This window comes from Stegostoma tigrinum, chromosome 5 (genome assembly GCF_030684315.1).
Source record: "Stegostoma tigrinum isolate sSteTig4 chromosome 5, sSteTig4.hap1, whole genome shotgun sequence".
NCBI classification, from domain to species: Eukaryota; Metazoa; Chordata; class Chondrichthyes; order Orectolobiformes; family Stegostomatidae; genus Stegostoma; species Stegostoma tigrinum.
In genome coordinates, this window is record NC_081358.1 from 85,391,569 (window position 1) to 85,463,657 (window position 72,089).

Here is a 72,089-nt window from a genome sequence, read left to right on the forward strand (position 1 = left end):
ACCGGATTAAGGTTGGGCTGGCCGTCCGTGTGTAAATTGCCTGTGGCAGTTTTTGGAAATCCTTCGAAGTTTGTTTTCATTGAACAGTACAGTGACTTTTTGTTTCCCCTTGCACTTAAAGCCATGGCCTGGGTCTCGAAATAAAGTAGCATTCAACCTCATCTACCAACTGTCGCCAGGACTAACTGCGCTGCCCGGTTACCATGGCGTTGCCGTGTCGCAGACGTCACTTCCTGGATTTTGAACACTGTTCCGCGGTATCTGATTGGCTGGACAGTCTTCAAAGTGGGGTGGGTGGTGAAGCTTTAGTCGCGGTGACGTCACAATCGTCCGTGGTGATGGCCGAGTCTGTCCGTGAAGAGAGCGGTTGGAACGGCACGGGTCACGGAATCCGAGGTTCAGGCTCGAGTCCGGCCTCGAGCCGCCACGAGAAGAGTCTCGGGCTCCTCACCACCCGATTCGTGTCGTTGCTGCAGGAGGCCAAGGACGGAGTGCTGGACCTCAAGCAGGTCAGGGCCAGGCCAGCAATGGCAGGGGAGAGAGCACATGTGTGAAAACAAAACCTGCGAGGCATCTCCTGCTGCTGACCAGTCCAGCAGCTCCCTCAGCATTCTTGAAGCACGATCTTCACACGTTTCACTCACCCATCCTTTTTGATTCACTTGTAGCGGAGCGTAGGTGCTGATTGTTGTCGGCTCCCCGAAGGGAATAATTTGTGGCACAGTCTCTATGCAACCATATAACACGTTTTCTTTAATTTTCATATTGGAAGTGCGTTATTTTATAAACGAGGAAATAATCGTTTTCAAACTTATAAAAGGTGTGGTGCTGAATCTGGAATGGGTTACTTGCCTGTTTCATTATCAATCGTTCCATTTCGGCAACTGATTTAAGAACATGTAACATTTATAGATAGTTCTAATCGACCTGTTCAGACATGTCGTGACACAGCTCTCAACAGGTGGGACTTGAACCCAGAGGTAGGGGCGCTACCATGGCACCACAAGAGCCCTGCGAGAGCGCTTGTATAACGAATTTGCTGTAGTAAAATACCCCAAGGTGCTCGACAATGGTATGTAGTCAAAACTGGATGAATAGTCGAAGATATTAAGAGGGGTGACCTAAAGTTTGTTTAGTGTGGTTTTTAATTATTAATCCTTGTATAGAATGAAGGGAGAATGAAATTCAAGCATGAAAAGTTTTTGTGGATGGGGTGTTTGTAGCACTGTCAAAGAAGTTGCATCTGAGATTGGTAAAACATAGAGGAATTTAAATCCAAGGTAATATTTTTAAATCCCAAACATTGGTACCTGCTTTTCCTGTATGGATCACTCATGAATAAAGAGTCTGTGAAATTGCCTGGAATATGAAATTTAAATGAGACTGATCAGGAAAACATTGTGACATTTAAATTTAGTGCTCACAATGGGACAGAAAGTTTTTCCACAGTAGATAGGCTGATGTTTGTCACGAAGTGGGTTATCCAAAAGCAGGGGAACTATAACTATCAAGGTCAGCTGTGTTCATCCTGGAGAAAAAAGCTACATTAACACAGTGACTTCAGCGTACCTAGGATGTCCCAGACACTTCACAACAGTGTTTTTGAAGTATACTTTTCTATGTAGATATAAAAAGAAAGGGTTTGGGAAAAAATATAGTGTGACTAGCTTTGTCACAGGGTAGAAATGATGATGGGTGGAGACTCAGCTGCCAATTTGTACCAAGCATGATCTTCAAACAACAATGCCTCAGAGATAGTAAGAGCTGCTGATGCTGAAGTCAGAGATAAGAGTGTGGAACTGGAGGAGCTCAGAGGAGCAGGAAAATTGACATTTCCTGTTGGGACCCTTCTTCAAAAATGGGGGAGGAGTGGGGGCAAGGGAGCTCTGAAATAAATAGGAGGGGTGGGGAAGGTAGGTGGGGTGGTGATAGGTGAGTGCAAGTAGGCAGTGGTGGCGAATGGTCAGTTAGGTGGGAGAGAAGATGGACAAGGAGGTGGGGACGAGAGGGAGAGTTGGTCGTGGGATGAGGCCAATGGTGGGGAGATTTTGAAACTGGTAAAGTCCACATTGAGACCGTCGGGTTGTAGGCGCCCAAGCCGGAATATAAGATGCTGCTCCTCCAGTTTCCGGGTGGTGTCATTGTGATGCTGGGGGAGGCCCAGGATGGACATCTTGTCTAATATATTTTAGTGATGTTGACTAAGCAATAAATATTGGCTACAACCTGAGGGACAACTACCAATTTAAGTTTTATCCCCTTGTCATGTACAACACAAAATCAATTTGCATCATACAGTTAAGAAATGTACAGCACATTATTCTCATTAGAGGGGGATAGTTGTTCTTTTCGTGCCATGTCATTTTTTTCTCCTTACAGTTTTGATTGGAGGATCTTTTCTATTTTGAAATGAATTATCTTGCTGGAGGAAAATCAAGTACTTTAGTAATACTCTTTTTTAAAAGTGCTGAATATTTTTTTCCAATAGAATTTCACCTTTGAGGAGGAATGGATTTGTATGGTATATTGCCACAGACTCCTTTGGCATTCTACAGCCCACCTTTCAAAACACAAACATTCTAGATCTGAAGGCTTATTATTTTACAGGGGATTATTTGTGCTGAATCAAAATAGACACATTGACTAATGTTTAATTTAAAGATGGCACTTCAGACAGCGCAGTACTCCCTCAGTACAATATAGGACTGTTGATCAATGTTTTTGTGTGCAAATCTTTGGAGTTGACCTTCTGACTATGATAGCGCTATCCACTGAGCTACAGTTGACACCTGCAGTTGCTGATCTTATCAGTATTTCATAATTCCTGAAATGCTGTTGCTTCCCAATCCCATCCTGTTCTCCCTAGCCAGAGACCAGACCTTTGCCTGTTACTTTTTGTATAATGTCATTTTTTTCTACTTGCAGTTTTGATTGGAGGATCTTTTCTATTCTGAAATGAGTCATCTTTCCAGCTTCCGTCACCCCACCTCCAGAAAAATCAAGTACCTTAGTAATGCTCTTTTAAAAAGTGCTGAATTTTTTTTCCAGCAGACTTTCACCTTGAAGATGGAATGGACTTGTATAAAACGATGCCAACAAGTCCCCTTTAGCATTCTGCAGCCCAGCTTTCAAAATAAAAACATTCTAAATCTGAAGTTTTTTTTTTAACAGGAGATTATTTTGATTCAGCATATTTAGAAGTACTGATGCAGATGGGTTTTGTGTTGGACATCACCAGGGAAAAACATTTAATTTGGATTGTGAACCAACAATTTTTCAGCCTTGTTCCCTAGGAATATAACATTGACATCCTTGGCGCCGCTTGTTGAAGCACCAAATCTCAAATATCTTCACTTTAAAGTCAGTCTTATCATTCTCGTACATTATATGCTTTTAGAATTTTGGGAACTGCCATTTATTTGGGAAGTTGTGTGCAATCTTGCCTATGTCTCCACAGGTACTATCTGACCTCCTAATATTTCCAGTATTTTTTGTCAATATTTTAAAAGTTTGTGTTGCTCCCATTTCCATGCCTGGTTTCTTATTGCAAAATTACTGCAATAAGAAAATGTAAATCGTAGATATCCGCAAATATTCCCAAGCACGCTAAAGTTGTGAGCACCTTGCCAAATGATTCTGGTATTTAGCTTTCACGTACTTAGAAACCCTAATACAAATCAAAATAGAAGTTAAGATTTTGGTAAAAATAGATGTGTTCAATGTTTTCTTGCTTTTTATCAACAGGCTGCTGACACACTTGCAGTAAGACAGAAAAGAAGAATCTATGATATCACCAATGTATTGGAAGGAATTGGATTAATTGAGAAGAAATCAAAAAACAGTATCCAGTGGAAGTAGGTTAAAGTGACACCAATTTTTTTTATGGATACATATGTATATACTTAAACTCTGAAATTATAACAAAGTCTATAGATGTAGAAAAACCTGCAAAGGAGCAAACAATGAGAAGCAAAGGACCAGATTTCAAGAGACATAAACGTTGTGAAATGTGCAGACACATTACAGATTAAATTTAATGTTAAAAAGCATAACAGTTCATTTTTGAAGGAGAAATGAAAGTCAATATAACTGATACAGTTTTAAAGAGCAGAGCGTACTGGAGGTTCACATTCGTATATCTTCAACTGCTTTATTTTATAATTTTACAATAACAAGGTATGGAATGGTAGGCTGTAGAAGGAGAAGTATAGCTTGCAGTAGGAACGAAATTGTGTTCAACATTGATATATTACTATTTAAGCTAAGCTGAAGTATTATGGCCAACTGTGGACAATGCATTTAGGAAGGTATGAAAACCCTGGAGAGGGTACAGAGAGGTTTTACTAGAGTCATACCACTGCTTTTTATTCACAGTCAGAGGAAGAGGGAAATGTTCAGTAGTTAAGAGAATAGCAGTGCTGGAATTGTTTTTCACAGAGTAATAGTTAAAAGAAATTTAATGGAAATTTTCAAAATTATAAAGGATTTTGATCAAGTAAGTAAGGAAATCTCCTTCCCATTGGAAGGAAAGCTAATACCACAGGACACCAATTTAAGGTAATTGGCAGAAGAACCACACGGGATTGACAATTTATGAAGTTCCAACAACACTTAGAAGCTTAAGGTAGCCGTAAGGGAGGCTGGAAAAGCACAGCAAACTAGGCAGCATCTGGAGGAAGAGAAGTCCTACTTTGGTTTGACTTTCCAAAGTGCAACATCTCACTCTTTTCTGTATTGAATTGCACTTGCCATTCCTCGGCCCATTTTCCCATCTGATCAAGATCCCTTTGTAATTTTGAGAAATTTGCTTCAGTGGTACCTCCTAGTTTTGTATCATCTGCAAAATTACTAATCATGCCTTGTACATTCACATCCAGATCAGTTATGTAAATAACAAAGATCCCAGCACCGACCCCTGTGGCACACCACTAGTCACAGGAATCCAGTCTGAGAAACAACCTTCAACTATCACCCTCTGCTTCTTACCATCGATCCAATTTTGAATCCAATTAGCAAGCTATCCCTGGATCCCATCTAACCTAACTTTCATGACTAGCCTGCTGTGGGGGACCTTGTCAAAGGCCTTATAGACAACATCCACTGCCCTACCCCTGCTGACTATCCTTAATCAGACCTTGACCATCCAAATGTTGGTTGATCCTGTCCCTCAGTATCCTCTCCAATAGCTTGCCTAGCACTGATGTCAGGCTCACTGGCCTGTAGTCTTTGCTACCTTTCTTCAACAATGGAACAACATTAGCCACCCTCCAGTCTTCTGGAAATTCAGTGGCTAAAGAAGAAGCAAAAATCTCTGCCAGATCCTCTGCAATTTCTTTCCTAGTGTCCTGCAATACTAGAGGATGGACTTGATCAGGCTGCGGGCCGGCGGTTGGGTGGGGGTGGGGGGGGAGACTTATCCACCTTAGTGCACTTTGAGGCTACAAACAACTCCACTCTGCTAAGGTGTATGCGGTTCAAAACATCCCCACTCATTTTCCTTGTTTCCTTCACATCCATGATTCTCTCTTCAGTAAACACTGAGGTGAAATAGTCATTAAAAATCTTCTCCATCTCCTGTGGCACCACATGTAGATGGCCATGTTGATCTTTAAGGAGACCTATTCTCTCCCTGGCCCCCCCTTTACTCTTAATGTAGCTATAGAGCCTCTCGGGATTATCTTTAACCTTATCTGTCAGATCCATCTCATGCTGTCTTTTCGTTCTTCTGATTTCCCTCCTGCGTGTGCTCCTACGGTTTCTTTAGTCACCCAGGAAGTCACTTGAGCTTGATAGATTAAATCCAGTTACATCCTTGTTAACACACAGCCTGCCAATACACACCTCCTGTTGTTAGTCACCAACAGTCCCCATGAACAACCATTCACCCTCCCAGCCTGATCATTAGCATCTCCTTTGACTGTCCAACTGTCTTTCTCTCTCTTTGGGCTCTATCTTATCGTTTACTCCCACCTCCCTATTTTCTGCATATAAATTGACATTTTCCCAGCCACCATCAGCTCTGAGGGAGGGTCACCGGACCCGAAACGTTAACTCTATTTTCTCCTCCACAGATGCTGCCAGACCTGCTGAGCTTTTCCAGCAACTTTGTTTTTGCTCCTAGCTTAAATCCAGTGTCTGCCTTCTTATTCTTCCTGCCCAAAGCTTCAATTATCCCTCGTCAGCCAGGGATCTGTAAACCTGCCAGCTTTTCCTTTCGCCCTAACAGAGATATCCTGTCCCTGAACTCTTGATGTTGCACTTTTAAAAAGCCTCCCATTTTCCTGTCATTCCTTTTCCTTCAAACAGACTCACGCAGTTGATCTCTGCTAGATCCTGCCCAATGACCCCAAAATTTGCCTTGCTCCAGTTTAGCACCTTAACCTGTGGACCTGTCCTATCTTTTTCCATAACTATGTTAAAATTGCGAGAGTTATGGTCACCAGACCCAAAGTGCCCTCTGACTGACACTTCAGTCCCTTGCCCAACCTTATTTCTTAAGAGGAGGCCCAGTGTTTCACCTTCCCAAGTAGGGCTGTCTACATGTTGATTTAGGAAGCTTTCTTGGACACATTTGACAAATTCCACCCTGTCCAGGCTTTTTACCCTCTAGATGGCCCAGCCAATACTGGGGAAATTCAAATCTCCAGCCAATACTACTCTATATTTCCTACAGGTATCTGCAATCTCTACACGTCTGCTCCTGTAGCACCTGGTGGCTATTTGTGCTCAAGAATACAGACCCAGCAAATTGTACCAATTCTGTTGCCGTATGAATTTATTGCTTTGAGAACTACAATTAACTCAGTAGTAACAATCTTGATATCTATTATCTATTTCTCTAATGTGTCAACATGGCCTGAATTCTCAAAATAAAAAGGTGACTTGTGTGTAATAGCAAACCCTCTAGCTTGCCAGTAACACGGCAGCTCCTTTTATAAATGTATGTATTTGTGTATCCACATGGTGGAAAGCTATTGAAGAAAATACTGAGAGACAAGATTTATTCACATTTGGAAGTGAAGGGACTTGTTAGTGATAGTGTGGGTTTGTGCAGGGAAGGTCATGTCTCATCAACTTGATTGAGTTTTTTTGAGGATGTGACAGGAATCACTGTGGATGTTGTCAACATACACTTTAGTAAGGAATTTGATACAGTACCTCATGATAGGCTGGTACAAAAGTGGAATCTCTCAGGATCTGGTATGTCCTGGCTAGATGGTTATGGAACTGACTTGGTCAGAAAAGACAAAAATTAACAGTGGAATGCTGCTTTTCAGAATGGAGATCAGTAACTAGTGGTGTTCCCCAGGGTTCAGTCATGGTCCTTTGTTGTTTGTAATATAAACAAATGATCTAGAGGAAACTATAGATGGTTTGATTAGTAACTTTCTGGATGACACCAAAACTGGCAGAGTTGCAGGTAGTGCGGAGGATTGTCAAAGGATACAGTGGAATGTAGATGAATGGCAGATTTGGGCAGAGAAGTGGCAGACAGAGTTTAGTCCGCGCAAATGTAAAGTGATGCATTTTGGAAGATCAAATTCAGGTGCAAATTATGCAATAAAATGGCAGAACCCTTAGTAACATTGACATACAGAGGGATCTGGGTGTACAGGTCCATAGGGGCGGCACGATGACTCAGTGGGTTAGCCTTGCAGTCTCACAGCGCCAGGGACCTGGGTTCAAATCTACCTTTGGGTGACTGCTTGTGTGGAGTTTGCACGTTCTCCCCATGTCTGCGTGGGTTTCCTCCGGGTGCTCCGGTTTCCTCCCACAGTCCAAAAATGTGCAGGTTAGGTGGATTGGCCATGCTAAATTGCCCGTAGTATTTAGGGGTGTGAGGGTTATAGGGGGATGGGTCTGGGTGGGATATATCAAGAGGCAGTGTGGACTTGTTGGGCCGAAAGGCCTGTTTCCACACTGCAGGGAATCTAATCTAATCTAGATCCCTGAAAGTGGCACCCCAAGTGGATAAGCTGATCAAGAAGGCATACAGAGCACATTTACCTTCATCAGCCAGGGCATTGAATATAATAATTGGCAAGTTATGTTACAGCTATATAAAAATTTAGTCAGGCCACATTTGGAATATTGCGTGCAGTTCTGGTCGCCATACTACCAGAAAGACGTGGATGCTTTGGAGAGGGTGTAGAAAACGTTTACCAGATGTTTTCTGTTCTGGAGGGTTTTAGTTATGAGGCAAGGTTAGGTAAACTTGGATTGTTTTCACCGGAGAGACAGAGGCTGAGGGGCGACCTGATAGAAGTCAATAAAATTGAGGCATAGATAGAGTGGATAGTCAGTGTATTTTTCCCAGGGTGGAAAGGTCAACTACAAGCAGACACAGATTTGAGGTGAGTGGGGGCAAGTTTAGGGGAGAAGTGCAGTGAAAATCTTTCCCTCAGAGGGTGGTGGGTGCCTGGAACACTGCCAGTGAAGGTGGTAAAAACAGGCACGTTGGCAGTGTTTAAGATGTATCTTGACAGACACATGATCAGGAGATGAACAGATGGATAGAAACTGCACCTGGGCAATAAATAGTGGGCATAAATATGGTCTATAAGGAATTGGCACAGACTTGGTGTGTGGAAAGGCCTCTTCCTGTGCTCTATTATCCCTTTGTACACTGATAAATGCTAGTTTGTATCTCTGAAATTCATCTGTGTTTTAACTACTCTAGTAATGAGAGATTGTATTTGATGCATTTAACTGTTTTGTGAAGCAACATATTTATAATTTTGTACATTGTGAAATTTTATCTTCCTCGGTAAATTATTTTTATTTTTTCGCAGTCTGAGGGTGTCACAGACAAGAACTACACTTCTTGCTCAATCATAATTACCATTGAGAGGTAATGCTGAGCCACCTTCTTGAATTGCTTGTGATCTATGTCATTCAGATACACTCTCAGTGCAGTTAAGAAAGGAACTCCTGGATTTGAATGCGGGGGTTACAGTGGAAGAATGGCAATTAAGAAAGGATGTTATGTTGTATGGAGGGTTAGTTGCATCCAAGAGCGTTGCTGTGAATCTGTCTTTGTCCTTCTAGGTAGTGCACTTTTGAAAGATTCTTTCAAAAAAATCCTGGTAAGTTGCTGCAGTTACTCCTGTAAATGGTACACAGTGTGACCGTTGTACATCAGTGGTAGAGGGAGTGAAAGTGGAGTGTAGTGATAGGGTACCAGTCTAGTGAGCTGCTTTGGCCTGGGCATCATGTTGAACTTCGAGTGTTGTTGGAACTACACCCATCCAGGAAAGTGAATAGTATTTCAGCACGGTCCTGAATTATGCCTTGTCAATGGTGAATACGAACTGGAAGTCACGAGGTGAGTTATTGCAGAGTCCCAGATTCTGACTTGCTCTTGGAGCTGCACTTTTTATTTGGCTGGTCCAGTTATGTCTCTGTGGTCAATAATAAAACCAGAATGTTAATTTTCTGGTATTCAGTGATTACATTGCCATTGATTGTCAAGGGATGAAAGTTAGATTCTCTCTGATAGAGATGGTCACCTGAAATTTGTGTGAAGCGTGTGTTACTTGCCATTTATCAGTACAAACCTGAATGACGTCCAGGTCTTGCTGTTCATGGAAACAGACTGCTTCAGTGTCTGAGGAGTCCAGAATGGTGCTGAACACTGTATGATCATCACTGAACATCTCCATGTCTGACCACATGATGGAGGATAGATCATAGGTGTAAAGTCCTGATTAGGATTGGGCCTAGCATACAACCCTGAAAAACTCCTGCTGAGATGGCCTGGGCCTGAGATGATGGATCTTTAATAACCACGCATATCATTTTTTTGGGCTGGGTACGAGTCCAACAGGTTGAGAGTTTTCTTGTTTCCAAATGTGAGGTTTGTGATAAATATGAGGTTATTCACTTTGGAAACAAGAAGGCAGATTACTACCTGAATGACTGTAAATTGGGAGAGGGGAGTGTGCAGCGGGACTTGGGTATCATTGAGCACCAGTTGCTGAAGGTAAGCATTCAGGTGCAGGAGGCGGTAAAGAAGGCAAATGGTATGTTGGCCATCGTTCTGAGAGGTTTCAACTACAAGAGCAGGAATGTGTTGTTGCTGTTATACAGGACCTTAGTGAGGCCACACCTAGAATGTTAAGTGTAGTTTTGGTCTCCTTTTCTGAGGAAGGATGTTCTTGCTCTCAAGGGAGCGCAGCAAAGGTTTATCAGACTGATTCCAGGGATGGCAGGACATGAGGAGAGATGGATTAGGTTAGGATTGCTTTCATTGGAGTTCAGATGAATGAGGGGGGAATCTCATACAGACTTGTAAAATTCTAACTGGACTATACAGGGTAGATGCAGGGAGGATATTCGCGATGGCGATTGTGTCCAGAACCAGGGTTCGTAGTCAGAGGGTTTGAGAATAGTAGACCATTTAGAACAGAGATGTGGAGACACTTCTTCGCCCAAAGTGTTCTGAGTCTGTGGAATTCTTTGCCACAGAAAGTAGTTGATGCCAAAACATTGAATGTATTCACGAGGCAGCTAGATATATGAAATCGAAGGTTATGGGGAGAAAGCAGGAATATGCTATTGAATTGGATGATCAGCCACGATCTTGAAGAATGGCAGAGCAGGCTCAAAAGACCGAATGGCCTCCTCCTGCACTTATCCTCTGTGTTTTTGTATGATGTCAGCTTTGCTGGGGCTTCTTCATGCCACACATGGGCAAATGTTACCTTTCTTATCAAAGCTTTTGTTCATGTTTAGACCAAAAATGTAATGAGGTTAGGAGCTGAATGGCCCTGGTAGAACCCAGACTGTGAATCAGTAAGCAGATTTTGCTGGGTAAGTGCAGTTTAATAACTCTGCCAATGTTGCTTTCCTTCATTTTACAAATGATTGAGAGTAGAGTAATGGGGTAGTACTTGGGCAGTTTAGACCTATCCTCCTTTATGTGGACAGGACTCACTTGAACAATATTCCACATTAGTAGGATAATGCCAGTGTTGCACTTGCACTGGAACAGCTTGTTTATTGCAGTTTCCAGTGCTGTCGGCTATTTTTTTGATATCACATGGAGTGAATTGAATTGGCTGAAGACTGACATTTGTGATGTTGGGGACCTCAGGTGGAGTCAGAGGGAGATCAGCCACTCTGGCTAAAGATGATTGCAAATGATTCAGCTTTATATTTCGTATTGACGTTCAGGGTTTCCGCATCATTGACAATGTTTGTGTAACTTCCCTTTTGTTGTTTAATTATGCATCACCATTCACAACTGGGCGTGGTGCATCTGCAGAGTTTGCTTATACGTTGTTTCTTGGCTGTACCTATTTCATACTGATTCTACATTTTGGCATGCCAGTAGTCCTTTTGTAACTTCACAGTTTGACACTTTATCTTTACGTCTGCATGCTGCTGCTCATAGTATGCTCTGTTGTGCACTTCTTGTATATACAGTGTTATCTGGACAATAATATGCTGAATTTTGCCTGAGCCATTGTACAGAACGAATTTTTATTTTAATATTAAAATGCCAAAAGCTGTTTTAAAATGAAAATATAATTTTTGTCATCCAAGCCATGTTGTGATTTATTTATGTGGAAACAAAATGCTGGAGAATTTGGTCTGGCAGCACCTGTGGAGAGAAAAGCAGAGTTATCAAGTCTCAAGTCCAATGATTCTTCTTCAGAATTGGGAGAGAATGGAATCCTGTTCTGAAGGAGAATCATTAGACTTGAAACGTTAACTCCTGTTTCTCCATCGATGTTGCCAGACCTGCTGAGTTCCTCCAACACTTAATATTTTTATTTCAGATTTCCACCATCAAAATACTTTGCTTTTATTTGATCCCATGAAATGATGTTGCCTTCCAATATATAAATATTACTTCCCTATTTCAAACTGCGTGTATTTAACTTATTTTTCTTTTAATAGGGGTGTTGGCCCAGGATGTAACACTAAAGAAATCATAGATCGATTGAGGTACCTAAAGGCAGAGATTGAAGAACTGGAAATGAAGGAGAAAGAACTTGATCAGCAGAAGATGTGGCTACAGCAGAGTATTGAAAATATAACTGACAATACACAGAATAATAGATATCCTTCCTAGTTAGAGAACACATTGTGCCTCTTGCATGTTGTCAGCATTCAGTGACGTGTAATTTTAAATGCTGCGTACTCCTATACCTTTAAGTATTTCTCACTGCAACTCCAGGGACATTGAGCTAATAAGCATGGTCATATGGAACGTGAGACTTAGAGAGACAATGTCGGTGTGTTTGAATACAGATTCATACCTGTAATCACCTGTAAATTGTACAATACATTTGTGATCTGAAAGCAATTGGGAAAATTAACATAAGTTAGCTACTACAGTTGTTGGGAGTCTGAAATAAGAATAGAAAATCTTGGAAACATTCAGCTCAGAGACACCATTGGAGAAAAAAAAACTTTCACGTCAATGATTTTTCACAGGAAGGTTAGCAATGTTACAGATTTTAAGCAAGCACTGAGGCCGGAATGTGAGTTTTTTAAAAAAACAACATCTGTGATATTGTTAAAGACAGGGTTGAGAAAATGACAAAAGGGACAATGGTGCAATATAAAAATAAAAAGTAATGGGCTAAGGAGAGAACAAAGAATCTAAAGGAGGTGCATGTAGAATAAGCGGAATCAATTTCTGCAGTTGTCTCCCAGAATTGCAGCGACAGACGCGATGATCTTAAATTAATGAACTTGTTGAGTCTGGAAGGCAGTGAAGTGCCTGATGAAAAGCTAAGATGCTGTTCCTCAAGCTCAGGTTGATGATCTTCACTTGAACAGTGCAGTAGACTGAGGGCAAAATAGGATTAGGTCAGAGATTTTCATAATGAACAGCTGGATGCTTGGAGTCATACATGTGGACTGAATGAAAATGTTCTACAAACCAATCAGAAAATGTGCATGTTTTTTCTCAATATAGAAGAGACCACATCATGAATGCCAAATCTGAAGAAAGACAAGGCAAATTGCTGTTGCCTCTCGAAGGAGTAAGGTAAAAGAACAGGTGTTGCTTTTTTTCATACTTGCAAGGAAGCGTGCCATAGAAAGTGTAGGTGGTGTTGGCAGTGATTGAGTGGAGCACAGTGGTGTGGATGAAACTGAACTGTTGGGCTGCGAAAAGAAGTGATATTATTGAAATTACAGAGCCCTGTGAGGCGTCATGTGAAGTCAAGGTAACTCAGTTGTGCTTCTTGGAGGGAGGGAAAGGAATGGGAACCGAAATACAGGAAATGAAATTGACATGCTCACTGCCAAACATGTTGAAGAGGACTTGTCAGCAGCACTAGTATGGAAGGTGACATTATACAATTGGAAAAATGGAATGGAAGTCTGTTTGGGAAGCAATGTGAGAAGAAGTTTAGACAAAATAGATGTGGAGATCATTGAAAATGGAGTACATATTTGATGGCTTATTCTCAAATGGAGACAGAAGTACAGGAAAGAGTGTATCAAAGATGGTCTGTGTGAAGATAAGGAAGGTGGAAATTGGAAGCAGAGTAAATAAAGTGTTTCAGTTTGGATTGAGAGCAGGAAATGGCATTGATACAGTCATCAATCCAGTGAAAAAAAGAAGTGTAAGGGAGAGAACCTGAGTGGGGCAAGAACAGGAAATGTTCTTCATATTTTATTGAAATACAGAGACAGTTAGTACCCATATGAATGGGATAGCATCTTCTTTATTTGAAGGAAGTGTTTAAATTGCAAGAAGTTGCTCAATTTGAGAACGAGTTCAGTTAGGTGGAGCATGGTCACAGATGGGAACTGGTTCAAGGAAGAAATATTGTGCCATTAAGCTTTTCTGATAGACAATAAGCGATGTGGAGAGGTGTTATGTCCCTACTGCAAAGGAAACCCAATCTGGAATCTAGAAACTTAAGTTTCGGAGGAGGTCAGAAGATTCATGGGTGGAGATAGGAAGAAACTGGCAATGAAGAGAGAAAGTAATTGAGATAAATCAGTTCTGTAAGACAGGATCAAGGCAGAACAATGGACCCATCAAGGAAGTCTTCTTTGAGGTAGGAGAAACTAGAAATAGGTTATTGTGGGATTGGGTATTGAGAGATTGGAGACCATGGTAAATTGAGATTTTCTGAGATGAAATGGTGGAAGTCTTGCAAACTAGGTTTAATGTCTATTAGAATCAGTGTCTGGAGGGAAAGGTCAGAGGCAGTAAAACATGGCAAGGGTGGAACAGATGGAAATGAAGAAGAGAAAGGATCTGGAAAGGCATTGCTAAGGATAAAATACTCAGTGCAAGTGTACTACTTAAAAGATCTTTATCACTCTTTGACAGTCTCCTTAACTTTTTACATTGGCTTATACAACTCATGAAGATGTCTGCAAGTGTTTTCAAGGTTTGTTAACAATTATCTTTAACTTTCTCTTTTTATTGTCTCAAATTTCTATTTTCTCCATAACCTACATCTGCATGTTGTCAGTGTGTTCTCAGTTCATTCCCGCTCTGAGCCAGCTACTATGCAGTAGTGATATGGTCCAAGGACAGCTCTTCCTTTTCCACTTCTAGTGAAATGATACATGCCCCATCACTGAGTACCTCCCTGATTTGCCACCTGGGTTGCATCCGATCAGAACCAAGCCTAACTCAACAGTGAATACATTGAGCCGCAAACATGCTTTGCTGTTTATTCAGTAACTGTTCTCATTAATCTTCTCCCAAGAATGTCATGACAGTCCCATGCTACTGTGACACTTGTAAACTATCTCTTTATCATGCTCAGTGTGTCTGCAGTCTTTGTGACTGACAGCACCATCATCGTCCAACACTTCTTCAAAGTTGTTTAGCAAGCTAAGATTGCACTTACTTCGTTCTATTCTCATGCACCTAGTCGTTGTCAGTCACCCAGTTAAACTGACTTCTCTTCCGGCTTCTGCATTGTTAACCTCTGATGGTCCCAAAGATCAATCTTTAAGGCCCCTCTTACTTCTCAACCATAGGCTGGTCTTCATCTGAAAACAGTGTCAGTTTCCATGTGGGCAGGGACTCCAACCAGCTCTTCTCACTCAGAGATAGTGAGAACTGCTGATGCTGGAGTCTGTGATAACACAGTGTGGAGCTGGAGGAATATAGCATCAGAGGAGCAGGAACCCAAAATATCAGCTTTCCTGCTCCTCTGATGCTACCTAGCCTTCTTGTCTTACTGCGGCTTCTCTTGATTCTACTGCTGTCTTTAAATTATCTCATTGCTTCTCTACCACCTTGTATTAGAATAGCCAAAATTTCAGCTGACTCAATATTGGGAAGATCAAAGTTCATTGTGTTTGGTCTCACCACAAATTCTGTTCACTAGCTGCTGATTCCATTCCTCTTAGCAAATGTCTGTGGCAGAACCAGTCATGACTTTGGTGTCATTATTTGACCCTTAAATGAGCTTTTGAATGCACAAATATGCAATCAACATGACCACCCCCATAACATTGCCTGCCTGCTCTGCCTTGCTATCCAACAGCCTCAAATCAACTGCTGAAACACCACTTTCATGCCATTGTTTGGCTTATCTCGCATATTCCTGGCCTCCCACATTATTTGTCCTGTGTTAACTAGATGTCATCGAAAACTCACTCTCAATATCACATGTCCTGCTTACTTATCACCCACGTGCTTGTTGGCATTTATTGATACCTGGTGTAGCAGCACTTTGATATTAAAATTTTCTTGTCTTTTTACCTCCTTTGCCTCACCAGTCCCTATCTTGTAATTGAGACATACAACTTTGTGAGATGTGAACTCCCTCAATTCTGTTTTGTTGAGCATTCCTAATTTTAAACACTACCCAAATAAAAACAGAAAGAACTGTGGATGCTGTAAATCAGGACCCAAAACAAAGTTGTTGGAAAAGCTAATTAGGTCTTGCACCATCTGTGAAGAAAAAAATTGGAGTTAATGTTTGGGGTCCGCTGACCCTACCTTAACTGTTCTGAGGAAGGGTCCCTGGACCCGAAATGTTAACTCTAATTTTTTCCTTCACAGATGCTACCAGACCTGCTGAGCTTTTCCAGCAATTTTGTCTGTGTTTAAACACTACCAAATCAGTGACCATGAATTTAGCTGCTTAGACTCTGTATTCTTGCATTTCATCCCAAAACTTCTCTGCCTTTTTTCCTTCTTCAAGGCATTTCTTAAGAACTACTACTTTTATCAAGCTTTGTATCCTTGATCCTTCAAGCTACTTGTGTTGCTCGGCCTCAGTTTTCTTTTATATTCCAGTCAAGCATCTAAGGACATTGAATCATGTAAAGCATATTATATGTAAGTTAATGTTGGTTTCCAGATTTTTATCTTTCTGGGTTATAAAGGTTTGTAGTATGGAGGATTGAGAACAATATAGCAAAATTAAATGCATGTTTCCTGTAAACTGTATAAATTACCTGCAAATTATCAAGAAATAAATTTGAGGAAGAGAACTGAATTCTTATAATTCAACAAAGAAAATGACAGTCCTGTCAGTTAACTCTTGAAATGTTCAGATGTTGAGATTGTGTAGTTTAGGTTTAATAAATGGCTATAACGGTATTGTCCAGGGCTGCAATTTGAACATTCCCGTGCCAGTTTCATGATATTGTCTACTAGGAAGTAATAGAACACCTTTATCCTGTTTTTTACTGTACTCGTATCAGCAGCCGAAGCAAAATAATGTTTTCATGTTGCTTATCATAGAACATAGAACATAGAACAGTACAGCACAGAACAGGCCCTTCAGCCCACAATGTTGTGCCGACCATTGATCCTCATGGATGCACCCTCAAATTTCTGTGACCATATGCATGTCCAGCAGTCTCTTAAATGACCCCAATGACCTTGCTTCCACAACTGCTGCTGGCAACGCATTCCATGCTCTCACAACTCTCTGCGTAAAGAACCTGCCTCTGACATCCCCTCTATACTTTCCACCAACCAGCTTAAAACTATGACCCCTCGTGCTAGCCATTTCTGCCCTGGGAAATAGTCTCTGGCTATCGACTCTATCTATGCCTCTCATTATCTTGTATACCTCAATTAGGTCCCCTCTCCTCCTCCTTTTCTCCAATGAAAAGAGACCGAGCTCAGTCAACCTCTCTTAATAAGATGAGCCCTCCAGTCCAGGCAGCATCCTGGTAAACCTCCTCTGAACCCTCTCCAAAGCATCCACATCTTTCCTATAATAGGGCGCCCAGAACTGGACGCAGTATTCCAAGTGCGGTCTAACCAAAGTTTTATAGAGCTGCAACAAGATCTCACGACTCTTAAACTCAATCCCCCTGTTAATGAAAGCCAAAACACCATATGCTTTCTTAACAACCCTGTCCACTTGGGTGGCCATTTTAAGGGATCTATGTATCTGCACACCAAGATCCCTCTGTTCCTCCACGCTGCCAAGAATCCTATCCTTAATCCTGTACTCAGCTTTCAAATTCGACCTTCCAAAATGCATCACCTCGCATTTATCCAGGTTGAACTCCATCTGCCACCTCTCAGCCCATCTCTGCATCCTGTCAATGTCCCGCTGCAGCCTACAACAGCCCTCTACACTGTCAACGACACCTCTGACCTTTGTGTCGTCTGCAAACTTGCTGACCCATCCTTCAATTCCCTCGTCCAAGTCATTAATAAAAATTACAAACAGTAGAGGCCCAAGGACAGAGCCCTGTGGAACCCCACTCACCACTGACTTCCAGGCAGAATATTTTCCTTCTACTACCACTCGCTGTCTTCTGTTGGCCAGCCAATTCTGTATCCAAGCAGCTAAGTTCCCCTGTATCCCATTCCTCCTGACCTTCTGAATGAGCCTTCCATGGGGAACCTTATCAAATGCCTTACTGAAGTCCATATACACCACATCCACAGCTTGACCCTCATCAACCTTACTAGTCACATCCTCAAAAAACTCGATAAGGTTTGTAAGGCATGACCTACCCCTCACAAAGCCGTGTTGACTGTATTTGATCAAGCCATGCTCTTCCAGATGGTCATAAATCTTATCCCTCAGAATCCTTTCTAACACCTTGCAGACGACAGACGTGAGACTTACCGGTCTATAATTGCCGGGGATTTCCCTATTTCCTTTCTTGAAGAGAGGAATTACATTTGCCTCTCTCCAGTCCTCAGGTACGACTCCAGTGGAGAGCGAGGATGCAAAGATCTTCGCAAGTGGCGAAGCAATTGCATTTCTCGCTTCCCAAAGCAGCCGAGGACAAATCTGATCCGGGCCTGGCGACTTGTCAATCTTAATGTTTGACAAAATTTTCAGTACATCAGCTTCCTCTATCTCTATCCATTCCAGCATGCACACCTGCTCTTCAAAGGTTTCATTCACTACACAGGTCGTTTCTTTCGTAAAGACAGAAGCAAAAAACTCATTTAGGGCTTCCCCTACCTCCTCAGGCTCCACACACAAGTTCCCTATGCTATCCCTGATCGGCCCTTATCGTGGCAGAGTGAAAAACCACATTGCTCTTTTCTGTTTACGATAAGTATTAGTAGAGGAAAATGGCCTGGCATGAGATGTTGAGTTGATTTCTATGTTTTTCAGGTAATTTAGAATGTGTTCTTTTTTGAGTTTCCTTCAAATTACTACAATGAGTCAGGACATGGCAATGCAATGTTTAAAAATGAGTGAGACCAGTTGTGTGTTTTGATTGTCAGAAGAAAACATTTCCCAATCCTTTGAGAATCACTATTTTGAAGCTACTGTTTTTAAAATGTACATTGATCTCAGTCCATTTATAGAACTATGATAAACATTTGTTGGAAACCGAAGAATTTTGTTTTCTAACTCTTTAGTGGTTCCATAACAGGTGATACACTTCTTGCTATCCAGGCCCCTTCTGGCACACAACTGGAAGTTCCAATTCCTGAGCTGGTATGTTTTACTGTTACCCTGGAATTAATTATGTTTTATGATCAGCTTGCTTATTCTTGTACTTCTGTGTTAACTTTTTGATATGGAGCTGAAGACATGTGTGCCCCATATTTTTATACATTATTGCGCTTTATTATACACATTTTAATGAGTATACAGTCAAGTTAACTTTTGCTGTAAAGATCCAAATTTCAGCCCAGCAACTTCAGGCCAGTTAGCTTATCCTCCGTGGTGGGGGGAAGCTTTTTAGAAATTACGGGCAAAATTAACTGTTTTGAGGACAAATTCTTGGCATAAAAGAGACAGTGGTGATATCAATGCAAAATTTAATGAGTAACAGGAAAGTGTACTGGTGAACAGGACATTTTCAGCCTGGAGGACGGATTAGTCTGAAATTCTCCATGGCTCAGATTTATATTAATAATTCAGATTTTGCTGATCAGGCAAAAATTTGTGGATGGAAAACTTGGAAGTATTGTGAATTATGAGGAGGTTAGTGTTAGGTGGAGATAAACAGATTGGTGAAATGCATGGACTAGTGTCAAGAAAGAACAGTAGTGCATGTATTATTTTTGAAATCAGTTTAGAAATACTTTAGGTTGTGATGAAAATGCATGCTTTTGTAATGTCACTTATACTGACAGTTAAAGAGACATTTTTTGGGTTTGACCAATGCGTACTTGTAATCTGAGAAGGAAAGTGACGCACATGTCCATGTTAACTCTTGAAATAATTTAGAAGTTCGAATGGCATTGTGTAGGTTTTATAAAATTCTGGGACTACTTCTTGAGGTAAACTTGTACTTAAATGAAGAGTCTGTTTAGTATACCTCTATAATCTACTTTGATTAAATAATTGTATATAGTTTGAAACATCTATGAAATAAAAATATATTTATTTCTGATGTTTTAGTCTTTAAGAAGATGCTCGAAGTATATAGAAATCCCACCAGAAACTGTAAAGAAAAAAAAATGATTGTTTGAGTTATTTCCTCATTTAGTAATGAACAAGAATAAGCAAGTTCTTTTGTGGGTGCAAGATTGGAAATGGAACAGAGGTAGGACAGTCTGAGAAGAAACTGTGGTCTGTGGACCACAGAGGATCCTCAAAATGGTGAAGCCCAAAGATTCTCCTGCATTGTGGAACTAGCAAGGTGTAACGGCCAGCTAATGAGCAGGAGTGTACGGTTTGGTCACTGCTGTTGTCACTACAGCACTTGTGATAATTGGGCTCCCTGAGATCAGCAGTTGTCAAATCCAGGAATCAAAAGGGGCTGGGATCAGCCCAGGATATCATCAGATTACATGAGAGCCAGAGTCAACAGAGGATGTTCGAACATAGAACAGTACAGCGCAGAACAGGCCCTTCGGCCCTCGATGTTGCGCCGACTTGTGAGCTAATCTAAGCCCCTCCCCTGACACTATCCCATCATCATCCATATGCTTATCCAAAGAATGTTAATGTTGGATTATTGAAGAGGTGAGCTTTTCATTTAATGTGGTGTTTTAAGGGGAAACACTTGTGTTCATGGCTGTCTGTGGCTTTGGGTATGCTCACTCCGGGTAATCAGTGAACATAATTCTTGAGCACAAACATCAGAGTCGCTTGCAATCTTGTTTTTAAAAATATTTTGTGTATAAAGTAAAATTAAAAAGTTTAGTAGTAACTATGCAAATTTTAAAATATTTATTTTCTCTTCCCAATAAAAGGGACCAAATGGACAAAAAAAGTACCAGATCAATTTGAAGAGTCAATCAGGGCCTATTCATGTCCTGCTTATTAATAAGGAGCCCAACTGTTCGAAGCCTGTAGTGTTTCCAGTTCCACCACCAGATGACCTAATGCAGTTGCAGCAGGAGCTTGCAATACCATCATTACCAGAAAAACTGTCTTCCACTCCACTTCCTTCAGACCGAGTTGTCTCCCTAAAGGAACCATACCTTGTTCAGGTTCCGTTAGCTAAACAATCTTCTGGTGAGTTGTTGAGAATTAGTAACTTATATTTATGTAGGTTATGTACGAAGGATGCCTGGTCTTGGTAAAATTACATATTCACAATTGTATCTGACAATGTAAAATTAAATTAGGAAGTAAAGTCAAGTTTAAGTTTGTACTGCTAAATGATTCTCGTTCTCATAAATTGTCATAAAATATGTAAATACATTAATGGACCAAGCCATTGTAACTATTTTGCATTTCATGCAAGTAATATTCTTTGATATTTCTTTACATTTAAGATATGCAGCATCAGTCATCTTGGATCTTGATTTGCCTTGCTATAGCACTACTGTTTTCTTCATTTGTCCTTGTCTTATAAGGAATGACTAGGCAATGACTGTTGACAATGTATTTGTTTTAAATGTTATAAAATGTTATTTTAAAATCAGATTGTGGCCAGCAGCTACCAGGTATGGGATCGGATGTCCCTTACTCAAACATGGCAGATACACCAGACATTTACAAAGAATTGACAACTGAATCTCTACAGAATATTCGCGAACAGAATGGATTACAGTCACTGCTTCCTACAGATGTTGGGAGCATTCTCAAACATCCTCCAACATCGTATGAGCAAACCAAAACAGAAGATTCAAGTGGTAAGGAAAGTCTAGGATAAAGATTATGGACTTTATGTAGCACAACCAGCCACTTTTGAATTTTTCTGATTCCACTTTTATTCTTGTTTCTCGAGTTTATTTAAGTTGTTTTCTTTTGGTCTAAAGTATCAATCAAGCTGATGTATAATTTTAAAATGTTACCTACTTTATCACATCGGGCTACGGAAATTAAAACGGGTTCTCAATACTAATGTATATCTGGTTGCAGCTAGGTCTTCTGTTGTTTAAAAAAAATTGGTCTCTTTCTGGTCTGCTTTATATGTTGTCTTTAGAAATATTGTTGTCCCTGGAAGCATGGGCTACTGCTGTTACTCTTGTTTGAGTTGCTTGCCTCTGCTGAGTGCTGTCCTCTACTTTAATATGAATCCTAGAATATACCAGATTAGTTAAAATAGTTTTTAACATCTTTGAAATACCCAGTATAGTTGCTACATTTGAGATCTGACAAATGTTACACAAAATCATAAAGTATTGACCAACATCAATAATTTGGTGGTGGTGTTTCTATGACAGTGCTTTTGCACCCCTTGCATTAGATGGCAGTCTGAGTGCTTTCTGTACGTAGTAGATTTGGCAACCACAGTGTGGAGGGGACAGTGTTGTATCTAGAAGTCTGTACATTAATCAAACAATCTTCACTATGCCAGATGATGTTGAACTGATTGAATGTTTGTCCAGCTGCCCAGTCCAAGCAGAAAAGCTTTCCTGGTCCTCTGATGCTGCTTGGCCTGCTGTGTTCATCCAGCTTCACACTGTGTTATCTCAGATTCTCCCAGGGCAGAAATGGCTAGCACGAGGGGTCATAGTTTTAAGCTGGTTGGTGGAAAGTATAGAGGGGATGTCAGAGGCAGGTTCTTTACGCAGAGAGTTGTGAGAGCATGGAATGCGTTGCCAGCAGCAGTTGTGGAAGCAAGGTCATTGGGGTCATTTAAGAGACTGCTGGACATGCATATGGTCACAGAAATTTGAGGGTGCATCCATGAGGATCAATGGTCGGCACAACATTGTGGGCTGAAGGGCCTGTTCTGTGCTGTACTGTTCTATGTTCTATGTTCTATGTTCTCCAGCATCGGCAGTTTCTACTATCTCTGTAACAAGTATTCCTTTCACTTGTGATTTCAGCATATTAAATATTAGAGACATACTGGCATGGGGAATCGAGTCTCTTGTTGTATTTCAAGGGTGCCACACTGATACTCCCAATAATCTGAAAACTTGCTGGGCTATTTTATTTCAGGGATTAACACTTTTCATCAATATGTAAACTATAACCAAACAAATGGTTAATAGTGTATGCGAGTCAGTGGAAGAATGCAGGATTTGAGTAGAATACAACATGTTCATTTTTGTTCAATTATTAAAAGCTTGTGGAATTCTCTGCCTGTAAACCATAAGTTATTAATCCTTAGTTGATGTGAAAATCAAAGCAGCTTTGATTATCAGATAACACAGTGTGAAGCTGGATGAACACAGCAGGCCAAGCAGCATCAGAGGAGCAGGAAAGTTGATGTTTCGGGTCGAGACCCTTCTTCTCAACCCGAAACGTCAACTTTCCTACTCCTCTGATTAGCCTGCTGTGTTCATCCAGCTTCACACCGTGTTATCTCAGATTCTCCAGCATTGGCAGTTCCTACTATCTCTAACACCTTTGATTATCAAGTAAGTTTTAGCCCACATATTTCACACTAGTCCTGAAACCTTTTGCAAAGGAATGCAGAAAGCTACTTTGGTCCATCTGGCTGATTCCAGGAATTGGATCCACTTCTGAGATTCTCTGAAACTTGGTTGCCTGAGCACAAGACGCTTTTGTGCTCCTAAGATGCTGTTTGGCCTGCTGTGTTTATCCAGCTTCACACTTTGTTTTCTCACAAGAAGTACCTTGCCCGCTTCATAATATTATGAAAAGAAGGGCTTTTTTTGCTACACTCAAAGTGTTGGGTTGGAATCCAAATATAATTTAATAGTGTTAAATATTTGTAACCCAGTTATTTTGCATTTAAATGAATAACATGATCTGGTTAAAAATATTCTCCTAATGCTACGTTATCAAGATACAAGTTTGTTAGAAGTATTTGGATGTTAATCTAGTAACAACAAGCAACTACCTGATAAATTAACATGGTTAATTAAAATAATGAGTATACCTTCATCAACTATTGCCTGAACAGAACTGTACAACTCCCTCCTGACTTAATCTTGACAATATATTGTTTTTGGGACGATACCTGTTATATACATTGACCGTTACACGTGTAAAGATAATATCAATATAACCTGATGTTATCGTTCTAATCCTTGCATAATTTCCTTGGACTCTGATTGCTAACTTTTATGAATGAATTACTTTATAAGCATTGTAAATATAACCTGTCATGAGATAATTTGCAAACCCATATTGGGAAAAACTGATCTGTATTCCACTTTTTGCTGTTAAATCATTTTTTTTAACTAATTTTATTTATAAAGTGTGTGTAGCGTGGGGGTGGAGGAGAGTTGGGAAGATTCTTTTATAAACCAAGTTAGCTGAATTTTCAGCTTCAGATGTGGGTAGGCTTTGAATTTCCCTCAACTGGCTAACGTGCTGACTTGCTGACATGCTCCTGCCCCAAGTAGGATAAAATGACAGCCGTTTGCTATTTGATCCAACTTAGTGTCCTGTTAACATGGCCAAAGGAAGGAGACAGCTTGGTTTCCTATTGATTTCTCCTACCACCCCATCCACAGCTAACTTATAAATGACCTTTGAGAGAGGCTCCAGCTTCATACGGACAGTCTAGTACCTGTGATCATTTTTAAGCTGTAATTTTCTTTTTAAGTACAGGAACACTTCCATCTTGAAGCTGTCTCTCTCCTTTACCCCATTGCCTCTCCAGTTTTCAGTACCCATCTACCAATCCTTAATTGGATGGTGAATGTGCCCTCTGGCCGATAATTGGCTTTTTAATTAAAAATTGGGCATGACGGCATCTTGTGTGCAGGGTTGGAACCAGGAAATTAGATCAACCCAGATACAATTTTAGCCAAATATGTTGAATAGTTTTGCGATCTTTTGGAGACCTCTGCTTGCATAATGTTCATTTTTTTTAAATGACCCATACATTTTTTTAAATTTCAGGAACTATTGATGGAGACATAATGGATGAATTTATGTCATCAGATGGTAAGTTATGTGTTGCCTAATGCTGCTGTAAAATTTGTGTTTTTTAAAATTTCTTTAAAAGACCATTGTATCTCCCACAAGCACTTGCTGAGTCTGACAGAAATGTAATCTCCAGGTGAATGAGAATTTTTCTATTGATCCACATGATAAAACATAAAGCACAAAAATTGTGTAACATTTAAGACATTTTGATTAAATAAATCTTACTGTTGTATGTAAGTCAAGATTTTATACAACATCCTTGCTAGAAGAAACAACATTACAATCCAATGAACAAAAGCACTAAAGTACCAATTTTAAGCGTTTCAATTTATGCCAGATCATAGGAAAAGATGAGAAGCAAGCAGATGGAAACTTTGTGGATGTGATGGCTGAATTATTTTTAAACAGCCAAAGCCACAGAAAGGAAACAAAGATTTCCGCCATTTGTTAATCTCCTCAAAATTCATATCAGTATAGTACATAGTTATGGGGAAGTGGAACTTTGAGCAGCACAGATTCAGATGGCTGAATGATCTCTTGTGCAATAATATTCCTATGGTTCTTATGCTTATTATTTAAAAGCATATATATTCCTCTCTGCACCATTTTGCAGACATCCTCACCAAATACAATGTCTATTGCCCTATTAGGGAACAGTGCTGAAACCACATTTCATAAAGTTGTGTAGCCCCATATTTCACTATATTAATTCCTTGCTCGTGATGTTCCTTGTTGGAAGTGGTGTTTTATAAAATAACCACCTTTCACTGTATACTAACCATAAATGCCCATAGCAAGCTACACACTTTAAACTTATCTTTAAATTTGGTGTGTCCCTTGCTTGCATTGGGCCCGTATCCCTCTAATTAATTTTCCTATTCATGTACCTGGCCAAATGTCGATTAAATATTGTATTGTACTCACCTCTACCACTTCCTCTGACAGCTCATTCCATATATATATCAACCTCTCTGTGGAAAAAGGTGCCCCTCCAATCTCTTTTGAATCTTTTCCCTCTCACCATAAACCTATGCCCTCTAGTTTGGACTCCGCTACCCCTGCAAAAAGACCTTAGATATTCACCTTATCTACCAATTGCAGGAAAATGGGACTAGTTGAGTTTAAGATACCTGGTTAGTATGAACGAGTTAGACTAAAGGGTCAGTTTCCATGCTGTAATACTGACTCTAGTCGATACTGTTTGTTGCATGGGAATAGACCATTCAACCTAATGGAGCCATATTGGTGTTTATGCTTCAGATGAGCTTCCTTTTACTCTACTTCATTTAAATTCTTCAAAGTAACTTCCTATTCTTCCTTGTGTTTATTTAGATTTTCCTTAAATTCATTTCTTCTAGTCAAACATTCCTTCTGATAGTGAGTCCCAATTCTGTTATTTTGGGGTAAACAAATTTTCCCTGCATTCCTTTTTAAATTTGAGTTACTATTATAGTTGTAGCTCGTAATTGTGGTAAATCTTGCATACATTTTCTCCATCTAAATAAAAATCAAATGAACTGCAGATGCTGTAAATCAGGAACAAAAACAGAAGTTACTGGAAAAACTCAGCAGATCTGGCAGCACCTGTGAAGAAAAATCAGATTCGATGTTTTGGATCCAGTGACCCTTCCTCAGAACTGATGGTATCTAGGACAATGTTGGTTTATATGCAGAAGATGGGTTGGGGGGTGTAAGAAGAAAACGATAGGTGGGGCTACAGCCCCATGATGCTCCATCAAATTTTGTTTGTTGTGTATGCCCAGTTGTTGCATTTTACAGTTCCCTCAAGATTAAAGTGGGCTTATTATAAAGGGAATGTTGCTTTTCTGCAACTTCACACTTTCATCCACTCTGTTGAATTACCCTGCCAAATCCTTTTGTAATCTTAAGGACCTCTTTTAAGGCCATTTCTCAGCCTTCTGCTTTCCAGAGAAAAGGATTCTACCCTGTTCAGCCTTACTGCAACAGTATATCAGCTCTATACTGGTATGATCCTGATGATTCTTTTTGTATGTTCTTTGCAGTGCCTCCATGTTTTGTTTTCCATATTATGGAGATCTGAAATGTTCAGAATTTCCCAAGTAAGATCTTATTTGGATCCTGTACATATTTAACATTTTTTCCTGCTTTGCAGTTCTAATAACCCATAATCTTCAGATGGAAGCAAGGGGCAACCATCTAAGCCACATAATATTGTACAAAACTCTGTCCTTAGTGGCAGAATGATGGTTGCAAAAAGATGAGACATTCAAAGTGAACATAGATGCCATAATTGTAGAGTTCAAGTTATTAGTAGAGTGAAGTTTAAGTCAAATAGCCGGTTGTTCTTAAACTGATTGTTGGTGAGTTTGTCTATTTTAGAACGAAGGTATATAGTCTGAAATAAAACATCCCTTTTAAGAAAAGAACCATAGAAACCCTGTATTTTTATCTGTGCACAATTAGGAGTATTCCTATGGAAGTTGTCCAATTTTATTACCAATCAGTGCTGCATCTGCTTATCTCCAACAGGGAGGGCTAGTAAAAATGTTACAGTTAGCCTTACTGCTAAGTTGAGTGAGTTAAAATTGGACTTGAAGAGCACCTTTCTGAACTGGGTGAGAGAATTTGATTTCCTACCATTGTGCAACCTGCTGAATCTCACCCAAACGAAAAATAACCATTCAGTCAAACAATATTGTATGAAATCCTCAACAAATAAATGTGAGGAGCAGCCACATGTTTTCAACAAAAAGGAGATAATTTGTGACAAAGGGAAAAAGTCAATGTTTAAATTTGAGATAATGGGAACTGTAGATGCTGGAGAATCCGAGATAACAAAGTGTGGAACTGGATGAACACAGCAGGCCAAGCAGCATCTTAGGAGTACAAAAGCTGATGTATCTGGCCTAGACCCTTCACCAGAACAGGGGGATGGGGAGAGGATTCTAAAATAAATAGGGAGAGAGGGGGAGGCGGGCCAAAGATGGATAGAGGAGAAAATAGGACACTATGGGTGGGGTGGTAGGGAGGCGATAGGTCAGCCTGGGGAGGGCGGACAGGTCAAGGGGGCGGGATGAGGTTAGTAGGTAGGAAATGGAGGTGCGGCTTAAGGTGGGAGGAGGGGATAGGTGAGAGGAAGAACAGGTTAGGGAGGCAGGGACAGGCTGGGCTAGTTTTGGGATGCAGTGGGGGGAGGGGAGATTTTGAAGCTGGTGAGATCCACATTGATACCATTGGGCTGCAGGGTTCCCAAGCAGAATATGAATTGCTGTTCCTGCAACCTACAGGTGGCATCATTATGCAGGAGGAAATATGGTGACTGAAGTTTTTTTTCAATTTCTTCAAGTAATGTGGTCTGTTTATCTTGCAGTCTTTCCCCTCCTTCGACTTTCTCCTCCGCCAGTTGATGAATACAGTTTCAACCTGGATGAAAATGAAGGTGTCTGTGATCTTTTTGATGTGCAGATTTTAAGTAGCCAGTTTTAACTATTATGATTGCCATCCCAAGATATTGAATCTACCTCTGGACCACCTGTTCAGCCTTCATAAACTACTTTGTTCCGATTTGTGAAGTTCACTACAGCATTATGGTCAAGACAAAAGTTTAAGGTTTCTGAACTTGTGTCCTTTACATGTTTAAGTCCTACATGGACATTTATTTTATATGATTGTTCAGTTTGTTTCTTAGCACTGCCATGTAGCAAACAATATAATTTTGTTTCCTGCAGTTGAATGTGATACTGCCATGGCATAATCTTATTAATGTTGCAACAAAAATATTTACTTCACTAATGACTTTTCTACTGCCTTTTTTAATAGGGTAGCAGAGAAATTTGATTATTTTTATATACTGCACACTTTTTAAGTGCCTTTTGGTTCTTGCACTTTAGGAGAGTTTTTTTGTCCTATAATGTACAGGAAAACCTATCTCAGTTTAGAACTGAACTTAAGTAGTCTCCTGATGTGCTGTTTGTTGACTACAAAAGATATTTGTTCCTCTAAACATGTGGTCTTTTTAGGCCAGTTTGACCATAATTCTGCTAATTCACACATTTCTGTGTTGAAGGTTGTGTGTGTATGGAGGAATTGTGTCTAATAGCAGAACGTGGCCAAAACACTTGATGTTGATGAAGCTGTAGCATTTTTCATTTCTTTTACTTCACGGGATGTGGGCATTGCTGACAAGGCCAGCATGCTTTACCATCTGAAATCTTAGATGACTTACTAATGTCTAGTAAGCATCTGGTAAGTAGGGTGCGCACTAGTGTGATAATCACAGTGCAGATTACAGTAAATATACAGTCAATAAATTGTTTAATTTTTGGTAGCTTATTGCTTGTTAGGCAAACATCTTAAAATATATCCTGCCTTCTCTAACTGTTCAGTGTTCAAATGGATTGTGACACAGTTTGGATAGTTCAGTTAGTTCAATGTATGCTCGGGCCAGACTACCTAGTATATCTCATGAAATGTTTACAGTATATGTTTTGTACAAGAGGATAACATTTTCTCTAGGACAACCTGTCATGTAGAATTACAACAAAGAAGCTCTTTGTAACATTCAGTTTTTATATTGACCAAAGCTGTTGTTCTTTTTTTAAAAAAAGAAGGCACAAAAGATTAAAGTGTCATGTCTCTGCTTCTGCAGTCATTATTTAATTAAATCAAGTAAAATAGAGGTTGACAATTTATCCTGCTTCTTGCAGTTACAGCAATGAAATTTGATTATGGAAAATTCATTTTCTGGCTGTTGTAGTCATTCACTAGGTTCTGCAAAATGTCCAGATCTTTAATCACCACTCAATATAATTTTTCCTCAGTCTGTAGTTTTGCTTTTAAGCTAATGTATCCAAAAGACACGCTGATACCTTCTACAGTTACTTTTATCAAATGTACTTTGTCTGTGGCAAAATTTTTCTTTTTCTGCTCCTTCCCAACTTTGAGTACCAGATGACTACACTATGCAGGCTACCTTATGCATTGCTCCAAGCTGGAGTTCTGGAAATTTGTAAAATGGATATTGCACTGCAAAACAAAATATTTTGGTTCTGAAAATCTGAAAGACAAAAAGAATTCTGAAAATACTTGGCTATTCAGAGCATGTGTGGAGAGTAAAATGGAGCTAACACTTTAGGTCCTTCAGGTCAGGAGAAGTCATCCCAGACTCAAAATGTTTACTCTATTCTTTCACCACAGATGCTGCCAGACCTGAGTTTGTCCAGTGTCCTGTATTCATTTCAGATTTCCTGCACCAGCAGTGTTTTGCTTTTATAAAAGTAAAAACAATGTGGAAACAAGCTGACACCAGCTCATAGGCTGCCTGCCTTGATTTTGTCTACTTTACAGCAGAATACTATTCTCCAGTGTGGGCAGGGAGCAGCCATACCAAACTTTTGGATACCATCCAAAACAGACCAATGGAGGTAATCCATAGTACACTGATATGGCACACCATGGAGAACTTCAAAACCTACCACGTGCACTCATAACAAACCATATTTAATCTTTGCGAATAGTTTGAGCAGTGTAGGATTTTCAAAGAGGATGTGAACTTTGGGCAACTATGATGATTCATGTGTTTTTCTTTTGTGAGGGACGTATTTCATGTTGGGTTGATGGTCCCTTTAAGAATATTTCTCAAAGTATTATTCCTAAACAGCCACTAGCTACTAGTAACAAATCATATGAACAAATTGCCCAGATGATCATGCAGAAAAAAGGATCAATCCAAAGTTAATTTTGAGGAGTACATAGGTTCTTGGGTGTCATTCTATATTCATATACTTTAACTTTAGCTCAGCATAAACTGAATTTTGGGAGCATCTCTTTCATGTAGGAATCATTTGCAATGCTGTGGTGACCAATAGGGTTTTTTAAAAGCCTTGATAACTGAAGTGCTTTACTGGGTGAGTTGAACTTCTGGGCTAGCTGAGCTGATAAATAAGAGAGTTCTAAACACAAGATTTAGGAACACTGGAACCTGGAAAGTTCTGCCCTGAAGTGACTACACTTAAAGTAGCAAAGCCTGTGTTATAAACGTGAGTTTACAAACTTGGAATGACTGAAGGTGATTTGAAGATAAAACTTTTACAGTAAGTAAGCAGAAGTTCGAACAAATAGAGCAAGTGTTTCATTTTTACAAAACCTCAGACTTGAATATTTTCAGTTGAAAGTTAAATTAAGCATAGTTGAACAATTGAGCTCAAAAGTTCAGTTTAGATTCATCTTGTGTAAAGGTGTAAGATGTCAGAGCTGGACAGCAAAGTCACAATGTGGTGTCTTAGGTGACTTGCCTTGATTTCTGCAGCAAACTTTTATCGTCCACATTCATTCACAAAATAGCGATTGGTATGATCCACATAAGCACAGTTGCATGTTGGGCCATCCTTGAATGAAAAGGTGTGATGGCCTTGGTATGGAGAGGGTGGATCCTATAGACTGCTTTTAAAGGAGGTCATTCGTGGAGGCTGTACATGTCACTTGTTGATGGTATTGGTGTACCATGATCACAGTAGAGACCTTTTGTACGTTTTCTTTGTACTTCCAAGTAGTCAGTCATGGTAAAGCTATCAAGATAGTCATTAGCATTGATGTTCTTTGACTTTGGTGTAAAAAATTGTTGTTTTAGACTGAATTTTGTGTAATCATTCTAGTGGTAAATACCTGAGGTTTTTGGATTCTGAAAGAAAACACTACTGGTCTCTACTGTGATCATAACACTTTGATCAACAAAAAGAGATAAGTAGAACCTCCATGGTATAACCTCCCTCAAAAAAAAGTGGTCTACACACTAATAGCATATGTGACTATGCATACCTGCATGAGACTGTTATTTTGTAAGCAAATGTGATTTATGCAAATTTGCTGCTGGACTTGAGACAAACCAGCCAATAATACATAATGCTGTGACTTTGTCCACATTTGACATCCTGCAGCTTTACAGAAGAAGATTGTATTTACACTACTAGCTGCTGAGAACATCATAAATTAACTTAGTATCACAGGACTGAAAGAGAATTATGGTACAAGTTGTAAAATCCATGAATGTGTCTAATGGTTTAGTGGTTCCCTGGTGCTCAGCGTCTACAAATGTTCACAATAAATAGCGTTTATATTGTGCTGCAAAAATTAGACCATATGCGTGCAAAATCCATCAAAGTGCTTAGGAAAAGGAAGAGAGGTGACAATAATTTATCTAAGAAATCATAGAAATATTATAGTGCAGTTCACAATGCACACTAGGTTAATACAAAAATGTAGAGTGTAGTTCCATTTATGGAGTTGCTAAACACCTAATCCATTGTGTTGCGCAATTATGATGATGAGCTGACTCTTAATGCAAAGTAAAAATTTTAATTAACATATCAGTCTTCAAGGTTTGAGATCAAATTTTATTTGACAATTTGAGCAACATGTTTGACAATCTTATTCAAACTCCCCCAAACCCACTGCTTTTGTAAAATTCTCTGTCAGATCATCAATCTGCTACAACATGCACTGACATTTCAAAAATACTTCCTTGTTTAAAATGCTTTGATGATGTGGTTCCCATGAAAAGCACTACATCAGTAGTTAATGGTTGTATAATGGCACTGTCATAATGACCAGAGAACATAGGTAAAGTGCGTAAGGTTTAGAAGAGATAAGGAAAAACCTTTTCATCCACAGGGTGGTAGGAATGTAGAATATGCTACTTGTAGATATGATAGAGGCAGAAACACTCACTTAATTATTTAGATGTGTGCTTGTAATGCCAAGGCATATAGGGCTATGGATCAAGTGCTGGAAAATGGGATTAGAATACTTCGCTGGTAGTTTTTGACTGGCACTCATTGTGATGGGCCATGGAACCTTTTTCTGAGCTGTAGATCTCTATCACTGATTAGTGATCAAGAGGCTGACAGTAATGTTTTGGGAACATAGAACAGTACAGCACAGAACAGGCCCTTCAGCCCACGATGTTGTGCCGACCGTTGATCCTCATGTATGCACCCTCAAATTTCTGTGACCATATGCATGTCCAGCAGTCTCTTAAATGACCCCAATGACCTTGCTTCCACAACTGCTGCTGGCAACGCATTCCATGCTCTCACAACTCTCTACCTCTGATGAAGGGTCTAGGCCCGAAACGTCACCTTTTGTGCTCCTGACATGCTGCTTGGCCTGCTGTGTTCATCCAGCCTCACATTTTATTATCTTGGAATCTCCAGCATCTGCAGTTCCCATTATCTCTGTGTAAAGAACCTGCCTCTGACATCCCCTCTATACTTTCCACCAACCAGCTTAAAACTATGACCCTTCGTGATAGCCATTTCTGCCCTGGGAAATAGTCTCTGGCTATCAACTCTATCTATGCCTCTCATTATCCTGTATACCTCAATTAGGTCTCCTCTCCTCCTCCTTTTCTCCAATGAAAAAAGTCTGAGCTCAGTCAACCTCTCTTCATAAGATAAGCCCTCCAGTCCAGGCAGCATCCTGGTAAACCTCCTCTGAACCCTCTCCAAAGCATCCACATCTTTCCTATAATAGGGCGACCAGAACTGGACGCAGTATTCCAAGTGCGGTCTAACCAAAGTTTTATAGAGCTGCAACAAGATCTCACGACTCTTAAACTCAATCCCCCTGTAACATGCTGGTGAAATTTAAATTCATAGTAAATCTGGAATATAAAGCTAGACTCGAACAATGGTAACTATAACAATTATCAATCTATTTTGTATAAAACATATCTAGTTCACTGATTTCTTTTAGGAATAGGAATCTGCCATCATTGGTCCACATGTGTTTCCAGGACCCCAGTACTTTCTTTAAGTTTTAACTGCCCTCTGAAATGGCCTAACAATCCACTCAGTTCAGTGCAATTTGGGGAAAAAGCGACATCTGATTCTTGGTTCACGTTGCTTCTCTTAAATGTTCATTTCTTATCTGCCTTCTCGTTCTCATCAAAATTGCTCAAACACTTGCTTTTTCTGCAGCCCTGTCTGTTTGACCTGTTTTTTTTTCCAACCACCCTGTTCAGAGATGTTATTGCACACCTCTAGAACAGGTGGGTCTTGAACCCAAGTCTCCGGGCCTAGAATAAGGGACACTACCACTGCATCACAAGAAGGGATGTCTGCTTTTTTTTTGATTCAGACACTTTCTATTCATTTCACCTTTTAAATATTTTAAAAGCTGCTGCCTTACCAGAGTGAATAAAGTATTACGGGCAACTGACATCAATTGCTCGTAATTTTCAGTCTTGGTTGGATCTCCAATATCAAATTCTTGTTGGATATTTCCTTATTAGAAGTCTGCCTCTATATAATTATTTGATTGTGTAGACCAAGGGTGGCCCAAACATTGACATTTTTGGACTAGTTAGAAATCTAAAACATTTGGGCACATTTACAACTCTTTCAAGAGGCAGACTTTTTACTAATAGGAACTACCCAATTATAAAACAATGAGATAATTTGCCTTAAACTGTAATATGTGATCAATGCCCATTTATTTTATAGTAATCTAAAAGGCAATGAGCACAATTACAGAGGTACTCTTCAGACCACTTGCCTGTTTTAAACTGTGTAAGTTTAGGATAAAGTTTTCCTTTTTCAGGTGTCACTTGCATACTCGGTTTCACATACCATAAGCAGACATTTCCTTCCAGCATCAGAAATCCAATGATGGGACCGTTTTCTGGTCCTGGCCTTGTTCCAAGATTGGACTTGTAGATACAACTATTTTTAAATAGTGGGCAACTGTGAAAATGGAAATTGAATTGAAGAAGTGTGGTTCCTCTTTAAACTTCCACAGCACCTTTTACTGTGACTGCCTTTTACAGCAGAAAATATGAGCTCCAGAGACCCTGAAGGGAAAGAGAGCTGGGACTTGATGTAGGGCTGCCTCTCAACTCTCTGATGCTAACATTAAGGGCTTCTGAGAGGCTATGAGGGGAAAAGGTTACATGTTGCTTTCCAGTGGATAAAAGAAGCTATCCCTCCCACCAGTTTCCCAAAAAATCAAAGTAACTTTACTGCAGGTAGCCGAGATAGCGGCATAAGTTCATAAGAATTGGTTGCAGAGTTGAAGAATGTTCAATTATCTTCTACCTCGGTCAAGGTGAATGCAATGCCAGAGTTTCAGACCAGGACTTTGAATATTCGACTTCAAGTGGACATAGCTGAGAAACCAGTGTGTCGTCATGCTTCCAAATGTGCATTAAGCATGCCAGGGACTTGCTGAAACTTCAGCAAGCCTCATAGCCAACAGTGAGACATGCAGTTAATCTCAATCAATCAATGGCATTGGTTGCAGAGTTAACAGTAAGCTAACTGAGCATTGCAATATTTTATACTTGGAGAAGCATTCAGCGCAAAAAAAGTGAAAGACTGACTGTGAGTAAGAATTCCCTGCCTCCACATTGGGAAGAGGGACAGCTGTAATCTGGCAGGGAAGAAGGTGCACACTGGTGAAAAGACAGTGCAATCAATTGATAAAAATGGGTGTTATCCAATCCTCCATCTGACAGCATGCCATAAATGAAGCTTCTCCTCAAAGCCTAGTTTCAATGTCATTTCGTGACTCCCACAGATTCTGATGTGGTGGAGGAAAGGCTAGAATCCTGTAACACCACCAGAGCGCAGCAAGAAGTAGCAGAGCAAGATGTGTTTTTTTAAAAATGACTCGTGGGGCATGGGGATTGTTAGCTGGGCAGGTAGAAAAGATCTGCCTTCTTGAACCACAACAGTCCATTTGCTATACGTAGCCCCACAATGCGTTTAGGGAGTGAATTCCAGGATTTTGACCCAGCAACACTGAAGGAATGGAGTGTATTTCTGAGTCAGCTTGGTGAGTGGTTTGGAGGGGAACCTGCAGGTGGTGGTGTTCTCACGTATCTGGTACCTTGTTCTTGTAGATGGAAGTGGTTGTGGGTTTGGAAGATTCTTACTAAATTCTTTGCTGAATTTTGAAGTGCTTCTTTTAGAAGGTACAGTAAGATAAAGAACTATGGGTGCTAGAGTTCTGAAACACAACAAAAAATGGAAATTGCTATTGGAAGTGAACAGGACTGGTAGCATCTGTGGAGGAAAAGTAGAGTTAATATTTTAAGTTCAAAGAAATTTTCTTCTCATTCTCACTTCTGAATCGTTGCCCTGTTCCTGAGACTGTGCACTCAAGTTTTTCATTCCCCACCAATATTGAGCCTTTTCAAAACTGACATCTACTCCAAACATGTGTATCACCACTGTCATTGACTGATCCAGGCTGAAATCAAATGGGCATTCTCTACTTACCCACGCACTGCAAGCCGCTCTCCATGAAACTGGCCATTCACTCAGGGGAAGAGCTCCTGAATACAAAATTCTAAGCCTTGCACCACATAACCCAACTTCAAGGAATTCCATCATGTGGGCTGCTGGCCCAGGTAGTACTTCCTTTCTTGTGACTCCTCTGACTATTTATAGTCCAGCATTATCTATCATATGCCAATGGAAACTGTCTTTCCCAGATGACAACTTCATAGGATTTCTCCACATCATCTTCATCCAATGCCACCCTATCTCACTGGGCACGAGGACTCACTGATGTAAGTTTATCTGCATAGTCCTTTTGTAAGACATGATGGTGCCTTCTCAAATGCCCTCTGAAATGGCATAACCAACCACAATACTCTCTCAAAAGGATACGGAACTGATAGCTGGGAAAAAATGATATTTCTGCTGATAATGGGGGATGGTGTGAAAGGACTGAGTGGATAGGTAGATGGGGAGCCCCGAGAGATTAAGGAATAGATGGACAACGGGATTGTTGATAGTAAGCCAGGGAAGAAGTCTTGTCATTTGCACTGATGTCCTGGGCTCTCCCATCATTGAGGATGGGGGTATTTGTGAAGCCTTCTCCTCCAGTGAGTTGTTTAATTGTTCACTCCTATTCACAAATAGATGTGGCAGAAGTACAGAAATTTAAATTTGATCTGTTAGTGTGGGTTTGCTTAGTCTATCACTTGCTGCTTATTCTGTTTGGTATGCAGATAGTCCTGTTTTGCAACTTCAGTTTTAATTATCCCTGGTGTTGCTTCTGCACTGTTCATTGAAACAGAGTTGATTTCCTAGCTTGATGGTAATGGTAGAGTGGGGTTATGCCATGCCATGCCATGGGGTTGAAGATTATGTTGGAGTCCATTTCTGCTGCTGCTAATGGTCCACAGCACCTCATGGATGCCCAGTCCTCAGTTGCTAGATCTGTTTGAAGTCTATCCCATTTAGCACAGTGACAGTGCCACATTACAATGATCATACTTTACAATATGTTAAGGCATGACTGTTTCCACAAGGAATGTACTGTGGTCACTCCTACTGATACTGTCATGGACAAATACATCTGTAGCAGGAACATTGGTGAGGATGAGGTCAAATATGTTTTCCCTCTTGCTGGTTCCTTCACCAGCTGCTCAGACACAGTGTAGCAGCTTTAGGATGTGACCATCTTGATCAGTAGCACTACTGCCAAGCCACTCTTGGGTTGGATGTTGAAATCTCCCATGCAGAGTACATTCTGCGCCCTTGTCATCCTCAGAACTTCCTCCAACTGTTCAACATAAATCGTGCACAAAGTCAACAGCTGAGGGAGGACAATACATAGTAATCAGCAGGAGGTTCCTTGTCCATGTTTGACCTGATGCTGTGAAAATTCATGGTGTCCGGAATCAACGTAAAAGGACTCCCAGGCAAATTCCTCCCAGTTGTATATCACTTTACCACCATTTCTGCTGGGTCTTTCCTGCTGCTGGGAAAGGACACATCCAGGAATGGTGATTGTGGTATCTAGGACATTGTAAGGTATTTTTCTGTGAGAATGATGATGACAGGCTGCTGCTTGACCTGTCTATGAAACAGCTGTCCCAATTTTTGCATGTTAGCAAGATATTCTTTGTAGGGTCAACAAGGCTAATTTTGCTGTGGTCTTTCGGTACCTTGGTTGTTGCTAGGTGCCCCATCCAATTTCATTCCTTTTGATATAATAGTGTGGCTTGTTATGCCATTTGAGAAGGTACTATCATGTCTTACAAAAGGACTATGCAGATAAACTTACGTCAGTGGGTCCTCATGTCCAATGAGATAGGGTGGCATTGGATGAAGAGGATGCGCAGAAGTCCTAAGAAGTTGTTGTCTGGGAAAGATAGTTTCCATTGGCATATGATAGATAATGCTGGACTGTAGAGAGTCAGATGAGCCACAAGAAAGGAAGCACTACCTGGCCCAGCAGCACACACGATGGAATTCCTTGAAGTTGGGCTATGTGGTGCAAGGCTTGGAATTTTGTATTCACGAGCTCTTCCCCTAAGTGAATGGCCAGTTTCATGGAGGGCTGCCTTCAGTGCATGGATATGTAGAGAATGTCCATTTGACCTCAGCCTGGACCAATCAATGACAGCAGTGACATGCGTCTATTCCAAACGTCAGTTTTGAAAAGGCTCAATATTGGTGGGGAACGCAAAACTTGAGTGCACAGTCTCAGGAAGAGGGCAACAATTCAGAAATGAGATGAGAAGAAAATTTCTTCCCACAAAAAATTGTGAATCTTTGGAGTTCTGTACTGCAACAGGTTGGGGATGCTTCAGCATTAACCATTTTCAAGACTGGGATAGTCTTTTAGGAAATTGAGATATGGAGAGCAGGCAGCAAAATAGAATTTAAGGCCGACATCAGCATGATCTAATTAAATAGCAGAGAAGGCATGCAAGTCATATTACCTTGTATTTTGCGAAAGCCAGTTCAACCATCCAAAGTGAGTCCCTGAAACTGAGCTGAGCATAGTGGACACTAAGGGTCGTATCCATCATATATACTATCACTATCAGCTTCTTCAGGGACATCTTAGGTGGTGTGGAGGTTGTCCCTAATCAATGCCAGCATAGTACATTATGGATATACCCCCATGCAACTTCCAAAGTGGATGACCAGCACATACACCTCAGTCACAAGCAGAGATTCCTGACATTGCATTCAGGGCACAGTGGAAGTATATAGAAATGGGTGTGTGAACCTCACTGGGTTGGTCAAAACATGGAGTTCACCACTGGGTTTGATTCACCGACAAACATAGATTCTCTCTTTCAACATTAGGACTATCCTTAAAACTGGACATTATGGATTTATAACCCGTACAAAATATTTTTAAACACTTATCTAACCATGTTAACGGGTGTGATGTGTTGTGCTTCAGCTCATTTATTTTACAAATTGATTGATACATGGAATAGCTTCCATCCAGGTTAGTATTAAATCAAATATCTCCTTTAAAGTGGATTGAACTGTTATATGAACAGGATTGGATAGTTGTGCTTTAAAAATAAATCTATGAATTAGACAAATTGCAAGGCATCATTAGTGAGAAAGGTTATGTTCATTATTGGCAGAATGTTCATTTGAAAGTTCTATTTGTGTTTTAATGCCTCCTTCAGGAAATTTAAAGGGGCACATACAAATGGTAAATTGTACATAAGACAATAAGAAATAGGAACAGAAGTTCACCCATTTGGTCCTTAGAGCCTGCTCCACGATTCAATTGGACCATGACTGAACTGACATTCCTCACATTCACTTTCCTGCCCTTTCCCATTAACCCCAATTCCCTCACTGATCAATATATACACAAAGGGATTCACAACTCTCTGTGGCATGGAGTTCCAAATACTCCAAACCCTCTAAGAGAAGAAATTCCTCACCATATCAGTCTTAGGTTTGCACCCCTTTAGACTGAGACTATGCCCTGTGATACCAGACTCTCTCATGAGTGAAAACATGCTTTCAACATTTAACCCATCATCAAGCCTGTTAAGAGTTATTTCTGCTTCACTAAGATCACCTTTCATTCTCTAAATTCCAGTGAGTAGAGTCCTGACTCTCCCACACACAAGATGATCCAAGTGACCTCTGAACTGCCTGCTATGAAATATTTCTTTAGATAAGGAAACCCAAACTGCTCACCATACACCAGATGTAGTCTCACTAGCACCTTGTACAGTTGTAGTAAGTCTGCCTGGCTCATACTTCAACCCCCTCAAAATAAGGGCAAACATTTCATTTCCTTTCCTGGTTACCTGCTACTCCTGTGTGCAAGCTTTCTATGCACCATGTATAAGTATTCCTAACTTCCTGTGTTACAACTTTCTTGCAGATTTTCTCCATTTAAATATTCTATTCTTTTTGAAGGGAGAACAAATGAACAACTTTGCATTTTCTCACATTAGACACCATTTGCAAACTCCTTGCCCACATAACACATCAGTTCTCTCTGTAAACTGCCATCCTCTCACAACCTGCCTTTCCATCTATTTGGTATCGTCTGCAAATTTGGCTACAGTATATTCACTTCGTTCCTCCAAATCACCAATATATATCATAAATAGTTGTGGTCCCAACGTTGACCCCTATGGAACCTGGTCATGGGTCACCAACCTGAAGAACTATTTATTCCTGCTTGCCATTTTCTACCCATTAGCCAATCCTCTACTCATGCCAATACACTACTTCCAACACCAGGGGTTCTAATCATATGATTTAGCCTTTTGAGATACCCTGTCAAACAACATCTGGAAGCCCAAATACAACACATCCACCAGTTCTCCTATTTCTACTCTGGTTGAGACTTCCTTGAAAAACATGTATAAATTAGACACAGTTTCCCTTTTATTAAGCCATACCGACTTGACTTGCTCTATTATGATTTTCCAAACATTCTGCTATTAATCCCTTAATAATCAACCTAACACTATTCCAACAGTAGATGTTAAACTAATCAGTCTAATTACCAGACTTTTGCCTCCCTCCTTTTGAATACGGGTGTCACATTAGCTGTTTTCCAATCCTCTGATACTTCTTCAGACTCCAAGGATTTTTTGAAAAATTACAACCAATGCATCTACAGCTATCTCTTCTAGGATCCTAAAATGCAAGTCATCAGGGCCTGAGGTTTAGCCTTTAGCCTCATTAGCTTGTTCAATACTACTTCTTCAGTGTCTGATGATGGTACTTACTTCATCACCTGTATTTTTTATATTGTCTATTTCCTGCTTAAACAAGTTAGACAACTCAAACAAGAATGTTATTAAATGAATTTCCCAGGTGTCCCACAATACCAGAAGGGGTCAAATCACTATCAACGCATGCCAGTACCAATGCACAGTCTTAGCTTTATCGGGAAACAAATTACGATCACCTTCAATGTATATTTTAGAAATTAAAAAAGTTAATGTCACTGAAGCAGTTCAGTTCTGTACAGTAACAAATGAAGAAATAAACATTGGAGTTTGACTCTATCCAAAGAAAACCAAAGGCATTTCTTACATGTTCAAGATTACATTTACACATATTTGAGGCATCGAGAGGGTCCGATAACTGAATGGACTCCCATTTAACTTTGGCAGAAAGATCTTGGACGGTGGCATTTCCCCACCATACCTTGGTGGCAGCTGCCCTAAACTTGGTGTCCCTCAGCACATAGTCCTGGGCCTTGAAATGTGCTATATTACATCACTTGGTCAAGGCCAACTCCTTGACCTGGAAGGCCAGCAAGTTTTGAGTGGAACAAAGAGTGTCTTTCATTGAGTTGGAAGTCCTCCACGCAGTCGGTTTGTCTTGGTATGCATCCCAGGGAACAGACCACAGAGCACAGAGTCCTGTGTCACAGAGTTGCTCAGGACGAACCTCGACAAATATCACTGCATCTTTCTCCAGACTTCCTTTGTAAAGGCACAGTGTGACAGTCCAGGTAACTCACCTCCCTTCCTGATATGTTGCAGTATTTGTAGCTCAGACTCCAGCTGAGTTCCTTAGGCAACCAATATTTGCTACAGATGTCACTATGAATCACAATGGGTTCCATCAGCTCCCACATTACATGCAGGTATAACACATTGCCCAGCCTTCCATCTCTATTATTTAATTTTTAATTTAAAAAAATTCCTACTGGTCTTTTAGTTTGTGATCTGTAAATATTTCTCCTATTTGCCTTCAATCTCTAAGTCAACTATATAATCAAATTAGGAGCTATTATCAATGAATTTACAGAATTTCTGTGACATCACTGTTCACTTTGTGCTGGCTGCCAATTTATCCTATTTTTTGAAAAAAAACTTACCAACCATTTGCAAGCAAAACGCAGCTCTTCCCTTTTGCACTCTAAAGAGCATGTCGCCTCTTAAATGGGCATCCAGAAATACTGTGGGCAGAATATTCCAATCTGGTGAAGGTACATTGGTGACAGGGTGATCAGAAAGTTTGAAGCAAAATTAAACACTTTAAGGCAGCTCCCTGATGGATTCAGGAGATTCATGCAGGATTCAAAAGAGTTTGAAGGTCAAGACTGGCAAGCCTCAGGCTGTAGCCTAAACACTAGATGGCACCACAGAAAGTGAAAACTTAAAAATGGTGCATGAAGGTATAGAAGTAAGTAAACACCCATTAAAAATGTATAATTAAATACTTAAAATTTTAGGATTGCATCTATACATACAAGTTCGGAGCAGAGGCCGCCATTTGGCTTCTCAACCACATTCCATTATTCAATAAAATTGGCCTCAAGGCCACATTTCCATCTATGCCTTGCCAATAAATTTTCACCGCCTTTCTTACCAAAAAAAAATGTATCCATCTCTGCCAGAAAAACAAAGATTCTACTTCCACCACCTTTGAGGAAACATTTCACAGACTTGAAAACCTTTAGAACTAAAAAAATTGCCTTATTCACATCTTAAATAGACAACCTCTTACTTTTAAGCAGTGACTCCTGGTGGCAGAATCTAAAACTAGAAGAATCATCCATATAAAAGAAACTTGAACACATCACCTTGTTTTGAACATTATATTTAAATGTCAGGCCTGAATAGGGAAGATCCAATTCACTAGACAATTAAAAAGACCATGAACAGTTTTGGGCGCATTATTTAAATAGTCAGAAACTAATCAAACTAATTTACTTAAGTATAACCACATTACAAAGTGAAAAAGTGAGGTTCTGTTGTGGCACTTACTTATCAACTGCATCTTCAAATATAAATCTAGAATATCGGTTTTCAAATAATGTTCCAATTTCTCTAAATTGTTAAGAACAAATGCAAACATGGCACATTAAATAAACAGTTGTTTTCCATGTCAAGGGTGTGGTTTTAAATGTTACGCATGCCAAATTGTAGTGATAGCATTATCTCATTTGAGGTTTTAAAAACATTGGTAATGATACATGTTCTGAACAGATGGAAATACTCCCTCTTACAGTATTTTCACACCCTCCCCTCCTTTTCACGTTGACATATTTACCACAGATACATTTCCCTAGTATAAGCTCAACAATAGCAATGGTGTCAAAATAATTTCCTCCGCTTCTGGGTGCAGAATTAACATAGTGCAGAGGTCATATGCATCACTTTCCATGACATGCCTTAGCGGTTTTATAACGGTCTCTTGGTCTTTGGTTTCTTGTTCCTGGCACCATTGTGTGCACAGCCAGGAAAACATAACATTGCTGAAACATACTTAAACCTCAACCAGTTCATACTCATGAAGCATACAATCATATTATGAAGGTTAAGCTACATTGAAAATGGCATTGTTGAAGTGCCACACTTTAAACACTCAAGATATCAAATCTAAAACACCCCAGAACAAAACTGGGTGTAACTTAATCTTCGCACTTTGGCTGACAGAGCCTTGGTTGGTCACCTGAGGTTTTGACTTTCACACCTCAAGACTAAACAAACCTTACAGCAGCCACTTCGTTAATCATGTAATGAATATCTTTAGCATTTTCCCAATAAACAGATTAATTTTAAGTAAGGGGCGGCACGGTGGCTCAGTGTTTAGCACTGCAGCCTCACAGCGCCAGTGACCCAGGTTAGATTCCAGCCTCAGGCAACTGTCTGTGCGGAGTTTGCACATTCTCCCTGTGTCTGCGTGTTTCCTCCCACAGTCCAAAGATGTGAAGGCTAGGTGGATTGGCCATGCTAAATTGCCCATAGTGTGCAGGGGTGTGTGGGCTATAGGGGAATGGGTTTGGGTGGGATGCTCCAAAAGGGCAGTCATTCCTCAATTATTGTTATTGTATTTGTAAATCTTCTATTTTAATATTAGGTTTCCCATGTCTCCAGGGATTACTGAACTTTCTGGGAGGTGTTTACCTATTCCCTGAAAAGTGGTGACAAAAGGCTTTTTTCACCAGCAATTAAAACCCAGGATTCAGAAATTCTGGACTGATGACATTGAAGAAATTAGATCAACTTTTTTAAAATGAAGTTACCAGTCAGCCCAGTTGTTGTTGTTGAAGTCACCAATTACACTTACGTGTCACTTTCCAATTTGTGAAACGTTCCAGTGGCATGAATCAGTTAGTGTATGCACAAGAATAAAAGTAATTAGGAGCAGGAGTAGGTAAGTTGGCACCTTGAGCCTACTCCATAATTCAATAACAACTGATGTAGAGACAGAAATATGGAATTGACAAGTATTAACTCTTGTTAACTGAAAAGTGACCAAGGCATAGCCCAAGAATTTCACTTTGTAATCTCCAGATCTTTAAAAGTTTCTTCAAGGCCAGAGGTGTAGGAAGAGAATTCCAGCGTCTATGAGTATGATGATAGAAAGCTCTGACACAATTTGAAACAGCAGAGTACATCCGTGCACCTTGATCCCCTACGAAGGTCTCATTTTCAATGTACTCTCTCCTACTATGGTCGATCGAACAGATTGGGACACTGCACCATTTTGTTTCACTGTTTTAAATGACTATTCCACAATTTCCACTTTCCGATTTGTCAAAATATTACATATTGAATGCACTGTTGTTCATTGGCTGTTTAAGTACAACATTAGAATGAACATTGAAATTATGGACCATTATTTCCTATAACAGATGAATGATTGGCATCTGGTGTTAATTGGAAATGTCCTTGCCCATTTATCAAAACATTGCTGATGTTGAGCTGATGTAACATTATGCCGAAGCAACCAGGCATACAAATCTGAATTAGCTGGGCAAACCACAACATATCTCCTTAATTTTACAATCCTGCAACCTGAATAGTTAACAGTGCAAAGACTGAGAAAGAAGTACAAATGAGAATGAGTAAATGTAATACCCAATCAGGTGGAGGATGAAAAATACAGGAGTAGGAAAGAATTGGACTGAGATAAAAAGGAAAACAATGTGACATCCTAAGAAGACATTACAAAGCAAGAGGGCATTTTCTCCTTGTAGAAGAGACTACGAGTAAACAGTTTAACTATTGGCCATCTCACATGTAAAATTCTCTTTCCACAGAGAACATTGGAGAGTGGATCACTGAATATACTCAAGGGCCAGTTACATGCCTGTTTTGCTCAACAAAGAAGTCAACAGCTATGAAGTGGAGTTGACGCTACAAATAGATCATTCATTATTTCACGAATGGCAGAGTAACCTCAAGGCCAAATGGTCTAGAATGCTGCTTCTAAGAATTTCAATGCCCCACAAATTGATTGGCAAGAAGTAACATTTAACACATGACTGGAAGAACTCCAACTAACCCAGGATTAATTATGCAATAAATTGCAACATAGCTTCCAGTATCCTAAAATGACGCCAATCCATCAGTCTTAAAATTATTTCCATATAATGGCAAAGTTCATACAAGAACTGTACTTGAACCAAGAGGTTAATCAAGGAAAAATACAAGGTGAAAATAAACCATTGCAGGTACAGACAGGCTAAGAACAGAGACTAAAAAGAAAGTTGCAAAGGATCATATGAGGAGACAGTCCTGGAATGATCCCAGTTTCTTTCCAGACTTTGTGTAGATCAAGAGAAATTAAAAGGCTACAGAGTGTACATGACTGTGTATGATAGTGATATGTATGGTTACAATTCTACTGTGGTTGTTGCACACATCCTGTATGAGATTGCAAACTAAAAAAAGTGTGTTTATTAACTGTAGCAGTACCACTAAATCAAGGATTGACAAAGAATCTTGTTACAGGACTTACGGATCTGCCTATCGTTAGGATGAAATATTTCTTAGAGCTGCTTCCACCTCAGAAACAAAAGATTGTACAGTATTCTGAGGGCATTGCAGCTCGAGAGGGGAAGCAGCTGCGAGAACTTTCCAGCCGTACATTCTCCTATAGAGAAATCATAATGGATGAAAAATACTTATATTTCACTAGTGTCCCATCATTTCCTGTTGATTATTTCATCTTTTGATTACACTTGTTTAGAAGAGCCTTGAAATTATATTTAAAAGTGGTCTTGCTGAATTTTGTTTACTTCTTCCATTTGAGCAGTTCCATTGTTGGGCTACCAATCACAAAAGAACAATAATCAATTATTGTCTTCCAAGTATAAAATAGATGCTAAAACCAAATGGATTATTGTATAAAGTGAATCATTATCAGTTACAGTAATGTAAATTAGATTTATTTTTCATAATTTATTAATAATATTCAAACTTGTCCCATGTTCACCAATACTATTCAAACCGAAATGCAATGTAGAATAAAAATCTCATTTGCAAATGAAGTTAATTTCCTAAGGATCTGCTCAAGGCATTCTTGTGAATGATCTCCAAACTAGTTTCTTTTATAGAAGATAATGGCATTCTATTGAATTACTCCAATCTGATAAAGAGAATGAAGAATTTTGTGAATTTTTACAAAGAAAAATGACCAATCATTTTTGACTGTGCGCACGTGCTCATGTCCATGTGCATGGCATTGATTTATAGGGTTAAAATTCTCTAGCTTCAATCCCAAAAGGCATTGTCCACCAGAGACTTCTTGTTTTATGTACAAGTCCAGCTAAAGCAGTCTTTGGGCTTCATAATTGAGAAAACAATTGAGTGGTAGCATCCACATTTAGCGCTTCAGCAGGTGGAGGTCTGGGTATCTGAAATATAAAGCAAAACAATACTTTAAATTAATAAGGGCTTCAACAGTTGCAACATATTACAATCAAGCTTGTGTTTAATTGTATATGCAGATTGATACCAAATCCCAATATACTCATCATTTGTAAGCTAATTGATGATTTAAGACCTCTTAAGATTAAGCCCATTTTCTTGTAGGTGCATGCTCTTAAAACTAAAGCAAAGAATTGCAGGTGCTGAAGAGTCACTGGACTCGAAATGTTCACTCTGCTTTCTTCCCACAGATAGTACCTGCTGAGCTTCTTTAGCAATTTGATTTTGCTCATAAAACCACTGGTCCTGAAAGCAGCAGTTAAGAAATAATACAGCACTCTACTGCTTTGTCTGGCAAATATGCCAAGAGTAGCTGAACTGCATTGAATAGCAAGTTCCAATGTTTGATTCCCCTTGTCCTGAGTCAGCTGTTTCTGTAGCTATGACAATAAATCTCAGCAAACCCTGAGTCGAGGAGAGTTTCTAGTCATCAACAACCCCCGCTGAGAGGTGGAGATATGGAAACCTCAGACAAAGAGTTGGAATGAGGTTTAGCCAAATGTTCAACTATATTGCACTGCTCATTTTATAGGTCTGTGCAATGATAAATTGATGTGTACAGTAACACAAAGCTGCTGGTATGTATCCCAGCAAGGACCCATTGCCTTTAGAAAGAGAAGATGGAGAAAGAATAAACACAGCCTATCAAATGGGGGTTTTACATACTGCACAAGACAAGCTGCCATAAAACATCAGACAGGCATGCAAACTAACAAACAAAATTGAAAACTGTGCGAAGTTCAACTCCACAGGAACCAATTTAACTCAATACACTTGGGAAGCTTGTTAAATTTACAAGAAATCTGTCACAAAAATGAAACCAGATAAATCTTAATAATAAATTAAACCATAAACTCAGCTAGACTATTAGCTGCAGGGGTATCCATAAACTGATTTCAGGACGTGCTTAGGATAAAATAAGCAAATACCTGCTGTGATTTCTTTGAAGATACTGATGTATCTTTGGATAGGCTTTGGATCTCTTTTTGCACTTCCGAGAAAGCTTTATTGACTTTATGGACTTTTTCATTATTCACAATGTTAATCTGTTCAGAACAATATAAAAATTTTAATTCCAAACAGTGAGCTGCCCATACACTGCCTGAGCAGTAATTACATTATACGATCAGCGCACACATTAGGTTCAGAAAACGCAAAGCTGGTGACTTTCATAGCCAACTATGAAGTGATTCAAAGCAAAGCTGGCAATCTTATTCAGATCATTATAGAATCCCTACAGTGAGAAAACAGACCATTTGGCCCAACATGTCCACACCAACTCCACAAACAGCATCCCACCCAGGCTTACCCCCCAACCTATCTCTGATGGCTAATCCAACACATGCCTGGATGCTGTGGACAATGCAGCATGCCCAAGCCACCTAACCTGCACATCTTTGGACTGAGGGAGGAAACCAGAGCAACCTGAGGAAACCCAATGCAAAGTCCATGTACACGGTCACCAAGGGTGGAACTGAACCCGGGTCCCTGGCACAGTGAGGCTGCGTGCTAACCACTGAGCCACCGTGCTGCCATTCATTGGCACTTTCTCCACCCACCACCTGTTTTCTTTTATGTCACAAGCTATTTGCTGGACCTCTGCCCTCAGTTGCCTGGAGATATGCCTTTTCTCTTCTGATTGCAGTTGCTGTTTAACACTCAAATGCCATTGCGCTTCCAGTTTATCAGTTCTTGGATCTCCTGATTACTTTCATCAAACCAATCTTGGTGTTTCCCAAACAAACATCTAAAGAACTGTGCATTCTTGTTTCTGATTTATAGATTCCAAAATGCTAGAAAAGCTCAGCAGGTCTGGCAGCATCTGTGGAGAGAAATCAGAGTTAACGTTTCGGGTCGAGTGACCCTTCCTAAGAACTGGAAGCTTGGTGTTTCCTGGTTACATGGCTGACTGGGTTTTTGAAGGCATTGACGGTGGCAGCCATGGGCTGTTGGGATCCTATGACTCCATGTCATCGAGGTTTGCTAGGTTTGTGGAGACGAGCCGATTGTATGAGGCTCTTTTCCATGTCTTTGAGTGCCCCAACGTTGAACTTGTTGTGGCACTGCTTCTGTTGTCTCCGCTGTGGCGGGGTGATATTAAATGTTGATCCTTGTTCACATCAGGCAATGGTCTGTCCAGCAGTCATTGGCTCCTACCCCGTGATGCAGGTAATTGTAACATCTTTCTGGTCCATCGCTCTGACGATGACAGCCAAGTACGTGCCGGTGTTTGCAGTGTGGGTGTTCCACATTGTCTTGTATTTGTCCCTTTGGTGGAACAGGGTGCCAATATTTTGGGAAATTTAAGCTGACAACTCTGGTTGGCTTCTGCAAAGCTTATTACATTAATTTTAAAGGAGAACTGGATACAGAAGAATGCCTTTCACTCCACCACTAACAGCACCCCCCCAACTTATCTGTTTAAAATTGCATGAAATTTAGGTTGATCTAACAATTAAATGTTAAAAAAGGAGGCGATTTCTATTGAAAGTCAAGCAAGAAAATTCATAAATGCTGCATTTAAAATAATTGAATGAAAGGTCTGGATAAAATCACTGAGCCAAATTGTTTTTATTCACTCAAAGACTTGTAAGGAGAATGCAAATTGGAACAATACTGTATTAACATTGCTTAGAAGGCATAAAATTCACTAAGTATACTATTAGCCCAATTCCCACGTACTTGCAATGCACACAAACACTATTTGCTAACACCAAATGCCTGAGTGACATTATTAAATAGCATTAATATGAAATGCAGCATTAACATGCAGTGTGGGAATGAGTCCAAGAAAGGCCTATTTAATCATTAGCATCAAGAGGTCACTGGTCTGGGTCATTCAGTTTCAAACAAAAAAGGGAAGAAAGGATGAACAATCACTAAATTCTAGCATAATACAGGCTATTCTTGAGGTATTGTGGATACAACTCTGTCAACAGTTACTCTATAATGACTGCAACAGTTAATGATGGATTCCATGCTTCAGAAACAGTGAGCTAAGGAAATAATAGGTCTCTTTAAAGATCAGCATGGCCGCTTACGTATGGAGCCACAGGAGACGGGGAGCTTTTCAATGAATAGTTCTCCTTAGTGTTTACTGAGGCGAGAACCATGGAGGCTAAGGAAACAATGGAAACAAGTAGGGATGTTCTGGACTGCATCGGTATTACCAGAGAGGAGGTGCTTGCAGCCTTAAAGTGCACTAAGGTGGATAAATCCCTTGGGCCTGATCAAGTCCATTCTCGGATGTCATGGGAGGCTAGAGAAGAAATTGCAGAGGTCCTTGCAGAGACTTTTCTGCACTTTTAGCTACTGGTGAAGTTCCAGAAGACTGGAGGGTAGGTAATGTTGTCCCATTGTTTAAGAAAAGTAGCAAAGATGAGTCAGGGAATTGCAGGCCAGTCAGCCTGACATCAGTGGTAGGCAAGTTACTGCAGAGGATACCGAGGGACAGGATCAATCAACATTTGGGTAGTCAAGGCCCAGTTAGGGATAGTCTGTGCGGATGCGTGCGCAGGAAGTAATCTCCAACAAATCTTTTAGAGTTTTTCAAAGGGGTAACCAAGATGATAGATAAGGGTAGGGCAGTGGGTGTTGTCTACATGGACTTCAGTAATTCCTCTGACAAGGTCCCACACTGCAGGCTAGTCATGAAGGTTTGGTCACATGGGATCCAGAGAGACAGCTAGCTAATTGGATTCAAAATTAGCTCGTTGGTACGAAGCTGAGGGTAATGGTTAAAGGTTGCTATTCAGACTGGAGACCTGTGACTGATGGTGTGCCACAGGCATAGGGGCTGAGACCGTTGTTATTCATTATTTACATCTGGATGTGAATGTACAAGGCTTGCAATACAAAACTACAAGGTATCGTTGATAGCCAAGAAGGTTATCAAAAATTACAGAGGGATCTTAATCAGATGGGGAAGTGGGCTGAGGATTGGCAAATGCAGTTCAATACAAATAAGGGTGAGGTGTTGCAATGCAATTCATCAATGCTATTTCAACCCATGGACCAGGGTACAATAGCAGTTTTTAATGCTTATTATTTTAAGATGCACATTTAACAGGCTGACTGCAGCCTCTGAGGGAAACAAGGACAGTTTTTTTTCCCCCCCAATTCTGAAAGAGCTTTAACATCAAGAATGCAATTTACATTATCATGGAGGCCTGGGGTGGTGTCAGGAAGGAATGTTCGCATGTTGTTTGGGGGAAATTGTCCCAGATTTTTTTCAAGATTTTCAAGGTTTTGATCTATCAGAGGAGCTCTCAAAAATCAGAGAATATTGTGTTGATCTTGCAGAGGATGTTGAAGAGCTGCTTGCATGCCACTGTGAGGATCTCTACAGCTGACCTACAACAAGTTGTTACTGAGGGGGAAGTAGAAGCTGGAGATGAAGATGAAGTCCAGGATGCAGCTCCATGAGAGCTTTCCACTTCTGTTTTGTCGTCTTCTATCCTGAGGGAAATTGAGAAGCAACTGCAGCTCTTAGAGGACAACAATTACAATGCAGAACGCAGCAGGGTGGCAGTTGTGGAATAAGACCTTATTTGGCACCCTGTAAACAGCTTCTTCAAAAAAGAAGAAGAAAAAAGGACAAAGCAGCAAAAGCTGCATGCCTTTTTAAACAAACCCCTGGGAAACAGTCAGAAGACAATGAACTACAGCCAACCACTTCTGGATTAACTATTAACTATTCCGTCAGCAACCACAACTGCACCCGAAGGTGGTGATGATGACGACACCCTCAGCCCCTGCATTAACAACAGAACAACCTCAAAACCTCCTTCCCCCATTAACTCATCTTGACATTTTTCAAGGTAAGGTGTTACAATTTCTATTTAATAATGAAAGTAAATAAGTATTTATTCAAACTGCTATCCTTTGTGTTAAGCTTTTGAGTGTTTTTTTTGGTTGTCCGCTTCTAGCCCCACTTTTCCCATAGGCCGTTATTTCTATAGCACTACTTTTTGTAACACAACGTTGCACAGGAACATAATTATCGCATCATAGCAGAACTCCCTGTACATGAGATAACAAGGTGTAAAGCTGGATGAACACAGCAGGCCAAGCAGCAGAGGAGCAGGAATATTGCCGTTTTGGGTCCAGACTCTTCTTCAGAAAAGAACGGTCTAGGCCCAAAATGTCAGCCTTCCTGCTCCTCCGATGCTACTTGGCCTGCTGTGTTCATCCAGCTCTACACCTTGTTATCTCAGGTTCTCCAGGACCTGCAGTTCCTACTATCCCTGTATGTGACTCAGGTCAGCTCTGCCAGTTGAAAATCATTCCTTTACAAAACCTCCTACTGCACTGATATTGAAACTTCTCATTCTTTCAAGGGCAGTCATGTTGAATCTTCTAGTTATAAGCTGGTCAAAACTACACTAGATTTGGGTTAGAATCCAATTAATTGCATAACAGTGAAGCGTCTAAAGACACTTAACTAGGGAGAGAGAGTAGGAATGCTGCCCTGTCATTCAATCAAATCATGGCTGATTTATTATTGTATACAATGCCCCAGTGGATCTATTAGGTGATCTATAAACTACTCACGCTCGTGACCTCTCATTGGTTTGAGATAATCAATAGGAAACAAACTGCAGTGAGCCAAACTTCTCTCTCATTATTGGGGCAGCACAATGATTAGCACTGTTGACTCACAGAGTGCCAGGGTCCCAGGTTCGATTCCATCCTTGGGCAATTGTCTGCATGGAGTTGTCCCCGTGTCTGAGTGGGTTTCCTCTGGGTGTTCTGGTTACCTCCCACATCCAAAGATGTGCAGGTTAGATGGATTGGCCACGCTACAGTGCCCAGGGTATCCAGGGATGTACGAACTGGTGGATTTGCCATGGGGAATGCAAGGTTACAAGGATTGGGGGTGGGCGTTGAGGTGGTGGTGGGTTGGATCTGGCTGGGATGCTCTTTGGAAGGCTGGTGTGGACTTGATGGGCCGAACAACTTCCAACCACACTTGTAGGAATTCTATGATTCTACTGTACCAACTTCACCCCTACCAAACAGTGCTACTCCACCAACTTGTTCTAGTTCCCGGTCTTTGTTGAAGTGTCAAATATCCTTTGTTATTCAAATTCCAGCCTTGGTCTCCATGCAATCGCATCTCTGTATATGGCTATCATCAGGTCATATATTTCCCTTTTCATCTCCCGTCCACCAATTCATCCACTTTATTAAGATTGTTAGAATATCAGTCGATAGTTATTCTTCCTGAAGTTGTAACTGCTCTAGGTCATTTGCCATGCTGGCCCAAGGTTTCAGCTCCCAATGAAATGGAGCCATCCCACAACTCAGGTAGCTATTTCTTTTCAGTAATTTTATTGAAGTGATTCCCAAAGCAAAGGACGCTGTCAATTTTGAATACGTCTCGAGGTTTTAGAGTAGATTTGTAGTTTGGGTTGTGGATGTTGTGGTTGGGTGGCTTGCCTGCTGAGCTAGTTCGTTGTTTTCCCACAGATATTTCATTACCCTGCTGGGTAACATCAACAGTGCAGCTTCTGACAAAGCATCGTTGTGTTTTCCTGCCTGTTATTTAAACTCTGGAGTCTGTTGAGCTGGGTTACCTCACTTTCGGTTTTCCGAATATGGGGTCAAGCTCTGGTGTTTGTTGATGGCTTTCTTAGTGGGGTACCAGGCTTGTAGGAATTCCTGTGCTTGTCTCAGCTTTACTTGTCCCAGGATCTTGGTGTTGTCCCATGTCCACATGGATAAGGAGAACCACCAATTCGACTGGGACAACAACATCAAAGCAGAGACAAGCACGGGAATTCCTAGATGCCATGTACTCCACAAAGAAAGCTATCCACAAACACAGAGCTCAATCCCATTTACACTGCAACGGAAAACCGGAAGTGAGGTAATCCAGCTCAACAGACTCCAGGGTTCAAATAACAAGTAGGAAAACACAATGGCACTTCAGAGGCTGCACTGATGTTGTTACCCAGTAGGGTAATGAAACATATGCGGAAAAACAACAAACCAGCTCGGCAAGCCAAACAACCACAACAATTTGAGTACGTTTTCATAATAAAGGTTGAGTTTTTTGAATAGACACATTCCCCCTTGATTTCACTTTAATATCAGAATACTAGAAAGGATTCTGAAAACTATACAAATGATACCCTACAGTATTCTCATCTGTTACAAATATTTTAAATCTCCAAACAACTACAGCAGACAAAACACAGTAACAGGCCATTTAATTCAACTGGTCTATACCAATTATTTTCCACAGCAGCCTCCTCTCACCTAATCCAGCCACATTACTTTCTATTCATTTCTCCTTGAAATGGTTATTGGAATTGTTTATTAAACGCATCTGTAGTACAATGTAGGAGAGTTTTCCCCGAGCTGTCCAAGAGATTCCTGCAGAACTGGGAGGTCTGAAAGTAAAACATCTATAGAGTGGAAAGAAGCACTGTATGTGCCAGAACATTTTCACAAGACTTTTGCAACTTCAGCGGCCGTTTTGCACCTGAGATTGATTAACTAGCAGCCCTTCTGATTCTGTGCTCAGTAAGAAGGAGCGTAAGGTGTCACTGTGGATGACAATGTAGTCTTCAGAGAATGACAATGAAACTGCTTTCTGAAGATTAGCTTCCAGTGCCAGCATTAAGGGACCGAACAAAGTTGCTGGAAAAGCTCAGCACATCTGGCAGCATCTGTGAATGAATACAACGGAGTTAACGTTTCAGGTCTGGTGACTCTTCCTCATGACCCCTTAATGGTCATCATCAGTTTTGTGCTCGGCACCCTTTGCTGTTGCAGAGAAAAGTTTGCTCCTCGAGGGCAGCAGCTTCTCCGAGATCCCTCCTCAGATCACTATAACTTCAGAGCTATTTCTCAGAGACAGCGAACCCAGAGGATTGCTGAATTTTAATTGCAGGGTTCCACTAGATTAATCAAGGTGCTTGAAGTGAGAGCTGAGAATGCCTGCTCTGTAATTCTTGTAGATACATGAGCTTCATCATACTTGGTGCTTTGCTTTGTTTGTAGAAGTCTTATTGGATGCATAAACAGAGGTTCTAACTTCAAAGGATAGTCCTGATCAATCAACCATCTGATTCCATTAGGATGGGTCAAGTACAGTCCTGTAGGACGCAGCTCAGTTTCCAGAATGGCCAGCATCACATCATACTAGCTATACATTAATTTAATAAAAGCCTTCGCTTTTCATTAACTGTGCAGGTTCCTGAATGAGGCTTTCAGTGAGCCATGCAATCTATCTACTGCTTCTTGTGTCTGTGGGAGCCCTAACAGTCAGAGTCTCTGATTCTATTGATGAGGAAATTAACACCATGGTTTCACTGAAGAGAGTCTGAGTTGCTTTCATTATACAATGATGAACTCCAGTTGCTTTAGTGTACTAAAGATCTCCTCCTATCACTAGTGGAAAATTTGATTATATCAGTATTTACTTCCTAAAGCACAGTCTGATAAACAGACTCAATTATTTCTGACCCAAGGTGAACAGATACACTGCGATTTGTAAACTTTAAGTTGAGCAAAAATCACTTCAAAAGTTATCTGCCAGATCATTCAGACAAAAACTCATTCAGCATGGAGCCAAGTATTAGAAAGGCAGTTTCATTTCATCCACCCATAACAAATATCAACACACTACCAGAGATACACAACCATGTTGTTAGATGCCCAAAGCCCAAATGAGATATTAACATATCTGACACTCGACAGAACAACCGTAATTTCTAAGTAAATATCAAATACCTAAGAATTAATATACATCATTTAATTTAAAAAAAAATCAAGGCAGTAAATCAACAAAAGAAAGCCAAAGACATAAATCGCAATCTTGAGGCTCCCATGTGACAGAAGTTTAAAAATGTAGGGGTTAGAAATAATTTATTTCATAATACAGCCAAGTATTTACTAACCTTCTTGAGACTTGTAGTTACAGGTTTGGCTTTGCTTTTGATCTTGAGACTTTTGCTTTTAGCAATTTTGAAGACATCTTTACGTTTCTGTGCCTTTGATTTGTTCTTTGCCATTCTGATAGACTTACTACAAAAGGTAAACAAACAATCCCAGGATCAATCCATTACTGTTTATACTTTCCTAAGAGCCATAACTCGTTATTCGAGGCAATTCCTCCTCCTCACTTAATAAAAGTCTGGCAAAGTTACTTCCCTCTTTTCTGATTAGTTGACACAACTCGTAATCTACCCTCACTTGTGTCCAGAAAGTGTACTAAAACCAACATACTAAGAAATCCATAGAAGCAGAATATCTTTTTTCTCAAATACACTGTGCCAATTCTACCAAATCAGAAACATCATACCTGGAATGAGCCCTAAGGGCAGTGAAATACTGGAAAACTAGTGCTGATATTTCACGAGCTGACTGCATTCCATTTATCATCCAAACAGAACCAACTGATTGGTGTGTGATTTGCTTGCAGATTTACTGAAGGCAGATGGGAATAATCTCAGTCCCTAATTACCGCAGTGCTGAATTATTGTTGAACCTGTTGCTCAGGTTTTGCTAACTATATTGCCAACATTCTATCAGGACTAGACTTTGATTGTCAGTGCAGTATCTCAGCCTGATCTGTTCACCCCTCTGGAACCAAAAAACAATAAAGACAAATCCTTTGACATACAAGTAATAATAGTTATTTCAAAATAATTTAACAGCTGATTGCTGATCAGAACCACATAACTTAGGCTATAAATTATAAACTAATTTAATCAATAGTAATCAGCACCAGAATTTCAATACAGAACCATGAAAATTTTGAAATATTTAAATGACACTCCTCAGTTACAGGGAGATAACAAAGCCAACACAAGGCCCAGCACTGATGTGGGAAGAAGGTGGAAATAGCATCCCAGCACAAACTTTCTTCCTAACCGCTCTTGAATGGCTCTATGCCCCAAGCATTGCAGCAGTTCAAACAGGCAACTCACCATCAGCTTCTCCAGGACAACTGGGAATGGACAATAAGTGCTGGTCTAGCCAGTGACACAAATATCCCATGAAAGTATTTTGTTAAAATTTATCCCTTTCCCCCCCCCAAGTAAGCAATTAATACTCCAATTGCATAGGTGAATAGCAGGACAGCTCTATGCCACAGAGCGCACGTTTTGTTTCAAGTAGATTGCCAAGACAATGCTCATATCTTGGACAGCCACATGCACAGAAAGTGCCATGAGTTGGAGCAGCCAGTGGCCCAAGTGTGGACTGAGAGGAGGAGTTACACTATTGCAGTATTTGTGAGGCTTCCATGAATAGCATATTTCTATTTGTGGCCACCACAGTTTATGCAGGCAGAAAGGTGAATAGGTGAATGCTAGGCCATTCAGTAGCAGACAACACAAGAATTGCAAGAATCTCATGACTGCATTTCACCTTCTAACTGGTATTTAATTTCTGAACAATGGGGACTCCAATCCAGAGACCACTTCTTGGCACCAACCCTGGCTTAGTTGTACACAGCTGGCAGGACTAAAAACGGGAATGCGAGTGTGATGAGGCAGTCTGTAAACAAACTGACAGGCACCTGCAGTCACAGGTTAGAATGTAGATATATGTTACCTCTCCATGCTGATGTCACCAAGTGGTTGCACAGCATTCTAAAAGAAGGCACTGATTGGCCCTTGTTCACAGTTTATAACCGTACCAATAACTTGGTTTGAAATAAGGGAAGAGATCCTACAGACTGGTGATAGGGATCTAAGAATGAGCTGGCTGGATCTCAGAAGTCACAACTTATGGATCACTCCCAGTGTCACAAAATGCTGAACACAGAAATAAAATTGCAAAAGCAGATGAATACATGGAAGAGATTGTGCAGGAGTAAGGGTTTTCAATTCCTGGAACTTTGTGACATGTTCCAAGGGATATATAGGAGCTGGACAAAGTCACAAGTTAATGGAGGTGGAACCAATGCAGATGTAGGTTGGTTTGCACGTACTGTTATAGAGATGTAAACTAAATTGGTGAAGAAATGGGCACCAGGATATAATATGGTAAAGGAATATACAAGCCGCACAAATAATTTTTTAAAAAATCAAAGGTAATAACTCCATTTGGAGTTAAAAACCAAAGAACTGCAGATAAATCAGAAACAAAAAAAAAGTTGCTGGAAAAACTCAGTAGGTCTGGCAGCATCCGTGAAGGAGAAAACAGAGTTAACGTTTCAGGTTTTCTCCTTCACATATGCTTGTCAGACCTGCTGAGCTTTCCCTGCAACCTTGTTTTTGTTCCATTTGGAGTCAGATGGAACGCACTCTTATGCTAACCACATACTTCCTAAGTATGTTGGAAATGCAGTAGCCAATTTGTGCAACACAAGCCTCCAGTGTTCTGACAACACAGTGTGGAGCTGGAGGATCGCAGCAGGCCAGGCAGCATCAGAGGAGCAAGAAAACTGACGTTTCGGGTCGGGACACTTCTGTTTCTGCGCAATGTCTAGGTAACCTTGACTAGGAGGTAAATAATTGTCAAGGTACCCGATCGATTCAGAGGGCAGCAGCATTCTCAGGTTAATACCTGGTTTGAAAGGCAGCAGTGCAGACAGTGATGCACTCGAAATGTCGCACAATCGTGTCCTGGAGGTTTACTTGAAGTCCTACAATGGAGGGAACCCACGATGCTCTGACTGTGAGAAGCAAGTGCGCCATTAACTGAGGCCTGGCTGACAACCGTGAGAAACGGTTAGTTTAACTGGTAACACCACAACATACACGAAGAGAAATTTCCCCCTCTATTAGGAGCTCAAGTAATACTTAAAATAGAATGTTGCACGCTTTCAAGGAAAAGGAAGCTACACCACTTTAACGGCTGTAACTTGCGAGGTAAATTATTCTAACAGTAGGCCTACCCGAGCGGGTGGGTAGATGTTGAGTGCTGCCCCCGTAATGACCTACCGTTAGCCGGAATCGACAAGGACGCGCCACAACCGCCACCGCGTGCTCCACACTCAAACGCCGACAGCGACACAACATCCCAGCCGCGTCACAAACACCGCGCCGCTCACTTCAGAAAGACCCCAGAGCCGGACTGTCCAATCCGCTGCCGGCTGCACACACGAGCAGAGGCCGGAACGCCAGTGCATGAGGGCGCGCTGATTGCTCCTGGTGTGACTCGATTGAATGCGAGCGGCAGTGAATTATCCCACTCAGACCTGTGCACGTACAGATACAGTTCCGCAAAAGAGTCACAATGGACAGGAAACGTTCGCTTAGTTCCTCCAGAGCTGCTGGGTTTCTGCAGCCTTCTCTGTGTTTGCTTCAGATTTCCAGCATCCGCCGTGTTTTGCCTTTTTAATGTCGGGAAATGTTAGCTTCTATTTTTTTTATCCAGTGCTTGTCTCAGACAGACAGGCTGACAAGTTACATCTCCGAATGAGACTTTCTGCAGAGCCGTGCACCACTTCCGGCCATTTCAGAGCGTTTTGTAGCTAATCAGGTTTAAGACTGTTGTCGCGACTGTGGCCAATTTGCACACAAACAGCAATGTGTTTCTCAATAAGAACAGAAGATCAGAACAAAAAATAAATGTGCTCCCCATCTGTCCCTGACATGAGCATACAAGATCCCATAGATCTGTTTGAACACCAAAGCAATTTATGAGGTCATTTTTCAAACTAATATTTTTGAAATTTTATGTTCTTTTGTGGCCAGTTTTTCCCCTACATTACACTTCAAAACTATATTAATTTCAAGAGGCCATAAAATGTGCTATAAATTTTTTTGCTTACTATCCTTATTGCAGTCAATGTGATGAAATCACTTCTACAGCACTGTTATGTATAGATTTCTCGAATTGTGACCAGCAAAAATAAAGGAAAGGTGATCTATTTTTAAGTCAGGAAATGTGTCTTGGAGGGTACCTCATGGAAGGTGGTTCTATCTGCCTGCTGTCCTGCCCTTTCCCCTCAGCAGTAGAGGCTGTGGATTTAGAAGTAACAAGTTGCTGTGCCTTTTATAAGTGATAAACGCAATAGAGGGAGATTATGTTTAAGGTGGTGGGTTTGCAAATCAAGTAGACTGCATTGATATGACTAGAGTTGAGATTTTTGAGTGTTGTTGGAGTTGCACTCATCCAGGCAAGTCTTTCATGACACACCTGCCCCCATGTTCTGTGGATGGTGGGGAATCAGAAAGTGAGTTACTTGCAACAGACTTCCCAGCCTCTGACCTGCCATTGTACCCAAATTTATTTGGCTGACCTAGTTCAGTTTTTGGTTAATGGTTACCTCACAGGAGTTGATATATTCAGCATTGTTGATACCATTGGCTATCACATGATGGCTTGATTGTTTCTTGTTGGAAATGGTAATTGCTTGCCACCTGTCTGTACAAATGTATCTTGCCACTTATCAACCCAACCCTCAATTTTAGCTTGGACTGTAGCAGGCAAACATGAATTGCTTCATTATTTGAGGAAATGCTAATGGTGCTGAACATTGTGCAATCATCAGCAAACATTCCTACTTTTGAACTTATGATGAAGGGAAGTTAATTGATAAAGTAGCTGAAGATGATTCAACAAAGGACACTACCCTAAGAAGCTAGAGTTCTTGTGCAGTGGTAATGACTCTATCTCCAAACCCAGAGGCTTGGGCTCAAGTCCCACATGCTACAGAGCTGTGCCATGGCATATCTGCTCATATTGATGAAAAATATTTGCCCTAAGGAGCTAGAGCTTATGTGGTGCATTGGTGCTGTTAGCAGACCTGGATTCACATTCCACGTACTCTGCACAGGTCAATTCAGAAAATATCAATCCTGAGGAACTTAGACTCTTGCGAAACAGTGCTGATGTCACTGTCTCTGGGCAGGATGCCAGGGTTCAAGTCCAAACTGCTCTGCAGGTGTGTTGTTATGACACATCTGAACCAGTTGATTGAAAAGAAGAACTTCTAAAACTGATCGACCTCCCAAATTTAAAATTAATTTTCCTTTATATTGGGTATGACTCCAGGCAGTGAGTGAGTTCCATGATTCCCATTGACTTTGGGTTAACAACAGACTTTTTGGAGACACAATTAGTTTGAGCATTTCCTTGATATCAGTTATGCTCAACTCACCTTTAGCATTATTTGTTTTCCACGTTGGTGTAAGGCTGTAATGAAGCCTGGAGTTCAGTAGCTCTGGCAGAACCCAAACTGAGCAACAGTAAGCAGCCTATGGGTGACTAAGTGATGCATTACAGGCCTTTTGTTGATTTTCCATTACTTTGCTGATGATTGAGAGCTCATATTTGAAGGTTGTGTTATATTATCTTATAGATGTCGGTCTTAGCTGAAACTGTTTGGCGACATCTTGCCAACTGTTTGGCTAGAAAGACAGCCAATTCTGGAGCATGATCTTCAGCGCAGGATGTGGGACATTATTGGAATGCGTAGTTTTGCTTGTATCCAGTGTGCTCATCCATTTCTTGATATCAGATGAAGTGAAACAATCTGACTGAAAATTAGCATCTGCAATGGTGGGGAGCTTGTGAGAAGACTGAAAAGACTAATTCAACTGAAATTTGGCTGAAGATTGTTGCATGTGGTTGAGCCCAAACATTTGCACTCATTTGCGGAGTTCTGCCATCATTAGTGTGGGGATGAAGGCATCTTCACCTCTTGATAATTGCTTAGCTGTTCCACCATTAATCACAGTGTATGGCAGGGCTTCAGATTTTAGGCCTACTCTGTTAGTTGTGGAATCATTTAGCTGTGTTGTGAGTGTCCCTTTAAATACTGGTTCCTATTGCAGTTAAATTTTGGTATGTCCAACATTGCACACTACATCACCTTTCACACTCTGCAATGCTGTCATGTCTGAAATGACATTGTAGGGTTTTGATGTACAAATTGTAATGGGGCTATTGACAGATGGGGGTACAAGGATCACCTGCCAGAAGACTACTCAGTATGGCTGTGGGTGAGAATGGGATGATCAATGCAGCACTTTGATTTTAGGTCTTTCCATACTGTCAGTCAGTGAAGCAAATAAAGTTAGCACCAGTGTTTGGCTTTCTGCTCTTTGATACTCCTCTGCAAGTGATTTTGGAGTTACCATGTGCTCTAAGGCAAACTGTAAATCTGTTGGCATGACAAGGAAAATTTTAGAGATGCGCCATTGTGAAATTTGTGGTTTTCATGCTGTCTAAACACACTCATTTAGCTTTTACTTAAGGCAACACCAATGGTTTACCTGGAGTATTATCAGTTGCTTCATGTAACCAAACTTTTGCAACTTCTTTTTCTCATTTGAGCTCTTTATAGTATGTAGAAACATGGAGCAGTTAGGGATGGATGTCTGCAGAGTTAGGTTGGGCACAATTACAGGGTAAATACTGTCTTTAGTCCAAGGTACTGTTTACAACATGCCAATTCTGTAGTTTAACTCTGACAAAAACTACCTTGTGAAGTTGGGTTTATGTAACAGGAGCATAGCGTCATAGAGATGTACAGCATGGTCCAACTCATCAATGCCGACCAGATATCCTAAATAAATCTCGTCCCATGTGCCAGTATTTGGCCCATATCCCTCTAAAACCTTCCTATTCCTATACCCATTCAGATGCCTTTTAAATAATGTAATTGTACCTGCCTCCACCACTTCTCTGGCAGCACATACCATAGATGCACCACCCTCTGGGTGAAAAAAATGACACTTAAGTCTCTTTTAACTCTTACCTCTCTCACCTTAAACTTATGTCCTCTAGTTTTGGACTCCCTCACCCTGGGGAAAAGCTCTTGACTATTTACCATATCAATGCCCCTTATGATTTTATAAACCTCTATAAGGTCACCCCTCAGCATACAACGCTCCACTGAAAATAGCCCCTGTCTATTCAGCCTCTCCCTATAGCTCAAACCCTCCAACTCTGGCAACATGCTTGTAAGTCTTTTCTCAACCCTTTCAAGTTTCACAACATCCTTCTTATGGCAGAGAGACTAGAATTGCATGCAGTATTCCAATAGTGGCCTAACCAATGTCCTGTACAGCCGCAACATGACCTCCCAGCTCCTATAATCAATGCACTGACCAATAAAGACAAGCATACCAACCGCCTTCTTCGCTATCCTATCTACCTGTGACTTCATTTTCATGAGACTGTGCACCCGCACTCCAAGGACAGTCTTTGTTCAGCAATACTCCCCACAACCTTACCATTAAGTGTGTAAGCTCTGCTTTGATTTGTTTTTCCAAAATGCAGCACCTCACATTTATCTAAATTAAACTCCATTTGCCATTCTTCGGTCCATTGGTTCATCTGATCAAGATCCAGTTGCACTCTGAGGTAACCTTCTTCACATCCACTACACCTCCAATTTTGGTGTCATCTCCAAACTCACTAACCATGTCTCCTATGTTCACATTAAAAAGTTGAATTTTGCCATATTTATTTTGTGGTGGATGTGTAACTCAGCTTGAGAGATAGCATGTCAAAATGGGGAGTTTACTCCTAAGGCATTTGACTGCAACAATTGATCTCCAATTTAAAATTCAGTTTTGTTCTGGTGGTAAGAGGATATGATACTTTTTACACATAAAGCGAACAGTCTGTTGCTACAACTGTTTGAAAATTCTGATTTGTATAAAGCTCGGGGTACAATAAACAGTTTTTTAAAATATTGCCATTTTTACTGTCAATTGCATTTTTAAAAATGTAATTCGAAGTTTGATTATAAAGATATTTAACCTGTCGAAGTTTTATTTCTGTATCAGCCAGATAGATCAGGAGTGTATTAGTGAGATGCCACATCATTTCCAATGCAAGTATTAAGAATAAAATGTGTGAACAGTTCATTCTGCTGTCCGAGATAACTGTATAACCAGGAAGTCATATTTTAACTAATTAGAAATGAAAGTCAGCATCTGGAAATAGATTTTATGTTGGGGTAGAACATCAAGACAGCATATAATCATACATTAATCATATATTAGCAGTTTTCTACAGATGAATTGATAATTTACTCAAACTTAACAGGTAAGCACTGTTGTTTATGCATGTAATAGAGCGTGGGGAGATGGGGCAAGGGCTGGGGGAGGTGACAGCAGTAAGAAAGCTGTTCCAAGCAATGATGTGGGTTCTTGTAGCCATTAACACATGTGTAACTGTATTTCAAAAAAAATGAAAATTATGTATTTCTTGCAGACATCTTATACAAGATTTTTTTCAGGTGACTCCCTCAAAAAGCCAAATCTGGCTACTGTTAATGAACTGTTACTTTGAAAATGCATGGTTGAGAACTTTTATTTCTGGTGAAAGAAAAACTGCTGCAACCATCTAATGATGTGTATAAGGATGCCAATTAATCTGCACCTGTGTTCTGATTTTTATGGGTGGGAAAGCTGTCAGTGTTACTCATGATGCACTTTGTATACTCGGAAGGCCAAATGTGCACCAATTTCGGCAGCAATGATCTCAGTTAACATTTGACCATATATCTTCAGCATGTCATTAAACACATACTGTTTTCTAATTGCATCACAAAGTCATGCACAAGAATGAACAGATACACATAGGAGGAAGATTTTTTTCAGCTGCTGTCCCAATATTGTGGTTTAGTATTGTGGGGAAAGGGTGAATCAGTTTCGTCACAACTTGTGTGACTAGATAATGTAATTCCCAAAGTTAATGGCTTTCCACCTCTCCTTGACTGTTGTAACAACCTGATGATGTTTGAAGTGCCAAACAGCTATTTCCGTTAAACTCTGCTAAGCTTTGTCACTTGCCTCTCCTTCAAGATTCAATGCAGATTTCAAGCTGAGAGGAAGAGAAGGACAGTCGTATTGGAAGATAATATCCAAGCTTATCCTCACAAGTACTGCTTGAAACTGACTTAGTCCACTCTGAAAAGTAAGAGGCGTCTGAGCACAAAAGCAATAGCCAGGGGAATAGAAAGCTGAGATATCAATTCAGCAAGCTGTGATTTCACTTCCTAACCCCCCTTTATTGGACTCAGATGAATACCTCAACTCCCAGCCTATAAGACATCACGTTACTAGTCACTTAATGTGGTGGATTCCAGCCTCCAATGTCAGAAAATTACTACTCCAATATCATCTTACTTTTCAGGCCCTAGAAATAGTTTTAATTCTGTAACTGTGTGTGCAAAACTCAACATGAGTGACAAACAAACCTGACCTCGACAGGTTGAGAACTGGAAGATTTTAATTTCATCTGCGTGGCATCCACATGAATCCTATAGGAGGCAGCAGCTGACCACAGCAAGGACAATAGGAAGGATTGCCATCAGCAATTGTGAAAACTGTTAGGAGATTCAGCAGGCCATTGTACTTTACACAGAAATGAAAGCAAGGATGAGGGAAACTCTAATTGTTCATGTCTTCTTCTTAATTTCTCTATGCATATATATAGCAAAAGATGTAAAATTGTACTTTTGAGTCTATTCTGGCACTGACTCATTTTGCTGCTAGATTCACTTCTGGGAAATCTACAATCATTGTTCCATTCTCAGATATGGTGATAGATCAATTAGGTCCAACGTGCATTTTTAAGAAGGAGCCTATGAGTTACCATGGATTAGCCTTCTCTTCTACTTAGGACTGATGGCATAGTCATAATGTTACTGGACTAATAAACCAGCGATCTAGGTTATTGTTCTGGGGAGTGAGTTTGAATCCCACAGTGAAATATGAATCCAATAAGATCTGAAATTTCTAGTCCAGCTGTAACTATGTAACCATCGTTGTAACCATCTGTATGCTCCAGTATACCATTTAGAGAAGGAAATTTGCCATCCTCATGCTGCTCTAGCCACAGCAATGTGGTTGACTCCTAACTGCTATGAAATGGCCTAGCAAGCCACTCAGTTCAAGGGCATATAGGGTTGTCCATATCTCATGAAAGAATAAAAAAGGTTAAAATGGTAACTAACTGGAAGAAGGCATGACTTTGGTGGTTAAGTCACATGATGACTTTTACTGTCCTTCCACCTGCCTTTGGAAGTTTCTGCCATTTAGATATGGTTAGACCCATTGCGTAACACTTTTATATGTGACTTATGAACTTGGGCCTACATGCAATAACCTGTTTTCTAAAATTATAAAACATAATGATTACAGTTTGGAATATATGATTGCAAATGCAGTAAAATGTTTCTATGTAGCCTTTGCAAAACTTACAACTCAAAGATTTATTTCTGTGATTGCCTCCTCTTTACTCTGACATATGTGGTACTAGTATTAATCTTGTAGACAGATTTATGCACTTATGCCAAAACTGGGGTATTGTTGAAATATTTTTGCCATTCATTCCAAAATTATTTTCTCAGAAGGCCTTTAATCTGTGGAATTCTCTTCCCAAGAGAGCAGTGGAGGAAAAGTCAATGTGTAACTTTAAGGATGGATTGAATACATTGTTACATGACAAGGGAGTTAAAGGATATTAAGATAGACAGGAATGTGTAGATCCTAATTATATCACCCAGGATCTTATTAATTGGCTTGAGTGCCAATTAGCATATTCCTGCCCCCAATTTGTATGTATGTTCATATTAAATTATGGAAATAAAAATAAAATACTGTCGATGCTGGAAATCTGAAACAAAAACAGAAAATGCTGGTGAAACTCAGCAGGTCTGGTATTATTTGTGGAGAGAGAGAGACTCTTCTGAAGAAATCACATTGGAGTTGAGAGGTTAACAATGTTCCTGTCTCCAAAGATGTTGCCAAACCTCCCGATCCTTTCCAGTTTTTTCTGTTACTACTACAAATTACTGGAGCTATTTTCTAAAAGATTTGTAAAATTGGTATTCATAGTGCAAATTTAGCACATATTATTCTGTTAACAGTTTACATGAACATACAAACTTAATAATAAAATGTGAGGCTGGATGAACACAGCAGGCCAAGCAGCATCTCAGGAGCACAAAAACTGACGTTTCGGGCCTAGGCCCTTCATCAGAGAGGGGGATGGGGGGAGGGAACTGGAATAAATAGGGAGAGAGGGGGAGGCGGACCGAAGATGGAGAGTAAAGAAGATAGGTGGAGAGAGTGTAGGTGGGGAGGTAGGGAGGGGATAGGTCAGTCCAGGGAAGACGGACAGGTCAAGGAGGTGGGATGAGGTTAGTAGGTAGCGGGGGGTGCGGCTTGGGGTGGGAGGAAGGGATGGGTGAGAGGAAGAACCGGTTAGGGAGGCAGAGACAGGTTGGACTGGTTTTGGGATGCAGTGGGTGGGGGGGAAGAGCTGGGCTGGTTGTGTGGTGCAGTGGGGGGAGGGGACGAACTGGGCTGGTTGAGGGATGCAGTAGGGGAAGGGGAGATTTTGAAACTGGTGAAGTCCACATTGATACCATATGGCTGCAGGGTTCCCAGGCGGAATATGAGTTGCTGTTCCTGCAACCTTCGGGTGGCATCATTGTGGCAGTGCAGGAGGCCCATGATGGACATGTCATCAAGAGAATGGGAGGGGGAGTGGAAATGGTTTGCGACTGGGAGGTGCAGTTGTTTTTTGCGAACTGAGCGGAGGTGTTCTGCAAAGCGGTCCCCAAGCCTCCGCTTGGTTTCCCCAATGTAGAGGAAGCCGCACCGGGTACAGTGGATGCAGTATACCACATTGGCAGATGTGCAGGTGAACCTCTGCTTGATGTGGAATGTCATCTTGGGGCCTGGGATGGGGGTGAGGGAGGAGGTGTGGGGACAAGTGTAGCATTTCCTGCGGTTGCAGGGGAAGGTGCCGGGTGTGGTGGGGTTGGAGGGCAGTGTGGAGCGAACAAGGGAGTCACGGAGAGAGTGGTCTCTCCGGAAAGCAGACAGGGGAGGGGATGGAAAAATGTCTTGGGTGGTGGGGTCGGATTGTAAATGGCGGAAGTGTCGGAGGATAATGCGTTGTATCCGGAGGTTGGTAGGGTGGTGTGTGAGAACGAGGGGGATCCTCTTGGGGCGGTTGTGGCGGGGGCGGGGTGTGAGGGATGTGTCGCGGGAAATGCGGGAGACGCGGTCAAGGGCGTTCTCGATCACCGTGGGGGGAAAGTTGCGGTCCTTAAAGAACTTGGACATCTGGGATGTGCGGGAGTGGAATGTCTTGTCGTGGGAGCAGATGCGGCGGAGGTGGAGGAATTGGGAATAGGGGATGGAATTTTTGCAGGAGGGTGGGTGGGAGGAGGTGTATTCTAGGTAGCTGTGGGAGTCGGTGGGCTTGAAATGGACATCAGTTACAAGCTGGTGGCCTGAGATGGAGACTGAGAGGTCCAGGAAGGTGAGGGATGTGCTGGAGATGGCCCAGGTGAACTGAAGGTTGGGGTGGAAGGTGTTGGTGAAGTGGATGAACTGTTCGAGCTCCTCTGGGGAGCAAGAGGCGGCGCCGATACAGTCATCAATGTACCGGAGGAAGAGGTGGGGTTTGGGGCCTGTGTAGGTGCGGAAGAGGGACTGTTCCACGTGCCCTACAAAGAGGCAGGCATAGCTGGGGCCCATGCGGGTGCACCACCCAAGACATTTTTCCATCCCCACCCCTGTCTGCTTTCCGGAGAGACCACTCTCTCCGTGACTCCCTTGTTCGCTCCACACTGCCCTCCAACCCCACCACACCCGGCACCTTCCCCTGCAACCGCAGGAAATGCTACACTTGCCCCCACACCTCCTCCCTCACCCCCATCCCAGGCCCCAAGATGACATTCCACATCAAGCAGAGGTTCACCTGCACATCTGCCAATGTGGTATACTGCATCCACTGTACCCGGCGCGGCTTCCTCTACATTGGGGAAACCAAGCGGAGGCTTGGGGACCGCTTTGCAGAACACCTCCGCTCAGTTCGCAAAAAACAACTGCACCTCCCAGTCGCAAACCATTTCCACTCCCCCTCCCATTCTCTTGATGACATATCCATCATGGGCCTCCTGCACTGCCACAATGATGCCACCCGAAGGTTGCAGGAACAGCAACTCATATTCCGCCTGGGAACCCTGCAGCCATATGGTATCAATGTGGACTTCACCAGTTTCAAAATCTCCCCTTCCCCTACTGCATCCCTCAACCAGCCCAGTTCGTCCCCTCCCCCCACTGCACCACACAACCAGCCCAGCTCTTCCCCCCCACCCACTGCATCCCAAAACCAGTCCAACCTGTCTCTGCCTCCCTAACCGGTTCTTCCTCTCACCCATCCCTTCCTCCCACCCCAAGCTGCACCCCCCGCTACCTACTAACCTCATCCCACCTCCTTGACCTGTCCGCCTTCCCTGGACTGACCTATCCCCTCCCTACCTCCCCACCTACACTCTCTCCACCTATCTTCTTTACTCTCCATCTTCGGTCCGCCTCCCCCTCTCTCCCTATTTATTCCAGTTCCCTCTCCCCATCCCCCTCTCTGATGAAGGGTCCAGGCCCGAAACGTCAGCTTTTGTGCTCCTGAGATGCTGCTTGGCCTGCTGTGTTCATCCAGCCTCACATTTTATTATCTTGGAATCTCCAGCATCTGCAGTTCCCATTATCTCTGATACAAACTTAATGATTGGTTTAAATTATCCAATAGTGTACTAACTAACAGTCTCTATTTTCAGAAAAGTAACTCAGATTGCAATAACTGAGTTAAGTTGATTGCACCTTTCTTGAAATTGCTTGTTTCTATTATGTATGAGCAATGGGTCTGCAGGATGCAAGTTAAGCTAGTTTGCCCTTTCTGATACGTGAATGCAACAACAGTCACCAAATGTTTAAATTTAAATTACACAAGGGAAATAAATAATGAAAATGCATTGATGTAGAGTATCTCATGACCTAAGGACATCTCAAAGCAAATAACAGCCAACAAAATATTTTTTGAGAGAAGTAAAGTACTGCAGATAATGCAGATCTGAGAAAAACACATAATGTGCTAGAAAAACTCAGCAGGTCTGACAACATCTGTAGAGAGGGGAAAAAAAAGTAATGTTTTGAGTCCAATCTGACTCCCCTTCAATGTAGTCATTATTGTAGAGATATGTGGTAAGCAATTTACATATAGCAAATGTCCACAAACTACAATGAGATAAATGCCTAAATATTCTTTTGTTTAACAGATATTGGTTGACAGATATTGGAATAACTTTCCTGCTCTCTTTGAGTAATGTATTGGGACAATTTAAATTCAACTAAGAAGATAAACGTTTTAGTTCACGACCTGGCCCAAAGTATGGCATCTCTTACAGGGCAACATAGCTTCCGTATTGTGTTGAAATACAGGTCTAGATTACGAGCTCAGGTCTTTGGGCCTTAAACTCGTGATCTGACACAGAGGGGAGAGTACTTGCATTAAACCAATGCTGACGTTAGGAATTACATGATGCTTACTCTATCCATCATTAGTTGTTTTGAGATCTCAAATTTTGGCTTTCCTCTCCAGCAGCAGGTTCACTAGGAGGGCTGCAAAGTATTTTGGAGCCAAAGGAATGTGTTATTACTTGATTTAGTCATAACTTTCCAAGACCCCTTGTGTGTTTGTTTGAATTGGAATTCCATCCTCGTTCAATTATTCTTGATTTTGTGTAGCTAATTTCCCTCCTTGAGAACATTATTTATATGTAAAACGTGATTTTCCATTTTAATTCTCATGGAAACACTCAAAGTGAAAGAAGTAAAATTAGAAATCAATAAACTGAGGTGGATTTTTAAGTGAAAAAGTGATTGAAGAACACATGCTTTACATATATGTAAATATAGCTCTAGTATACAGTATCAGTTAGATAAGTTGACAAGAAGACATAAGAAGGCTGCAGAGGGACATATATACATTAATTTTGTAGGAAAAGACCTAGCGAATGGGATGCAGTGCAAAACAGTGTGAACCTGACTGTTTTTATAGGACACATGGTAAGCCAATTCAGAATGAGATGAGGAGCAATTTCTTTACTTGGAGGCTGGTGAACCTATTACTTCCTTTACCACAGACGGCTGGAAAACGCATCACTGATTGCGCTTAAGAAAGGAATAGATTTTTAAAGTTGTCAAGACTAATGGGATGAGAGTGGGAGTATGATATTGAGGTAGAGGATCTGCCAGGATCATATTGACTGAGACTTTGATACTGCCAGGGGATGGGGAGCAATTTATTTGATATGCCCAGAGGGTTTTTTTTTTAAACGGAGTGTGGGTAGTCCAATGAGGAAGGGTGCTGTTCTGATGTGATATTGGGAAATGACCCCAGCCAGGTGATAAAGTTTCAGTGGGGGAGTATTTTTGGAATAGTGACCATAATTCCGTAAGTTTTCAGATACCTATGGATAAGGACAAGAGTGGACCTTAGATACAGGTGTTAAATTGGGGAAAGGCCAACTATAACTGAATTAGGCAAGAATTGGAGAATGTGAATTGAGGGCAGCTTTTTGACGGTAAATCCACATCTGACATGCGCGAGTCTTTTAAGGACCAATTGATTAGCGTGTAGGGCAGGCACATTCCTTTGAAAATGAAGGACAGGAATGGCAGGATTCGGGAACCTTGGATGACAGCGAAAATAATCAGCTTAGTCAAAAAACAGGAAGCATACCTAAGGTGTAGACAACTAATAACAAAGCCCGTGAAATATATTTAGAAAGTAGGAAGGAGCTCAGACAGGGAGTTAAGAGAGCTAAAAGCGACTATGAAATGTGTTTGGTCAGCAGGGTTAAGGAGAATCCCAAGGCATGTTATACATATATTAGGAGCAAGAGGGTAGCTAGGGAAAGAGTAGGCCCACTTGAGAATAGAAGATACTTCAGAGATGGTGTAGAGAAGGTTTACCAGGATGTTGCCGGGTCTGAAGGGTTTTAGTTATGAGGAGAGCTTGGATTAGCTTGGATTGTTTTCACTGGAAAGACAGGGGCTGAGGGGCAACCTGATAGAGGTCTACAAATTATGACAGGCATAGATAGGTGGATAATCAGAGGCATTTTCCCAGGGTGGAAAGTCAACTACAAGGGACAGATTCAAGGTAAGAGAGGGAAAATTTAGAGGAGAAAATCTTTCACATACAGGATGGTGGGTGCCTGGAACGCACTGCCTTTGGAGGTGGCAGAAGCAGGCAGGTTAGCAACATTTAAGGCATACCTTGATAGAACAGAAAGTGACAGAAGGATTGTAACTGCACATGGGCAATAAATAGCAGGTCTAAATTAGGATTAGGAATCGATGCAGGCTTGGGCCTGTTCCTGTACAATATTGTATTGTAGGCTGAATGACAGAACAGGTTTGCAGGGCTGAATAGCTGTTATTGCTATTTTCTACGTCTCTATAATAAAATGTTGGGTGATTGCAGAGTTCTAAAACACAAGGATCTGGGTGTTCTTGTGCATGAATGGTAAAAGGTCAGCATATAGGTGAAGTAAATGATTAAGAAAGCTAATAGAATGTCACTTTTTAATGCAAGGGAATTAAATATAACACCAGAGAGGTTATGCTTTGATTATACAGAGTACTGTGCACAGAATTGGTCACTTTATTGAAGGAAGGATGGATATGAATGCATTGGAAGCAGTTCAGCGAAGTCGTATTTTAATAATAACTGGAATTGGCAGAGTGTCTTATGAGGAATGGTAGGACAGTGTAGGC

At 40.9% G+C, this 72,089-nt stretch overlaps 2 protein-coding genes across 5 annotated transcripts; one reads left to right on the plus strand and one right to left on the minus strand.

Moving 5' to 3' along the window:
• Nucleotides 1–300: 300 nt before the first annotated feature.
• LOC125451622 (transcription factor E2F5-like) lies at nt 301–45,125 on the plus strand. 3 transcript variants are annotated; one of them, XM_048528962.2, is made up of 9 exons: nt 301–509; nt 3,745–3,854; nt 11,905–12,066; nt 14,323–14,366; nt 18,805–18,869; nt 20,579–20,843; nt 21,257–21,466; nt 24,603–24,647; nt 44,910–45,125. In XM_048528962.2, exons 1-9 carry the CDS (start codon nt 339–341, stop codon nt 45,002–45,004), a joined length of 1,167 nt encoding a protein of 388 aa, XP_048384919.1. In that variant the 5' UTR covers nt 301–338; the 3' UTR covers nt 45,005–45,125. The 3 variants fall into 3 exon arrangements, with proteins under 3 accessions (XP_048384919.1, XP_048384917.1, XP_048384918.1); XM_048528960.2 differs by lacking the exon at nt 44,910–45,125 and adding an exon at nt 27,982–29,250; XM_048528961.2 differs by lacking the exon at nt 44,910–45,125 and adding an exon at nt 27,982–29,250 and having other exon boundaries at nt 14,335–14,366.
• A 908-nt stretch (nt 45,126–46,033) lies between these two features.
• On the minus strand, nt 46,034–58,709 carry rbis (ribosomal biogenesis factor). Of its 2 annotated transcripts, none has more exons than XM_048528963.2 (4): nt 58,485–58,709; nt 55,491–55,617; nt 47,511–47,627; nt 46,034–46,508 (listed from the first exon to the last, which is right to left on the minus strand). In XM_048528963.2, exons 2-4 carry the CDS (start codon nt 55,602–55,604, stop codon nt 46,440–46,442), a joined length of 300 nt encoding a protein of 99 aa, XP_048384920.1. In that variant the 5' UTR covers nt 55,605–55,617; nt 58,485–58,709; the 3' UTR covers nt 46,034–46,439. The 2 variants fall into 2 exon arrangements, with proteins under 2 accessions (XP_048384920.1, XP_048384921.1); XM_048528964.2 differs by lacking the exon at nt 58,485–58,709 and adding an exon at nt 58,439–58,473.
• Nucleotides 58,710–72,089: the final 13,380 nt, after the last annotated feature.

Coding starts and splice junctions, on each gene's coding strand:
- LOC125451622 (XM_048528960.2), top strand. CDS start 339: ATGGCCGAGTCTGTCCGTGAAGAGAGCGGTTGGAACGGCACGGGTCAC. Junction 3,855..11,904: donor AAAAACAGTATCCAGTGGAA/GTAGGTTAAAGT, acceptor TTCTTTTAATAG/GGGTGTTGGCCCAGGATGTA. Junction 14,367..18,804: donor TGTCTGCAAGTGTTTTCAAG/GTTTGTTAACAA, acceptor GTTCCATAACAG/GTGATACACTTCTTGCTATC.
- rbis (XM_048528963.2), bottom strand. CDS start 55,604: ATGGCAAAGAACAAATCAAAGGCACAGAAACGTAAAGATGTCTTCAAA. Junction 47,628..55,490: donor TAACTACAAGTCTCAAGAAG/GTTAGTAAATAC, acceptor TGTTCTGAACAG/ATTAACATTGTGAATAATGA. Junction 46,509..47,510: donor CTTCAAAGAAATCACAGCAG/GTATTTGCTTAT, acceptor TTTATATTTCAG/ATACCCAGACCTCCACCTGC.